The 63,134-nt window shown below is 45.1% G+C and overlaps 4 protein-coding genes across 4 annotated transcripts in view; 2 read left to right on the forward strand and 2 right to left on the reverse strand.

Annotated features, from left to right (window-relative positions):
- LOC139060773 (uncharacterized) overlaps positions 1-4,201 on the forward strand; it is a 467,390-nt gene extending 463,189 nt beyond the window's left edge. Inside the window, exon 6 of the mRNA XM_070539885.1 lies at positions 4,119-4,201. Coding sequence (XP_070395986.1) covers positions 4,119-4,169 — 51 coding nt within the window. The 3' untranslated portion in view covers positions 4,170-4,201. The remainder of the gene's footprint in view (positions 1-4,118) is intronic.
- LOC139060771 (uncharacterized) overlaps positions 1-4,740 on the reverse strand; it is a 63,706-nt gene extending 58,966 nt beyond the window's left edge. The window contains exon 1 of the mRNA XM_070539884.1: positions 4,592-4,740. Coding sequence (XP_070395985.1) covers positions 4,592-4,631 — 40 coding nt within the window. The 5' untranslated portion in view covers positions 4,632-4,740. The remainder of the gene's footprint in view (positions 1-4,591) is intronic.
- Positions 4,741-9,514: 4,774 nt separating this feature from the next.
- Positions 9,515-40,560, forward strand: RtcB (RtcB RNA ligase). The gene is made up of 11 exons (XM_070539886.1): positions 9,515-9,706; positions 9,831-9,935; positions 10,291-10,437; positions 13,759-13,858; positions 16,651-16,807; positions 20,355-20,404; positions 27,856-27,962; positions 32,375-32,534; positions 33,001-33,176; positions 37,950-38,138; positions 38,716-40,560. Exons 2-11 carry the CDS (start codon positions 9,840-9,842, stop codon positions 39,052-39,054), a joined length of 1,521 nt encoding a protein of 506 aa, XP_070395987.1. The 5' UTR covers positions 9,515-9,706; positions 9,831-9,839; the 3' UTR covers positions 39,055-40,560.
- A 5,004-nt stretch (positions 40,561-45,564) lies between these two features.
- On the reverse strand, positions 45,565-54,492 carry LOC139060776 (mitochondrial ribonuclease P protein 1 homolog). The gene is made up of 5 exons (XM_070539887.1): positions 53,570-54,492; positions 51,183-51,522; positions 48,877-48,976; positions 47,397-47,579; positions 45,565-46,028 (listed from the first exon to the last, which is right to left on the reverse strand). The coding sequence occupies exons 1-5, from the start codon at positions 54,194-54,196 to the stop codon at positions 45,992-45,994; spliced, it is 1,287 nt and encodes a 428-aa protein (XP_070395988.1). The 5' UTR covers positions 54,197-54,492; the 3' UTR covers positions 45,565-45,991.
- Between the last annotated feature and the right edge of the window lie 8,642 nt (positions 54,493-63,134).

Consider the following 63,134-nt stretch of genomic DNA (forward strand, 5'->3'; position numbering starts at 1 on the left):
TGCACAAACTCGTTCTGTAGCATTTCGAGTATATGTCCGTGTACTTATAAAGAGTGTTGCACTGCACAGTGAAAGCTGTTCTTCCAAGGCCATTAACTGGCCGTGCTCCAAGCACATCGTCCCAAGTGACAATGGATGATTGCCCAGAGCCCTTAGTTTGAAGCGTAACCTTTGCTGGCCGTACATATTGGACAGTCCAGCAACACGTGGGCTATGCCTTCGTCCGCCACATCACGCACGCAGGACCCGGAGCTTGCACTGTTAATTTTAAAGAGAAACGCCCTCGTGTAGGCCACACCGAGGCGTAAGCGGTGGAACAAGATTTAAGACAAACGAAGAATGTCGGTCCAGTGTCTAAGGTACCCTAAATGGACCTTTTGACCATTTCACATAACTATGCGGCAGATAACCTCAATGAAAGTTTTCGTAGTACGTTTCTATAACCTCGTGGCTGAACATCAGAAAGGTGCATTCTCCTCCATGTTCGTGATTTCGACGAAAAGCACGCCTGCTCGGTCTTTTCTTGGTCTCATTGACTATTTCCCAGTGTTTAGAATACGCCAACGCATTGTCAACGTCATGTCTACAGCATATGCATCTGCAGTGCACCGGTGCTTAAACGAACGCCAGTAAATGCATTCGAAGGTGTCACTTGTTAGTCAGCAAAATGTAGTATAGATAAAGTATATTGTAACAGCACAAACGGACGACACACGAAGGCTAAGAATTAAGGCCGGTACAAGCGCTGACTCGCAACTACATTTTATTCGTGCAAAACAGGGTGTATACAAACACATAAAGTCAAATTAAGGGCCCTAAACGAAATCACTGGCAGTGCCCGTGCATGCTTTTGTTCATGCATCTTGATTTGATTTTGTGTGTGCGTCTGTGTATTACCCTGTTTCGTATAAATAAAACTTAGTTGCGTGTCAGCACTTGTCCGGTGTCCTTCTTCGCCTTCGATTGTCGTCCGTTTGCGCCATTACAATATGCAATTTCACCAACTCTGCGAGCTTTCTATTTTATGGCAGATATAAAGAAAAATGGCAAAGTAATATACAGTTCCCGTTATAGCGAGGAAATACATGGTGTAAGTATTGAAATGTAAACATTGAAAAATATGATTATACTGTGAATATAATTATCTGTTTATTTATACCTGTTTAAAGTTTTGTCGAAAGAGCTGATCAAAACAGTATTTCTAGAAATAAAGATCAAAAGATGAGTTTAGAGGCAACTGTTACGGAACGCTCAACTTTGATTTGAAAGCGACCAGAACAAGTACTTACGGCAAATGACATCCTTATTGCATGGAATGCTACACAGAATACGTTGGTGAGAGGCACACCGAATCATTTCATTCCTAAACGAAAGGATCGCATGCAATCTAGTAGCACACCACTTTAAATTTAAAGCAGTTCAGTAGAACATGTCTGCACCGCGCAAAAGACGAGGACAGTAGGAAGGACACAGCACAGGCACAACGCAACACAAAGGACACAACACAGGAAGCGCCTGTGCTGTGTCCTTTCTTCTGTCCACGTTTTTTGCGCTGTGCAGACGTGTCGATATTGAATAACGAACTCTCCCAAGCTTCCACTTTATCAAGTTCAGTACAATTACTTCAAGCCGACGACATTTTACACACCTTCGCGGGTGTCAACGTTGAAGAAATAGTGTCGATGTCACGCGGTCTGATATTTGAATACATCTGAAGCACATCAAACGGGCCCGGAATATTTTTTTTTCTTGAGATGTTCTCGTAAGATATCCTACTAAGCTGTTCTCCCCAAAGTATACAAGAAGCAGCACGCGGCAACGCACATTTCTGCCGTCAAAGTCGACACCCGATTCGTGCTCGGAGATTCCGCAGCGCACACATGCCGCGACCTCTCGACACTTGAAGGCCGTTGTCCATATAAGCCAATAGGCTAATGCGACGACCCACTCCGCGTTTTTTTCGTGAGGTTGTTGTCTGTTTAGTTTGCAGCCGTGCCCGTAAGGTCGCAAGTCATATGTGCGGAGAAGGTTTGACGTCTGCATGCGAGCCACCGCGTACACGTCTGCCCTGACGGGCAGCGCCGGCTGCAATCCCGCGCAACGAGAAAGTGCGTGAATGACGTGCAGCGCTCGGCTGCAGACGGCGCGAATAAAAGGCACTCAAGCGGGATGCCAACCGAATCCTCCGCTCTGCGCGACCGTTCTTTTGAGTCGGTGACGCGTGGGGCTTTATGAAACGGAAACGGCTGCGACGAGAGTAAACACGAGCGCGCGAGGTCGTGTTTCGTCTGCTTTCTCCGTCAAGATTTCTGGATGATACGTTCTGTCAGCGACGCTGATTCTATGGTGTATTGACGCCTATATTACCTGATGTATGTATTACTCGCATGGATTTGTTAATTTCCCGTCTAATTAAATATATTTAGCTTTGTGATCTCCCACTATTCATTTGTCTACAAACTGAGAGTTTGGGGCTTACTTTGCATTTGCATGAAAGATCAACAGCATAAAAGAAATAATGATATGTTTGAATTTCCATTCCGCCCTAAAGAAGTATAATGTTGGCGCCATAGTTAATTTATAAAGCTTATTCGGTGAATTAATAAGCAAACTAGAGAAATTACGACAATTTGCAGTATTGAAAGCAAGCATCTGAAATTAAAAGTAATGTGGTTCGTAAAGTATACCCTTCTGATAGCCTATCATTCTTCTGATACTATAACTATAGTTAAGTCGATCGAATCTACCGGCAACATCTCCTTGCGAATGTATTAAGCTAAATACGTTTTCTACAAGGATGCGGCATTCAGAAAATCAGAGTACACAATATAGGGCAAACGCGCCTGCGTCATCCGAATTAATTATCGCTGTTGCCTTGTCACCTGGGTTCTTTTTATTTCATTTATTTTTTTATAACGTACACAAACCATCGCCCTGTTGGAGCTAGAAGCCTTAACTTGACGAAACTAAGCCACATGGACTCGATGCGTTCTTGCCATCGCGCAGTGACGCTACCAAGAGTCAGACAACAGATTACAAATAGTACGGCGGACAAAAAAAAGAAAAAAGTTATGGGGTTTTACGTGCCAAAACCACTTTCTGATTATGAGGCACGCCGTAGTGGGGGACTCCGCAAATTTGGACCACCTGGGGTTCTTTAACGTGCACCTAAACCTAAGTGCACGGGTGTTTTCGCATTTCGCCCCCATCGAAATGTGGCCGCCATGACAAAAAAAGAAGAAGAAGAAGAGAATTGTAGATCTCAGCTGGGCGACGCCATAATAGCACAAGCCGCACTGAAACCTCGATTCAGCTTCATTTATACAGTATGCAAGCAAACAGTTTTTTTTTCTTCTTCTTCGCTTAGCCGAAGTTTAAACGAAACGCGGAGTGTCGTGTAGATATATGCTATGACTTGTGAGGACGCAAAGGACACAGACCTTAAAAAAGTGACAGGAACGTGCAAGCGCGTTACGATGCGTTATGAAATCTGTACTGCCTGTTTCGCTGGAAAACTTTTTCTTTTGATTATTACTCACTGGTGGTGAATACAATAAAGCTGCGTTGAATGCTCAAAATTGTTTACAGCAAGGCAGATGCGCGTTAATTGTCATTAACAATTATGAGGACTGCACTGCTGAAATAACTAAAGTGTATAAACAAACACATGCGCATGTTTTCGATTTCCTCTGTGCAAATGGATGCTCGTGCACCGAAATTTCTTTATAGAATAATTTACCGTATGTCACCGCCGATCGGTTATTTTCATGATGCCCCTGATGTGTTTCTTGTTTCCTAACAGACTGGTATAATCCACTAGAACTACAGCGCTTCTTTCATGTGATTGTTCCAAAACTATTGCGCCATTTGGAACTATACTATTCGGAGCACATTAGTGACAGTTGAAGAAGCTTCTGCAGTATAGCTTCATTCAATGTTATTGTAACTTCTGAATAAAACTGCTTAGATTGCGCTAGAGATGTGATTGTCGGTAGAATAAGAAACCGACCAACTTGGAAGGCACGATTCGGATTATCCGAAAGTTTCGTTTATCCGGAGCCCACCGCGTGCAATAAATTATCGCACATTGGCTTCATTTGTTTCCAATTTCACCGCAGATGCACTTCAACACTCGATCAGCCTCCTTGATGGCAGGCTCACATCGATGACAAGCGCTAGCAGCTGTACAACATACCTAAAGGAATGTAATCAAAACTTTCATGACAACGCTTTTGGCCTGGAAGATAAATTCTTCAGTGAGTATAACAGTAACCGAAAGTAGCCCATTTTGGGCGTCTTCTTATTCCTCATTAACAAAATTCTTCAGCACAAAAGCCGACGCAATGTCAATTCAATGCATCATTTTGGTCGGTGATATATCGTTAGCAATTGTTGCAACATGGCTGTGTTCTTGCCTACTTAAACCATACCGTAATGTAGTAATGACTCCCTCTCCGTAGGACTTAGGCATGAAGCCACAAAGAACCGTTTAAAGCACGTTGCTTGGCTACTTCATAGGCAGCGTTTACATAGCTTTTTCTTTACGTTTGCCACAAGGAATTCTTAACATGACGAAAAAAAAGCCGCTCGCCTGTGAAGCAAAGTATCCAAAGTCGCATGTGAAGTTGCATCCTGGCACAACACCGTTGCGGTCAGCGAGAAAGCTAAAGCTGGCCACACCAAGCCACACGGCACACCAAGTGAGCTACGAGCAACAGCAGGCGACTTCTCTTTCCGCGGCGTCTGCTATACAGCGCAACGAAAAACCGCGCGCTGTGCAAGGGACGCTTTTTAAGCTTGTGGCGCCCTCTCCATGAAGGTACAATAAGCTGTGTAGTCACTTCAAGGCCGGACAGAAACACACGCGCGCTAGAGCGCGCTCGTGCACTCCATGATGATCAAAAACTTTATTTATCCCTCTTTAAAGGTAACGGGGCAATGGAATAGAGGGTGGGGGGAGGAACTACTTGAAGTAGGCCTCCTTTATCCTCTCAGCCCACTCCAGGATGGCCTCCTGAAGATCGGGCCTGGAGGTGCGCAAGGCAGCCTCCCACTGCTCCTCACTAGATATTAATTGCTTGAGGAAAGGGGATGCTTAGGGCACCCCCACATGATGTGGTTTAAGTCTGCTTTGGGAGAGACACAGAATTTACAAGAATTTACAGAATTTACAATTTACTGAGTGCTCAAGGGAAGACTACATATGAAGCTGTGTGACACAATTAAGTTTTGAAGTGAAGGAAGCTCAGAGTGAAAGCGATAATGAAGAACGACTGAGTAATATGGAAGAAAGTAAATGGGTTGGGACAGTATTCTGATATTTGTACACGAAAAATATCGATTCACAGTGGAGGAAAAGAACTAGGAAGATTACCAGCAAGTATGCGACCGGTACGGTGAGCAACATGACAACAAAGAACGTCAAGCGGAACGTCGGAAAGGCTGCGATAATCTCATAAGTGGCAGCAGTGGAAAAGAAACCTGCTATGAGTAACTACTTAGGAGAAAAAAAACAACGAAATCAGGAAAGAAACAATTTATGATAACTCAAAAGGAAGCTCATTACCTTTCGAAGCGAGATCCCCTTAGAACACGCACTTATAAAGCGAGATACAACAATGAAGAAGAAGCATGTGATTGCTGCGGTAAAGCCAAGGAAACGATGGAGCGTGTTTTATTAGAATGTGAATATATCTGCCCAGCGGTCGATTTAGGCACATCTGGCCTCTTTAAAACCCTTGAGATCAGCGAGAGCAGGGGGAAAGTAAACATGTCCGCAATATAGATTAATAAGGTGCGATCGGAAGATTGGCGGAAGAAAAGTAGGCAAACGACGAACAACAGAGGCCTATAAAAACAAAGTTACCCATAGGGGTTCAGGAAGTTTGGCGATTGAAATTCTTCGGGTGTTTTTTCCCCTTTTATTTTCTTTTTTTTAACATGGGTAGGACATTACGCAATATAATGACAGGAGCTTGGTGGCGCAACCCACCGCCCGTTGCAAAGGGGACGCTCATAGCACCCATCCATTCATCCGGCAAGAGTGGTCATAGAGTTTTTCACTATAACACGTAATATAGTGAGAAACTCTATGAGAGTGGTCACTTCACACCATAGAGTCTCCTACAATATTTGATTCCGCCCCCACTTAGCTCCTGCTGGGCCGCCTCCTCCGGCCGAACCCACTAGGCCCTTCTGACCGGTCCGCTCTGTCGCTGCCATGGCGTCACCTTCCCTTCCTACCTCCTATCTCCTTTACTCCCCTCTCCCCCACCCTGCTGGCACTGAGCCGTGCTCCCGCAAGTTGCAGAAGATAGTGCCAGCCTTTCCTCCTTCCTTCAAGAACCACTTCTCTCTATACAATATTTGGCAAGGTTCTGACTGGTGTTGTAAAAGTAGCGGGGCGCTTTTTTTCGTTGCGACGCTCGTGGTGAGTCAGTCATGTCGGATTATACCTTTCTCGTGCCTTGTCTACCCTACCTTCAATATAACATCACTGATTTCCCCGGGGGAGCAGTAGAGGCCGTAGTAGAGACCGGGCCTACCCTTCTGGAGAGGTATCTTCGCTCGTGCAAGGCTTTTCGTGTGCTGCTCTCTGTAACCTTTCGAAAACATTTTAAGAGGAAGCTTTAGCTCGGGCCCAACTCCGACGCGGCCTATTCAAATACATGTAAAAACGCAAAAACGTTTTTCTGAGATAACCCCTGGACCGATTTTGATGAAATTTGTTGCATTTGAGAGAGTAAGATAAATTCTAGTGACTGTTGGAAGCAGAATTTTGATTTAGGGCATGAATTTTGTTAGAAAGATTTTCAAAAATTCAGAAGTTTGAAAAAAATAGAAGCATGAAGTTTACAAACTAATAGCTCTGCATCAAGAACAGATATCGCGGTTCTGTAAACGGCATCCATCGGCATTAGATCATTCAAAGCGGACAAATATTATATGTCATTTTACATCTTACGTGGATTTGTTACATTGTTTACAAGGGTTCTGCAAAAGTTGTAATTACATATTAATAAATTTTTTGAGGTTCATCTGTAACATATCAATTTTGTCCGCTTTAGATGTGCTATCAGATACAATTCGCAGAATTGCGATATCATTTTTTCTTGTTGAGTTACAGAGCTGTAAACTTGATAGTTTCGTTTTCTGAAAATTTACATTTTTTGTAAATTTTTTATAAAAAATTGACGACCTAATTCAAAAATTCGAAACCAACAGTCACTAGATTTTACGTTTTTATTTGAAATGCAGCAAACCCAGTCAAATTTGGTGCAGTGGTTGCCGAGAGAAACGAATTCTCCTTTTACATGTATTTAGATAGGAGCACCCCAGCTAAAGCTTCCTCTTAATCATCCGCTTTTCATGAGTTAAATAAACGTCCTTCTACAAAAACTTGTTCAAAAATCGGTAGGCGTGAGCCGCGGAGTTGGCGAAACGGAAGCAAAGCAGGTACATGCGACGTATAACCTTTATATAAAGCGTTATTATAATCTGTGGTGTTTTTATGAGGCCTCCGTTTGCCAGTTACATGTATCCTCCTGGAGCAGTACTGGCAAAATGTTAAATATAACGTCGGGACGAGAAAAGCACCCAACCTCCTTGAAAGCACCCAGCAACGAAAAAAGCGCCCCGCGACTTCTACAACACCAGTCAGATACTTGCCCAACATTTATTATTGTATGAAACTCTACGCTTCACACATCACTTCACGGCTGTGCACTTTGCGACTGCGCGATGCTCTAATTATGCGCGACGTGCGTGGCAGATGCATGTCCAACAAGTAGTGCCGTTCTTGACGTCTCTTACCTCTGGTTGCCCCTGCTAACATAGTTTCCAACAATATGTCTGCCAACTTTGAGCTGCGTTCTGTGCACCGTGATTGGTCTCCGTCAGCGTTTGTTAGCAAATCTCGGAGGTCGTGCTGGAATTCAATGCTGGCCGTGGAGTGGCAAGTACAAAAATATGCAATGCTGGCCTCGCATATTAAGAGACACATGCAAGAAGCTTCACAGTGAAAAGTAACCTAATCAGTGAAGCTGTTAAAAACAAAGACTGTTTGAACTCTCGGACTACAGCTCACCGTACCAGCCACGACCTACTGGAACAACAGACCTGCACAGATATGCAGGTTTTAAAGGAGCCACTTGCGCCCACTCCCATTCAACTGTTTGGCCATTGGTGTCGCTGTTATAGCCTGTTCGTCTGCTACTCTACGGTTGACTGGTGCGGCGTTGTATTTAGTACGGCGGCTGTTGTGTTGTGACGAACTGCTTGCCTAGTTGATTATTTTTGCGAACACAGGGACAGTGATGTCACAAGGCTTTGATCGGTCACTCAGCTTCAAAAGTTGGCTGCCCGAACCTGAAAAATGTCGGTGCGTGTAGTCCGCTGCTCTCTAAAATAGCGTTAAAATATGCCGCTCCTAATGCCTTTTTCAGGCAATAGCAAACCGTACAAATCTTGCAGATTATTATAAGTCACATTGTTTGTAGAGTTCGTCAAGAAAACAACAGTTTCATTGTATACGTTGTGAAGTTCGCTTCCGCGCTCTTTGGAAACTGGAAACTACCGTTACGTTCGACGACAGAAAGATTACCACTCATTTTAAATCTTAAAAGTTGTCCGTGAATGCGTCGTGAGTTCAAAAAGAGAATTACGCGTACAGCTTTACTGCACACGTATCTTTCGCACCGCAGTTATGCTGCTGCCGTACCACGCAGAAAAGCTAGCTGTGCAGTTTGAAAAGAGTTCTGTGACACAAGGCATGTACTGCAGCACGTTTTATAGCACTGGGATCGATTTTGCAAACTTTCTACTGAGCGAGACATCCAACAACATTAAAAACCAAGTTATTCTCACGTTTTCTTGAAACAGACTCGATCAACCTATCGCACATATCGGCCACACGACTTGTGAATACTTTTACCAGATCATCTGCTTTTCACTACGGCACACATAAGTAAATCCTAATGTCATCCATGACATTAGGATGCCTGTTATCAACTCAAAAAAGCTAGATTATCCTATGAACCTTTTAAAACAAATTTTCCAGTCTCTTACGATGGCTAGGAAACGGAAATTTATGCCGTCTGCCATTACAGTATGCTCGTTGTTTATCTTCCTTGCACAGCTCCTCCTCCTATAGTTTCCCTATTCAAACGCAAAGCACTCGCAATTTTTTGTTTTCTTTCTATATTTGTGAATTTATTCATTTACCACCAATACAAGCGCATTGTGCCTGCCGAAATGGCAACACGAGCGTTGAACAGATCCATTGAGTTTCTGAAACTCCATGAACAGATCGCAGGAGCAGACGACAGTAAACAGGTTATAACTAGCGCCCTTTGCTCGTACGATTTGTCCCTAGCGGCAAAAGGGGCGAACTAAACCAGGTGTGCGCGAGCAGGGAGATCCGGGAAAGTCTAGAGGTCTGGAGTAGGTCGTGAGCACAAACATCACCATCATCAACGCTGTCCACTGGCCCGCGTTGGCTTGTTCGTGCTCTTGGCTTGGTCACGGCATGGTCACGGCCACAGTCAGGGCGGACGCTTGGCCAATCGCTTGGATTACGTTTCAGCGCCTGCTGTGCGTGCTCGTACCTTTTCCGCATTTGTAGCGATGGGTCTCCTGTGCAAAATTTGCTGAGAAATTGGTGCTCTGGTTACCATCTGCTTTGCGTGGCGCCCTGGGCGTTCACTAGGTGAGTACCTTGAAGTTTGAATAGCAGCTACGAGCACTGGGCGAAGTGCAAAGTGCCGGTTTAGCCGCCACGTGTGTGACCACACCATTGTTACAGTCTACTATTTTTCTTTTTCTTTTGCTAGGCTGCCAAGATGGGTGTCCGCAGCTACAATGAGGAGCTCGGCTACCTCGAAAAAATGACATCAGTCTCATGGCGTATCAAGAAAGGGTTTGTGCCAAATATGAAGGTAAGCACGGTTGCAATGCCGGCTTTTCACTGTAGCCAACTTCAGCGTTTACGTGGCATTGTGCGGCTGTTTGCCTGCATGCAGTCATCTCAGAATGGTGATATTGTGCTGTTCTGCAAGATCTGCATATTATAAAAATGGCGTGGCACTAAGCTCTTCCCTGTGGCTTTTGCACGTACCTCAACCATTTTTGTCGGCGCGATATTGCTTGCCCTAAGCGGTTTGATACCTCACATTTGCTAAGTCAACGAGACAATTGTTTTTACGGAGTTACACCCTGCTGTAAATCTCCTGGACGCCGCTGAATCGTGTGTGCCATGTCCCTGTGCCTCTTTTTCCGTAACAACACTTTCAGGTTGAGGGAATTTTCTACGTGAATAACCTCTTGGAGAAGCTTATGTTCGAAGAGCTGCGGAATTCGTGCCGCCCAGGAAACGTTGGTGGCTTCCTGCCAGGTGTTAAACAAATTGGAAATGTGGCCGCCTTGCCTGGAATTGTTGGAGTGAGTATAGTTGGCACTAAATTATTTTTACTTTTTTTTTTCCCCTATCCAGCAAACCTGCTTTTTCCTACCAGTCTGGGATAAGGATTAGGGGATCTCGGGCTATAAAAAGCATTTTAATCTCACACCCCTCATAACATGCACAGTGAGAAAATAAATCGAACCAGCAAGTCAGTGGTATCAGTAAATTGTACTTTTGTCTCACACATGCATGCATTCAAAAAACATTTGAAACAAATGCAAAACGTGCAAGTCCAATTGACTCCAGTCTGCGAGCTTGCACACAGGAACAAATAAGCTTCGTGAAATTCAATGGTGTTTTAGTTAAATTGTAACGGGAGTATTACTACAGGTGTCATCTAGGGTTCAAGCAAGGTCCGTGTTGTACAGTCAGAATCTGATTCCTAAAGGCCAACTGCAACTAAATTTCACTTGGGCTAGATTTACCATAAGTGCCTAGTGTATACTCTAAAAGTAACCTTTACAAAGCTGCAGGGTTGGTAATTGGCTAATTTTGCTATTAGCAGCTATTTATCTAATAGTGCCGAGGCAGATGACACGTGCACCTGGTGGCAGATCAGTAGTGATGTGGAAATGGCGAATATTGAAAAATTGTGTGCAACTGTTGATCTCTAAATTGTGCCTAGGCAGCCAGGAGCATTGCTTGCTCACCATTTGAGTGGATGGTCATCCCTCTCGGCACGTGTTCTCCCTGTTGCGCTCGTGATTTGAGCGGTTGCAAGAATGTCAATGCATTGTGTGGCTGTCGTATGCATGAGAACGTACTCGGAACATGACCGATGGCTGGGCAGCATGCAACGCTGAGTAGAGAAAGGATGTTTTAGTGTGCAAGCTTGCACCACGGAGCAGCAGTCAAGCGCGGCGCGGTCCATTCAATACGTACAAAGTACGTAAACTGCAGTCGGCAAAGCTGCACAAGCTACAAATGACAGCACAGTCACTTACCCATCAAGACCTGCTTGGCAAACACTTTCTCGCGGTGGCTATAAGTTATAAGTATGAGCTGCTATGGCGCACGAAAACCAAAGGTAAGTTGTATTCAGAGGCAGCAGGGGCACTATTCTCGAACTATCATTCCTGGTAGTGTACCATATTCAAGGCAATTGGCACGTCTCTACATTGGATGCATTGAAGTAGACAAACGAAAGCCTTTCTGGCATAGCGCCAGAAACGAGCAGGAACCGCGTGCCGCATTTGTCACAAAAGAGAATGCAATGTGGTGGCCATGGTGTTGATGCAGCAGCTAGCCGTGCACCCGCCGCGGTTGCTCAGTGGCTATGGTGTTAGGCTGCTGAGCACGAGGTCGCGGGGTCAAATCCCGGCCACGGCGGCCGCATTTCGATGGGGGCGAAATGCGAAAACACCCGTGTACTTAGATTTAGGTGCACGTTAAAGAACCCCAGGTGGTCGAAATTCCCGGAGTCCTCCACTACGGCGTGCCTCATAATCAGAAAGTGGTTTTGGCACGTAAAATCCCATAATCTAATCTAATCTAGCTAGCCGTGCAGGAATGTAATGCCGCCAGAGCGAAATGGCAAAGCTTTATCGCAGCTGTACTCCGGACTGTATGGCCGTGTGTTTACGTGCACTCAGCACCGAGCCCCTCTAGCCCAGCCGTGCCGAGCCCGAGCTACTTATCATTGTTTACTACAGATGGCGGTAAACGTCTCATTGGTCGACAAGTCCAGCGTTTTCAGCCTGCGAGGCAGCGGCTGGTGAAGTCGGATACGTCATGCAGGGGACGCTAAGATCGCCACAATTTTACAATGTGCTTTAAACGTGACCTTCAGCAGCATGGCGACCAGTTGTTGCCACAGCGCAAGCTCACAATGTGCGGCGAGCGAGTACTTCTTTGTTTGTCGAAGGCTCAAATGTAACACACTCTCATCAGTGAAACCTAACTGTATATAGGCCAGCATGCTGCTGGTCAGCCAAGCTAGTGCACGGTGCACCCTGTTCCGGCTGCTCCAGTGTGCAGTAGGACATGTTCTATTCCTGTGCCAGCCACACTACACTGTATAGCGTCCAGTTTTCTCCGATGCAGCCTAACTGTGCCATGCGGGGATCATGTCCACGTTAAGCCGGACTATAACTGCGCCTTAGCTTGGCCACCCTGATGCTCTCTTTTTTGAGCGGAGGAAGAATGCATCGAGGTTCTGCTTCTGATCATAGACAACCAGATAGAGAAAAGTGACTGGACTCTGAGAATATTTCGCATTAAAAGAACATTGCGGGTGCACAACGACATTGGCATAGCACCCGGAGCAGCTAGCAAAGTATACTAACCTAGTGGCTAGTGGACATGCAGGACCTGTTCGCTGATACACAGAAACAGTATACAAAGGGGCTTTAATACAAGCAAGGGAAGCAAACGACCCGGGTGCTGATTCTCTACAGTCTGCATAGTATGTCACTTGCGACGAATGGTAATGGCGGGGTTTTTTCTTTTGAGTTTCCATATGAAAACATCTTATTTTGCGAGCGTTTTGTGGAATGCCCACTCTCATTCCAAGCCCAAAATTTTCCACAAGGGCTACTGTATGTCCAAATTATCTGAAATGTTGCTTTTTACTGGGTCCACAATTTCATTGCAGTTAGCCTTTAGTGTAGTTGCCAGCCATATTTAACTATTTACACTCTAGCAAGGTTAAAATAGGCACTTTAGTGCCTCGAATCTCACTTTGATTATTTCAATTATTCCTTTAATTTAGAGTTCTTATAAGTACTCCTGAAAAAATGTTGCTCTTCTGAAGAACTTCTAAAGCTGGTGTTCTTGTGCTGGAATGGCCACAGTGGGGCATTGCAATTACACTTACTTTCATTATTTGAGATATATCATGTCCTGGCACCAGTATGCATTGCATTCCCTGGTGCATAGTAATTCTGACTTTGCCGAGTGGACTGGTCCTCAAGTTAATATGCAGAAAGTCGTTGGCACACAGTTAATCCTTCTGTGATTGAGCCATACCATTTTGCTTTAGATAGAATTAAGGAGGAACCATTGCAGAAAAGTTACACTGGAATTCTAACTTGGCATTGGATGTCTTGACACAGTCCAGAGTAAACTCCAGTTTTGCTTTTTAGATGTCTATTTTATTTTGATATTGTAATCCAATGCTGTGTTTGCGGCAGGCTGCTGAATGATTAGAAAAATTTTTTGGCAAGGACGTAATGCAGAGCTAGTCTGTGCTGACAGACCAGTTTTATGACCAGCAGCCGTGTCAGAGTTATTCCATGGATCCAGTGATCAGGGCATATATGACTTAATGCGTGTGCATTACCTGCACTCTCATCGTCTAGCATTCAATAGGGCTTCCCGACATCCATTCTGGCTATGGCTTTGCGATCGGCAACATGGCAGCATTTGACATGGATGATCCCAAGGCAATTGTGTCACCTGGTAAGGAAACCTTATTTGTTATGAATTAGACATTGCGTACTTGCTATTTCACTGCGTGTGAGTTGATGTCTGGATATCACAGACACATTAATCACGGATTGGTCGCTATTTGCAAACTACAGGTGCAAAATCTTTCTCAGTTAGAAAGACATATCTGGTCTCACAGACTCATACAGTAGAACCTCATCAAAAGTTCTCATTGCGTACTTTTCCTGGCACCAAAGTTCACAATTTACAACGCAAGAATGACCCAATAAAGTTACGTTTATTTTTTACCAGTTGATACATTCCCAGAAAACATGATTTTTTGGTGCCAACGTTCAGTACGTCAGCAAACTGCTATCGTATATGTTATCTGGCCGCTAGATCTTATGTAAATAAAGAAATTCGCAAGGCGCACACGATCGAGAACAGTATGTAGCTGCCCGCCATGGCAGCTTCACTGCAATACTCACCTGCACATCTTGCGCAGAAACACCGGCGCGCACTCGGTTTTTCATTTTGGTACCATCAAATCTTCCCCGGGGTTGCCACATGCGTCATTCACAGCTATCACCGCCAATCTTATTGTGATAAACTTCTTCGCCTATCTGTTCACAGTGCGTGGTGCCATCAGAAGCATAGCGCACGCTTTTACCAGGCGATGACCGAAATGCTCCACATTCCCTGCTGCAGACTGTGATCATATACGTTTTCCGGCAGCTAGATCCCATGTGAGAAAGAAAAACCGCGAAGCTTGCACGATCAGGAGTGGTATATAGCCGCACGTCCCACATGAAAAGGACGGCACGCAGTTTCTTCTTCCGGTACCAGCAAATCTCTTCCCAGGTCACCGCACGCTGCATTCAAAGCTATTACCACCAAACCTACTGCGACAAACATCTTCACCTATCCGTTTTACAGCGCATGGTGTGTAGTGCCACTGGTAGCGTACTGCGTGCTTTTAGTAGGCAATAATCTGAACGTGCCACCGTTCCTTGCTGCAGGCAGTGTGATGTGGGCATCACGTTTCACTTCGGCAGCATCCAGCGTTGCCCATCAGCTCGATTTCGTTTAGGTTTACTGTCGCCTTCTTAAAACACCACACAATAGGAAAACAATGAAACGCGTCTCGGACTGCACGATGCTTCACATTATGTAGATGTCAACGATAATTGAGCCTGTTCAATTTTTTTAGGTACCTCGGATCGTATTTTTTCCCGGTTAGTACATTTTTTTCGTGTTTTTTTTTTTCTCAGAACTTATGATTGAGGTTCTACTGTAGTCCATTTCATTCTTACAAGCAATACTGCAGAAGCTCTGCAAGCAGTGCAGTCTTGGAAGTAATAAAAATTTTGCATAATTCATCTTAGATAACTGATTAAGCAGAATATAAAAGATACCTTAAGGAGCACCATATGACAACAAATCGTATGCGGTTGGTTTCATTCAGCTGTGGCTAACAGAGCAAGCGGGGGAGGTGGCCATCGCCCACCGCGACTGCCACGCAGTGCTGTGCGACTCAAGGCAGGCAGTGAGAAATGCGCTAAGGGCTGGTTAGCGAAGGAAGTGGTGCGCATACCGCAGGCATCAAAGAACGATGACGGCAGCAAATGACAAGTGAGAATCAAGTGGTTCCCGGCATATGCGGGCGAGTCGTCGGACCGCAATGCCAACCGCAACGAGGTGACACACACCGAGGCATGCGCGCTAACTGGCCACGCCTCGGTTGACTGGCCGCTGTGGTTCAGCACCAAGGACCGAATGACCGAATACAAGATGACCAAGGCTTTCCATCTGGCTCGCAGAACCCTCCTGCCCCCTTGCTTGGGGCTGAGTCGAGAGCAAGCCCCTTTTATTCAGACAGCTACAGAGGGGCTCGCTCCCCAGCCCATCGCTGATGCACAGGATGTATCCCGAGACGCGCCTGACAGACAAGTGCAGAGTCTGCCGAAGGGAGACGGTCGGCTTTGTACACATGCTGTGGAATTGCACCAAGTACCAGGAAGAAGCCAAGTCTTGGAAGATCCTGCTGCAACTCGAAGTAGCCACAGGCAGAGACAGTCAAAAAGAACAACTCTAGGCTGTCCAGCAGGTCCTCAAGGCGCTGGCCCGGCAGGGACCCAGCGAGCCTGCAACGGCGAGAGGGGACCCAGGCCGCGCGGCCAGCGCCCAGAGGACGACGTAGGCCCTGTCCGGAGCGCATACACAAGCGCACATTTTACTGCAGGCTCAAATGAACATTTTACCAATCCAATTAAATCCTTTGCACAAGTTACGTGAAACACCCGGTATAGTCAATGATTGAGTAAATATACATTGCAACATACACGTTCATGTCCAGTACTAAATCGTTAGTAAAGTATAAATGTACATATATTACAACATATATTCAAGTGCAATTTTAATTATAGCAAGCTGTTTTGCTGACACAATAGAGGTTGGCAAAGGGTTCCAATCTGAACTTGTCTGAGGAACAAACCAGTAAAAAAACTGATTTGTCTTACAAAAGGGAATGCCAGCTTTGTCGTGATGATCTGTGCATGAAGTGTAAATGGCAAATATAAGAAGTATGAATGGCTTTCTTTAGAGCCATCCATTTTTGGTAACAGTCATCTGGCTTTCAATATTTAGTTATGGAGTGTACTTTTCTTTTGATGGGGCTGCTGAATGATTAACACTTTTTGGCAAGGACGTAATGCAGAGCCAACATCTGCTGACATCATATTTTATGACTGCAGCCTGTCTGAAATTTTTGGAGGTTCATTTGTTCACGGACTGTTAGCTTGACCAGTGATTCCTCCTGGAAACAGGTGGTGTGGGCTTCGACATCAACTGTGGTGTCCGTCTGTTGCGAACCAACTTGATGGAGAAAGATGTTCTGCCCATCAAGGAGCAACTGGCACAGAGTATGTTCGACCACATCCCTGTTGGCGTGGGCTCTAAAGGAATCATTCCCATGAATGCCAGGTGTGTTGCTGCTTCTTGTAAGAAGCTTCTGTTATTTACTCAATTCCCACATGTACAGGCAAATTTAATTTTAATGAAACCCGATTTTATAAAATTTTTGTCCTAATAAAGTCCTTGCGCTTCCCTGACAGATGTTCATAGAGCCTAATGTGTTGAAAACCTTGAAGCAACAAAGTAAGCTTTGTCTCCCTCATTTAGATGAATTTTTTTAAAGTATGAATAAAATATGGTTATGCCAAGTTTACATTCGGATTATGGGCTGCCATTGACCTGTCAAGATTTGCCAAAGCTTCCATGAAGGAACACAAAACGCAATCCACAGGTTCGCTGTCTATGATAGCTGCATAGGGAGGCAAGCATTACACCTCTCTAGCTCTTTAATGACCATATTGTTCACTTGAATGTGATGTTTTCAATTTAATGAAGTTCTCAATTTACTGAAATAATAATTTGCACACATAGACTTCTTAAATCAATGTTAAACTGTTGTAAAAAGACAGTTAAATGTGACTTCTCTGATTTAAGTGCATGCCATTTGACATGATTGCTAAAATTCATTTGTTGTGTTTGTGTGGATCTTGCATGAGGAAGGCAAGTTTTTTTGCCTGCAAAATGTATGTCACTGTGTTATAGAGCTATGCTTTTCATGCAGGCTCGCGCATATCCGCTTCAGCAATACCACCTAATAGAGCAACAGAATATTTTAGAAAGGAAGGAATTAAAAAATGCACACCAGCATGTGCATAAAAACTTGCCTGTCAGTCAGCTTCTAAGCTACCCGTAGGTCATATAAAAATCCACTAATTCAATGTGCATCCGCCATTGCTGGAATGCACCTAGGTAGTTCATGAGCTGTGTAATAAATTACAACTTCTAACTACTACTTGAATAGTACTTAGTAGGGGCATTTGTATGAAAAATAACTATTAATACAGTCAACTTACGTGAATTCAATTCCAGCGGGACCGACGAAACTGGTCGAATTATCTGGCGGATCAAGTTACTGTATATACTCGTGTAATGGCTGCACCCATGTAAAAGCCACACCCAAAGCTTTGTAAAAAAAACTTCCAAAAAGCATATTTAAAGTTTACTTGTGTGCAGGCCGCACCCTTGATTTTTGAGAAGGTTGGCAGTGTCATCTTGTGTGGTGCAACAAGTGTTCCAAAGCTTTTTTTTTTTTGGATTGGTGGTGAAAACAGGCAGCCATGCCGAGTTTTCAGCGCCCCCAGGAAGCAAAAGCACAGCTTTCGAGATTTAGCGACTGCCTCCGCTACGCTGGCGTGGCTGGTCTATGGAGTGTCACCATTTATTCCAGCCAGCAGGTGATGCGCTATGGGGATAGCCAAAAATAGCCACAGCGAATAGAAGTATATACTGGCGAGTACTACAAAAAAAAAAAAAGTACTTCCCTCCGTGTATTGACCGCAACTCCAATTTTCACCCCAAATTTCAGAGAAAACCTGCGGCCATTATACGAGTACAGTCGCCGACCGTTTATTCGGACCTCACGGGGACTGCGGAAATTTATGAGTAAACAGGTGTCCGAAAAAGCAGATTAAGAAAAAAAAAGAAAAACTTTATTTCCACGCACTTATTGGGGCTCGGCAGTACGCTTGAAGAAATCGGAAATGCGCCATTGCACGCTGTTCTGTTTATGCGCAATCAGATAAGCCTGAATCTCGGAGAGAGTTGTACGGTCACTATAGGCGGCTGAAAGCACAGTCACTGCTTGTACACACTCCGCATGCTATGGCAGCGTAGCACATGGTGCGTCATCTTCCAACTCAGAGTCATCGTCCGGCAGTGCAGCAGAAACCTGACGAATGATCTCGCTATCGTCGAGTTCTGCGCATGTCATACAGCAGTGTCAGCATCTGTGAAACTGCAAATGAGACGGTGTCTGGAATCGCAATGCAACCACTGCGCAGGTCTCGGCAGAACATTTTCCGCGTTAGTAGGGAGCACATCGGAAGGTGGCAAATCCTAGGCTTTCCGGCACCCGCTTGCTGGCATTCCTCAGTGCAGTCTGCACGGGCACAGTCGGCGCCATTAGGCACTTCACGCGATGTTTCCGTATGCCGCATTGGATCACTGGAACCTCGACACGGCACACAAAGCAAACATCGCCATGCTGACACCACTCGCACAAACGAAAAACATGGCGTACTCGCAGCGTCGTGTGCAAAGAAACAAATCAGCTGCTGGATTGTCTTGACATGGCTTTCTAAGCTGAAACCGGAACTGCTGTAGAACCACTCAATCGAACCAGGCAGAAATGATGATGATGAGCGGGGATTTGCAGTAGCGCCACTTTGTGGGGCTGCAAGGAAGCTCTGTTCAAAACAAAAATGGCATTCAGCAAGCCTAACCATGCACCGGTCAGAGTCGGTGCATGGTGCTCTTGATCGAGTTGGCTCAAGGAGTGCCCGAAAAATCGGACGAGAGGTTGCAAGGTGTCCGAACATTCGGCAGTTGTTATACATTATGGTCTATGGGGAGAATGGTGGTGCCGCGAAGCAGACCGAATAATCGAGCATGTCCGAATTTTTGGAGTCCAGAAAATCAGTCGATGACTGTATATACGGTAAACAAATGCCAGAAAGAAACACCGAAACGCACCGTTCACGTGGCAGTATTTACCTTTCGAGTTAGCTTCGCAGCGATACAGCTCTGTTATGCAGCGAAGTATACAAAGCAGGGAACAGTGCCACGGTAATGTGACATAGCATGTGTTCCTTAATTTGTATGTGCACCGTCTGGTCATGGTATGAGCGCTGAGAAGGCAAATGAGTTTACTGGCAGGCCTCCAGAGTTTTAGATATATCCCGCACTTTTGTTGGCTTTAAACAGCCTTCCTTTTCACTTGCTTTACCAAAACACAGATGGTATTTCTCCACTTCTTGGTGCACGGCGCATGCGTGCTCTTATAATTACGGGACGCTTACTAGGTCTGATTAATGGTATCATATATGAGATGCGCAAGATGGATGAAACAAAGGCTCAAACCACCACAGCGTCAGAAACAGTTCTGAATGGCTGCCATTGTGCGTACTAGGCGTCTGCACGCTCGTACTGTTATTGAAGACGGCATCTGCACACCTGTATAATTAAGAATTGTGTACAGTGGCCCCTTTCTATTCTTGGTACGCCCTGGTACGATAAACTGTGTATGATTCATCGTGTAACATGGCTATATTGCAGCAATGCTTACCAGCCCAGTTCAAGTTATTCGGCAAAGACTAATATCGAGATAGAAATACCTGAGGCTTAGGCCCATAGAAATGTGTATGTGCCGGCAGCGACCTTAGGTTGTAATCAAATTAACCGGAGTTGAATTAACGAAAGTCTGCTCTATCAATAAAATAAAGCATGCAATATTTGTAACGTTCATCTGGCTGCTGGATGATTTCAAAACTTAAGGCTTGGACGTAATACTGAATGTCCTGTGCTGACACATTGTCATATGACAGCAGTACCATTCCTGTTTGTGCTCGTGCTGCTATTTTGGCCATTGATTTCACAAGAATGCATAATTTGTTCCTAGAGACCTCGAAGAGGCCTTGGAGATGGGCATGGATTGGTCCTTGAGAGAAGGTCAGTGCACATTGCATCTCTTTGGGAATGTAGCCTTTGTTACTGTAGGCTCTGCTTTAGGGTTCTCTGTCCCCAAGTCTTTGTTTTAAAGTAGAATGTAGGGGATGTACAGTGGAACCTCGTTATGTGTGCCCTCTAAAGACATAGCTGCGACAGATCCTTTACCCAATATGCCTAGAGTCTAATGTATTCATTCACCACTTCACCTTTTGTAGGACGTCATATATTTCTGAAGACTTGAAATTTTTTGTGGGGTATGTGTAAATGAGGTGCTTAAAAATAGTTTACAACAAATTTCTCTTCTCTACACCAACATCTTTATTTTAAAGAAGTGAGACGTATTTGTACAACTGACACTAAATCATCTTCCAAAAAGTTGGCTGCAAATGTTCCGTCAACCCTCTAGAGTCTCCATGAAAAAGTGTCTACTTCCCTTGTGAACCAAGACTTCTAAAAAATTTTTTTGTGGTGTAATTACATGAGGTGCTCAGAAGTACAGTAAAGCTTCATAACTGGGAAGTTGTCAAAGCAGGAAAAAGGTCACGTATTCATATAGGCACCAGAGCCGCTAAATTTCTTGCAAAAGCTCAATATACCAGGAGTGGTATTTTTGGTAAATCGCTTTTGTGAGATATTGTGTGCCTCAGCACCCGACAAGTAGGGCACCTGCGGGGCGACAGCGATCCTTGAACATTCAAGCAAATGTTGTTGCACGTAGGCACCGACGTGCCCAAAGCCCAGGCACACGAAATATTACGAAAGTGCTTGTGCACCAAAAAGTAATTGGCCAGAAACACTGACTCAGGACCACAATCTTCTAGTGATTTTTGCTCAAATAAATGTCACCCTTTCATCCACCATACTTGGCTGGCTCATCCCATTGATAATGCGGGTGAAGCGTTGCTATGACCACTAGTGAATCATTATAAAACATGGCATTGAAAAAGGCATGGTTACAGAATCGTGGCTCTGAACTTGTACTTGAGAAAATGCCAAGAATGTACCAAACATTTGGTGCATCTGCCCCATGTATTTAGTCAACATGAGTTAAACTCCTTAACAGCGAAATTAATGGGGAAAGCGAAATTCGCTTTTGCGAGAATTTCTTTATTGCAAAATGAGACAGCGCAGGTATGGAATGTGTCGCAAAACAAACCTGTAACACCAAAGTTCTTCAGCCTGAGGCTATAGAGCCACATTGTCAACATAAAGTGAATTCCATGTGTCGGTCAGCAATGGCAGCACTGTCGTGGAGAGGTGTTCTTCATTGATCATCTTCAAAGATACGATCACTTTCGCAAGATTTTGAGCAAGTTGCCAGATGCTGAGCAACAGCGATCTTACAGTGTACAGGGTCCATTATGAAAGTAATGCGCATGATTTTATTATGGCACGACTATCCATGACAGCGCGGTAAAACCGGTCGGGAAATGTGACGAGGGTTCTGCTTTACACGTGTCCACATTTGCGGTACATAGGATAGTGACCAATAATCTGCAAATGCGCAAGGTCTGCATGAAGCTTGTGCCGAAAGTGTTGACAGAAGATCGAAAAGAACCTCGAGTTTTGCGCTGTCAAGAATTGTTAGATACGATTCAAAATGAGCCAGACTTTCTTAACTATCGTAACAGGAGACGAATCCTGGATGTTTGAGTACGATCCAGTATCGAAAAAGCACAGCAGCGAGTGGCACACAAAATCATCCTCCCGCCTCAAGAAGCGAGAATGAGCAAGCCTCGCATCAAAAAGATGTTCATTGTCTTCTTTGTCGCCTGAAGAATAGTCCATTTTGAGTTTGTACGACAGTGAGAAACTGTCGACTCAGCCTTTTACCTGGATGTGCTCAAGAGATTAAAATGTCGGGTCAGGCGCGTGAGGGCGGGCATCAAAGACACTGTCAAGCTCCACCATGACAATGCCCCCAGCCACACTTCGTTCATCGTTACCAACTTCCCGGCCCGGAGCAACACCTCGGTGGTCTCTTATTCCCCTTACAGTCCCGACTTGGCTACGTGCAGCTTTTTTATTTGTTGTTTCCCCGACTGAAGAGAGCGCTGGAAGGAAAGTATTGGTGAGACCATGGAAAATATCCAAAAGCATGTTACAGCATTCCTGAGAGACACTCCCGTCGAGGACTGTCAGGGTGCCTTCCAGACGTGACAGACAGGTCTCCACAAGTGTATTGCAGGGGGAGAGTATTTTGAAGAATATTGGCCATTTGTACAGGTCTGGTCAGTTAAATATTTTGCCCAGAAAATGTGCATTACTTTCATAATGGACCCCATACACTGTTACCTGTAGACACCGACACGTCCGAACTGCCATGGTAGCTACAGTGTTACGCTGCTAAGCACGACATCGCGTGATCAAATCCCGACTGCTGCAGCCGCATTTCGATGGGGGGGGAGGGGGTGAATACAAATGTCTGTGTCCCGTGCATTAGGCGCATGTAAAAGAACTCCAGGAGGTCAAAATAATCTGGAGTCCCATGCTACAGCATGCCTCATACCGTATTTACTCGAATCTAATGCGCACTTATTTCCCGATAAAACTGGTAAAAAAATTGCGTGCTCGTTAGAATCAAGTACAACCCTAAATTAGTGTTACATATCCCTATCGGCATATCAAAATGGCTGCCTTGTACGTGCTTCAAGCCTAGCTGCCTTAGCTTTCTCCATGTGCTGTAGTACTACGCTTAGGTTAAAAGTGTGGAATTTCGCTGGACGACGACGCGCTGTGGGACCGTAGCAGCGATGACGATGGCAGCATTAGTGAGGACAGTGACACAAGTGAAGACGAGTAGTCCAGGGACCGTGCCAGCTACTAATAAATTATCGTTATGGAATGCGCCCTCGGGTATGCTTGTTTATTTATTTATTTTTCCCTGTCGTGCAATATTGGGGGGTCGACTTACAATCGTGTAAATACGGTAGGCACACTGCACTGTGTTCTTATCGCTTAGTTCATGTTAAAGTGAGCGGCTGCACAAAGGTCAATTCGCTCGCTCCTGCTACCACACTTCCCCACTCCAGCGTTTTGATAGAGTTTTCAGTCATTGCGGGAGACGTGTTCATGCTTGCTTGGGCATGCGTGACACCATGCTTGTTAATTTTGTAGTCAGGAAGCGAATGTTTAAAAGTTAATGCGGCTGATAAAACTACTATCCTCCTTAGTTTTCATATCACTGCCTACTAATTTGCTGTCGCAATGGATGCTTCGCCTTTAGGGCCAAACTGTGACTTTTTATTAATTGCAACTTTAGGGCATTGGGAGTGAATCTTTGTTTTTCCAAATGAGAGAAAGCTGTATTTATACGTGAAATAATGAGCTGCGCGGTACTGTGAAGGACTCTTCTTTATTTTAGGCCAAGGCATACGTGTGTGCGTTACAATCGAGAGCTTCTCTCTCTTTTCTTTTTTGGTCATGGAAAATGGGTGGGCGACATAATCGAGGGCGTGTTAGAATTGAGTAAATACGATAATTAATTCGTGGTTTTGGCACGAAAAAACCCTAGAATTTTTTTATGCAAACACATCCGGTGTCGAACACGAAAGTGATCATATCTCTTATCCCTGAAAGCGATTGATCAAGAATATGGCTCTTTCGCACAAATCTTCTGGCGACACCGAATGAGCACGCAATGCCTGTTGGGTGGTACCAAAACCAGCATTTTGAAGCAGGAATCGCGTATTCTCGGACAATCGCTCAAACACGGCTAGATGCATGGCAGCACACACTGCAACTGCCATCTCAAGCACCATAAACAAGTCCACAACACTGGGACGTAAATTTCTTTGTTTTTACTATACTTTTGTCACCGAGCCGCAGATTATGCACTGCACTAGGTACGCTAAAACCGTTGTCACATGTTTGTGAGACATGCAGCTCGGCCATTTGAAACGAGAAAACAAGATGGCAGCCATGACCGGTCATGACGGGTTTCCACTGTACATGGTTGTTTCCGACGCTTGGTTGCTTTTTGTAAAGATCAATGGCGGCAGCCACGCTAGTAGTAATGTGGTGGTATTTTACGCAATTTAAGTATGAAGCAAGGGCATTTGAGCACTTGAGTTTGGTATCCTTGCGTAACTAAGTAGTAGGGGGGCAACTCGCCGTTAAACTTTGTTGATGTGGGAGTGCAGTTCAGTGATATTTCATTGTCGAGAGATATGAGATGCATTGAATCCTATGGGCATTCATGGGAGATACGAAAATATTTTGTCTCAGGATTTAATTATCGCGGGTTTCGAGTGTGGTTGATTTTCAAGCCATTTATTGTTGGCAGAAGAAACTTGTGATGGCTGCCTGCTTAGCAGTTTCGTCCTTTGCGATAAAAGCGTTCTCAAGCTGCTCGACACTTGTCATGTGATGTTCATCGCCGCCAGTGCATTCAGTTTTGTTTCCAAGCAGCCATAACAAGTGACCTGGCTCGGCTAAGGTAGTGTGCGGATCCACAAACTGACAAGCAAACTTACAATGCTCCATGCACATGAGCATGCATCCTGCAGAAGTCACATGTACCTCTTTGGGCTTATTGCACTTTGTGAGGTTTCAGAGCAATGCTCTGCCCACGTTATCAATGAGATTGCAGCTGGCTATGAACGGTGAATGAGAGTGGCATATAGAAAGGTATGGAAACCATTGTGTAGTGATTTTCCTTAATGTTTTCGTATTCGATGTCTTGAGATATCCTGAGCACGGTGCAAAAGCATTTCAAAATAAGAGGTGAAAAATACATTGAGTTGACACATAGCCAGCAAAAAATTTCAACTTGACTGATAATTCGAGATATCAGTTTAAATTAACGAGGGTTTACTGTATGTCCGATGTATACAGTTGACGGCCGATAATTCGGACTCCAGAGGGAAGTTAAATAAGCCCGAACTATCAAATGTACAAAAAAATGAATGTATCCAAAGAAGATAACTTTATTTACGTTTTAAGGCCTCTATGCACGGAACAAGTGGTCGGTGCGTTGCTACACGCACTTCCGCTTATGTGCTACCAAATCCACCTGTATTTCTGCCAGTTTTGAGTTTCGCTGTATGCCGATGCAAGGACTGCAAAGGCTTGAGCCAGATCCGCACGTGGAAGGCTCCGGAGCACACGGCACAACATCCGAGTCAGAGACGTTTGACGGTGGGAGAACTTGCTCAGTTATTTAGTCATCTTTCAGTTCGGCACACAGCGAAACCGCACTGTCGACATCTGCGAAGTCTTCAAATCTAACGGCGGCAGGAATCGGCACACCGCAGCCTAGCAGGTCATCAGTGATGTCTGCAATTGAGCTTGTTGTGGTAGGCAGTAGTTCAGCCTCTACAGTGCCCTCGCAGTCCATTGGGACTGCGAGGGCAACATTGATGCCATTTGACGCGGCCTATCTATAACTTCACGAGGAAGACTTCTTGGAGCCAGCAGAGCACTTTCTGGAATGCAAACTACAGTGAAATCTCGGTACAACGAACTTCAGGGGACCGCGGGAAAATGTTCGTTATTCTGAAAGGTCGTTATAGTGAAAGCCCAAAAATTAGCCATAACAATAGCATTTCAGTAACGCAAGCGTCCTACCTTTGAAACGGTACCTCCTTGAACTCGTTTCTCACACAATGCACACGTGATCGTCAGACAAGGCACATTTATTTGAAATAGTCCGTGATCGTCTTCTGACGGGTGCAGCACAGACTCTGCAGCACGAACGATTCCAGACCGTCCGCATTCTTATGCACACCTTCGGTTGCTGTGCCGCTTTTGGCTATAAATATGCGGAGTTTTCGCAAGCAGTCCAACGCATCTGTGACCGAAACGGACTCGTCGCGGTCTTCGGGTGCTGCCGTAACGTGCAGCAAGATTCTTGCTGGTGCTTAAAGATTTTATCCTTGTCTTTGAGAATCGTGGCGATCGTCGACCGCGCCACTCCACGTTCTTTAGCCACGACAGATTGTTTCTTCCCATCTTCTATCTCGCGAAGAATCTCTACTCTCTCGCTCAAAGAAAACTGCTTTCGCTTCTTCGCCGTGGTTAGAGTTGTTGAGCTCATGGCAACGCGAACGCCGGCACGCACTTCTAACACAATAATTTAACCAGGAGAAAAACAAGATGGACAGGCCTGATACGGGTGACAGCACGCGAACAACTGAGAAAACAAGCAAGAAAAATGTGATGCGTCGTCACCTCCGCAACAAGAAAAAAAAAAGGCCCACTTCAGCTTTAATTACTACTTTTTTTTTTCTTCTGCCACACCGTCTCAGGTTTTACGAGGCCATGCTCCCCGCCTCTCCACTCACAAAACCTGGTGCGTCGTTGCCTCCACTATAACGGAGAAGGAAAAAAAAAAGTCTCCGCCCGCATCTTTCTCCTTCCGCGCCATCTCAGGTTTTTGCGGGAAGCAAGTTGCAAGGCGGCCCGCTCTTCGCGCTGCGTCGTCTGCTAGCTTAGAGCTCCGACTGCCGTGACGGATGCACTGAAATCTAAGAATCCTCGCATTTCGGGATATGAGTTCGTAGTACTGAGGTGTTGTTAAGATGACACGGAAATTAAATAACGATCGTTATTCTGAAATGTTCGTTATTCTGAAGTTCGTAGTAGTGAAATATTTTTACATTGAAACTATAAGCAGTCGGCACGGGATTTCATAAAAGTTTGTTAATCTGAAATGTTCGTTAATGTGGTGTTCGTTGTAACGGGGTTTGACTGTAAACAAACAAGCACAGCATGGCTGAACGCCGTCCCCAAGGCAAAGCATAGAATAAATGGGCAAACTGAATGGCGATAACGGGCCATGCATGGAGGTGCCGAAAAAGGATGTGGTGATCGCAATCTTTATGCGACCTCACAATTGAGGCAAAGCCTCGAAGATTGGCAATTGCAGTTAAATCTCAGAGGTGTAGAGCGGCAACCACGTCGGGGCCTCAGAGATTAGTCTAACACATAATCTCTGAGGCCATACTTAATGTCTCGTCAAGGTTGCCTGATGAGATTATAGCGGCAGAGTTGGCATATGCTACAGCCCCGGCCGGAGCCAGGATAATCGAATGTAGAGCTGGCGGCTGTCCGAAATAACGGTCGTCTTTACAGATTAAGTCTATGGGGCCATTGGAGGTGCCGCAAAGCTGTCTGAATTACCGAGCATGTCTGGATTATCGGTGTTCAATTTATTGATCGGCGACTGTAGTTGGATTTGAGCAAGTTATTTTACAGGAGTACTATATAGGTCAGTAAGCGTTGCATACTTGATATATAGAGAATAATTTGCTTTGTTTGGTTTTGTTATATTCAAGTTTGTCTAATTCATCAAAGGATTTAATGCCAATGTTTTCTTTTGCATGCTTAAGTAATGTTGCAGGTATGCATTTATCTGGTAATGCACAGGCACCTAAGTTTATTTACGTAGGGCAATTATGGTCCATGGTAGGGAGTAATTAAAGTGACAAGTTTGGCTGGAATTCTTTTAGGCTATGCCTGGGCTGAAGATAAAGAACACTGCGAGGAGTACGGACGGATGCTGAATGCCGACCCTGCCAAGGTTTCAATGAAGGCAAAGAAACGAGGCCTGCCTCAGGTATGCTGTTCATGTGTGGTTTGTTGCAGCCTAGAAAACTGAATGTTGGGGAGTTCTTGACAATTTTGTCATTTTTTATTTTCTCCAACTTCAGAAATGTGTCAGTACACCTTCATTTCAAGTCAATGGGCTCTTACATGTCCAAATAACAGCCCACATGTTCTAACAACATTCTTCAAAATTGTCGAAGGATGTACTCATAATACATGTGCATTGACAGCTTTTCCAGCAATTTTATTGCTTTTAATAAAGCTAGTAACTTTCTGGAAGAATAGTTAAGAAAACCAATTGAATTCACTGTTTTCAATAAGATATGGACAAAAGTGTTGTGCAAGTGGACACTAGGACAAACTGGTTCATCTGCAGTGTTGTGTGTTCATCCAGTTACTCTTAGCTATCCAGCCAGTCAAGATTCTTGCTTTTACAGGTGTGCTAGATTTGTAAAAAGTATTGTTCATGGAAGTCAAGTCAGTGATGTACATATTTTTACTTTTCTCAAGGAAAATTGTCAATTGTTTCAGTGGCAAAGAGTGATTACTTGTTTCTCTCTCTTTATTATGAACATACCTTCATGATCATTCTCTTAAGTCCACATGCTGCTGGATGATTTGAAATGTTAGTAGGCTTGGACGTAATACAGACAAACCCTGCTGACTACACTTCATATGACAGCAGCATGTGTCATATTTGCTCAGTAGTATTTGGTGTAGTACTAGTAGTATTAATAATGCTGGTTTAAGTAGCAGTTGCTTGCACCTGCAAGATTCTATAGTCGGATACAACTTTAGAAAAAAGGGGAGGCCCCGCCCAGATGACCGAAGCGGCGAAGTCACCGGCCGTCCGGCGCATGACGTCGGTCCAGAATGCGTGCCCATTGGTGCACCCGCCTCGGAGGAGTAAACGCCCCCTTTTTTCTAAAGTTGTATCCGACTATAGAATGCAAATTCAGGATTTTTCAGTCAGCCTCTAAGAGTATGTTTATCTATGCCAATTAATTGCAAGAGACCCATATCATGAGAATGTGCAGAATAAAAATGGGAGTGCGTACACCACACACTACCAAGTCGTGACCTGCAGTTTAGTGCTATGCTTGAAACAAAAGGTCTGTACTTAAATTCATGCCCTGACCAGGAGTAGAACTGCCATGCCATTCTTGTATTTTTCTTGCTGTTGTCGTAAGCTCCTATTAAGTGTATACAGTCTACGCTCGTTACAACGGACCCATATACAACAAACTTCGCCGCAATACATAGGTATAATCCATAAATCATGAATGCAGCAAACACAGTTTTAGGTCCAATTTTCAATTAAAAAAAAAAAGACTTGTGTTAGGATCGGGTAAAGACCCGATACTGTTAGTGCTTGAAAATCTTCCGAGGGCTGGCTAAAAAGAGGCGCTTTCAATGGCCTCTGAGTTCCATTATTGACATCTCTGCTCCATCCCTGCCCATCTCTGCCAGATGATCTGTAACTTCTTGTTGCATACATGCTAGCTGGGCTAGACAACCGTGACTCGATATACAGTCGCCGACCGATTTTCCGGACTCCGAAAATTCAGACATGCCCGATTATTCGGTCAGCTTCGCGGCACCGCCATTCTCCCCATAGACCGTAATGTATAACAACTGCCGAAAGTTCGGACACCTTGCAACCTCCCGTTTGATTTTTCGGACACTCCTTGAGCCAACTTGATCGAGGGCATCATGCACCGACTCTGACCGGCGCATAGTTCGACTTGCTGAACGCCATTTTTGTTTTGAACGGAGCCTCCTTGCCGCCCCACGAAGTGGCGCTACTGGAAATCCCCGCTCATCATCATCGTTTCTGCCTGGTCAATGCCTCATTGGCCTGGTTCGATAGAGTGGCCGTACAGCAGTTCCGGTTTCAGCTTAGTAAGCCATGTCAAGACAATCCAGCAGCTGATTTGTTTGTTTCGCGCACGACGCTGCGAGCAGGCCAAGCAGGCCACGTTTTTCGTTTGTGCGACTGGTGTCGGCACGGTAGTGTTTGCTTTGTGTGCTGTGTTGAGGTTTCGGTGAACCAACGCGGCGTACGGAAACATCGCGTCAAGTGTCTAATGGCGCCGACAGTGCCCGCGCAGACTGCGCTGGGGAATGCCAGAAAGCGGGTGCCGGGAGGCCTAGGATTTGTCACCTTCCGATGAGCTCCCTACTGACGCAGAAAATGTTCTGCCGAGACCTGTGCAGTGGTTGCATTGCGACTCCGGACACCTTCTCATTTGACAGTTTCACAGGTGCTGACACTGCTGTACTGACATGCGCAGAACTCGACGACGGCGAGATCATTCGTCAGGTTTCTGCTGCACCGCCGGACGATGACTCCGAGTCGGAAGATGACGCACCATGTGCTACGCTGCCGTCGCATGCGGAGCGTGCACAAACAGTGACTGTGCTTTCAGACGCCTATAGTGACCGTACGACCCTCTCCGAGATTCAGGCTTATCTGATTGCGCGTAAACGGAACAGCGTGCAACGGCGCACTCACGATTTCTTCAAGCTTACTGCCGAGCCCGAATAAGTGCGTGGAAATAAAGGATTTCATTGTTGTTTTTTCTTAATCTGCTTTTTCGGACACCTGTTTATTCGGACATTTCCGCAGTCCCCGTGAGGTCCGAATAAACGGTCGGCGACTGTATTGACTGCTGCTTGCTGCCTTTATTTGGTTCTTTTTTTCCAAATAAGGACCAGTATTATAACGTAGCATAACTCTGAGTAACAGTGTTGTTTTTGTCAGCATCTACCACTAGTTCCATGTCAACTAAAAAAATTGTAAAAATGCAGCAACATGTTGAAACTTGTCACTGCTTCCTAGGCTGCCCTTGTTTGAGATTCCAGTGTCATTGGTGCTAGACCTCAAGGAAAGTAAGTTTTATCCTGTGGGTCAATGTGATTGACATGTATACAGTTGTGGGGTTCTGGGCAGAGACACATTGGAAAGTTGGTGTTGTTGAGTTCTTGAGCATTTGCTTCTGTCTGTGAGGGATTAGTCATGAAATATAACTCTACATTTGAAAGGATGCCCAAGACCTTCCTAGTGAACAGCTTGTTGCCAGCTTCGTACAAGTTCCCAGGTGAAGCCAAACATGTTTCAATTCATATTCATATGATGATGGAGCTGCCCATGTAGCCCTTGAAGGAAAACTTCTACAAACCTTGTCAAGCAGGGACTGGTGCCCTCAGTGTGAATAAATTCATACACAAAGTTGTGCGTGGAGCACCCATCCATGCAAAGATGTGGTTTTTATCGTCTTGAAATATTATATGCATACCGGTCTAAATTTTGGACCCTAGTAACTCTTGGACAGATCCACATGGCCTTGCTTTGCAAACGAAGTTAAATTGCTTTCACTGGGTTATTTGTTGCACTCTGCATATTTCGGCACATGCCCCTGCCCCTGTAATGGCTTAGGGTAGGAGTTCCCAAACTTTCTTGCCTTGTGGAAACCCGCCTGCCTCCCCAGAGTTACCCCGCGCCATAAGCAGAGTCCTGGCGCTAATTGTGAGACGCGCAAAAGCTTACTTGTTTATTTTGTTTTTGTGCAAGTTAGTTGCAGCTCAGTCTCTGACTGCAGGACTTCCTCCTGTATATTGCATTTTGTATTGTTGGTAGGCGAAGCGCTGTAGCTCTAGTTAGTGAGAACCTAACAAGACACAATACAAGCTCCACCCACAAATTTATATGTAGTAATGAAATTTGATTCTGTTCCTGATTTAGATGTTGCAAGTCATTTGTGCTATGGCGTGGAATGGTTATCGATGTAGTTACATACTGATCACAATGCGAATCCTAGAGGTTCGTGCCTCCCGGCCACATGGGACTGCAGTGCATTTTTTTTTTTTCTTCCTCGGGACATATCAGAAACTGGCACAGTGGGGAACCAGACCAGTCTGTTGAAATAGAAGTTGCTAGTGATGTTAGCATGCCTTCTCGGCAAATCACAAGTAAATGTGGGTTGCACGTTCCTACAATATGCCAGCAGCCAATCGTCATATGTTGATGAGTACACACGCCACTATATTCAAAAATGGCCTTTAGGTTGCAAGACAGGCAGGTCCATTCTCGTTCGGACCACCCCGCGAGCAGAAATGAAACACATCCACCTGCACATTTTTGCAAAACTTACTTGGTTTGCATTGTTTCTCATGCTCCAAGCTGTCGATTAATTTGGCCTTTGGAGCTAAGTTCTTATTAAGACTGTCCTGCTTTAGTGGGGGTCCTAAGTTCAACCTTCGAACCGCGGCAAATTTGCTTGAAGTTTGCTTTTTTGCAAGAGTTACAGAGTTACTTACATTTGTGCCATTTCACTATAGTTGTGCATACAAGTTCCTTTTGCAATTGAACTTTTCTCCATTTTCTACTTGATCCCTTTACCTCATCCGCTTGTGTCTTAGCTGGGAACCCTGGGTGCCGGCAATCACTATGCTGAGATCCAAGTAGTAGAGGAGATTTATGACAAGAACAATGCAGCCAAGATGGGAATTGAGCGTTGTGGTCAAGTATGTGTCATGATCCATAGTGGCAGCAGAGGGTTTGGACACCAAGTGGCTACCGGTGAGTCACGCCATTTGCATTATGTTGTGCCATGTAGGGATTAGGCATGCAAGATGAAGTGAGGTCCATTTGAGTTAACTGGTGTGGAGGTGGTGGCCAAGGCAGCGTCATGCAAGGTACACTACCGCAAGCTGTTGGGTTAAACCAGATTAGTGCTGATCTCCTAAAGTAACAAATAGCAAGCAAGGCATGCTAGGGATCAACCACAATATAGCTTCCATCTTTGAAATTTGCAACACAGGTGCAGGGCATATCAAGTTCTTGAAATAGCCTGTAGTTAGTGAGCGCAAAGGTTTTGCCTGCTGGATGATTTGAAAGACTGTTGGGCTTGGACGTAATACAGAAAAATCTGTGTTGAAATCCCATTGTATGACAGCAGCTGAACCTGTTCATTATTGCTGTTTGTTGTCAATCAAATGTGCACACATGCTGAGGCAATTTCTATATCTATCCGTTGTCTGGGCAGATGCATTGGTGGCAATGGAGAAAGCCATGAAGCGGGACAAGATCGAGGTCAATGACCGGCAGCTGGCCTGCGCTCTCATCCGCTCCGCTGAGGGACAGGACTACCTGAAGTCGATGGCAGCCGCAGCAAACTTTGCCTGGGTCAACCGCAGCAGCATGACTTTTCTGAGCCGTCAGGTGAGTTTATTTAGAGTGCAGCTTTTAGGCGCCCGTTCCTGTGGCAAGCGTTGGTGTCGCACGTCATAACCAAGCAAATGATGCAGCAAAGGATGAGATGAAAGACTGTGATAGCAAAGAGAGCGCGAGAAGGGTGCAGTGGAACCACGAGGAGGAAAGTGAAGGAGGGGGGTATAATGAAAGTGCGAGAAGAAAAGCGTAGTGCCATGCAAGGCGGGCTCTGTGGCGACAATGGCTACGGGGTGGCACCATAATAGCGCATGTCGTCGGTTCACCAAAGCTCTGCATGGGCAGAGGTCTGTCTGCAGTGGCTGCCGTGTGCCGCATGAGACAAATTGTCTGTACCAGCCAATATATTGCGAAATGAAAACACTAAGAGCTGCGCTCAGATTTTGCGTTGGGAAGTATTGTAATTACCATTGAATTTTTTTTTTCCCCTTAACTGTGTTGGGACAGGTAATTTGGAATTAGCCAGGATATTGATGTCACTGCAGGGCAGCAGCTAAGGTGCTCTTCCACGAAAAGCAGTGTTGCAAATTTGACTCTGAGCAACTGTGGACACGTTTTTTCAGTGATAGTTGTTAGGGCTCACTCCCATGGTTGTTTTGATGTTTGCCAGTGTCCACGAGCACCATTGCTGGAATCCCAAAGTCCTTTGCTAGAAAAGCACAAAAAAAAAGAAAAAAAATTATGTTGTGCCGCGAGGATTCTAACTTGTTACCAACAGATTGGCAGTTCAGGGTTCTACTTCTCAATCACTCTGCCAATGCTACAGCAGTGGAGAATACTGATATACTGATCCTTGAGTACGGGATTGCACCAGAAGAGCTAATGCCCGCTCAGCATCTGTGTACTGGATGAGCTGGCGTCCACACCTTCGTGTTCTAGCATGTCGTCAAGGTTTCGACGAAAATTCGTATGGTGAGGGATTGAAGTGAAAAAAGGTTTGCAGTCACTGACCAAGCCAAACAAAAAGAAAGACGTTTCGGAAAGCATGTCGCCTTCCCAGTTGCAGAGGCGGTTCTAAATTAAGTTTGTATCTCCTACGTGTAAAGACAATGGTTGAGTGCATTTTTGGTCTAGCACTTGGCTTCTTCTGATGTTTACAGGATGGAACTGATGTTGTCTTACTTTGTGCCATCGGTAACATTGAAAAAAGCTGAAAGAAGCTAAAGGGAGTTGTTTCAGTGGAGACTAGTTGCTAAGTCTGGATAGGTAAGAGGAGGAAAAGGAGCACCTTTACATCACTGCCAGGAGGCGCAACTTCCACAAGCAAATGCGACTCGCACTCCTTTTACTTCTCAAAAGGAGATTGCTCACTTGTACCTGACCATAAGGCTTACTGCGCCTTATTTTTCAACAGGACAAATGTTTGTCTTGTTTGTGTGTTTCTAACCCCATCTTCATGCTCGTTAATATTTTCCATGGTAGCTCAGTGGCTATGGTGTTCTGCTGTAGTGCACGAGGTTGTGGGTTCAATTCTTGGCTGCAGTGGCTGCATTCCCGGGAGAGGAGAATGCAAAATCACCCATGCATGTATTCAGACATATATGCACATTAGAAAAACCGAGGTGGTCACAATTAATATGGAGTCCTTAATTATGGAGTGTGTCATAGCCCCAGTGTTGCTCCAAGACATTAATTTTAATCAATAAACTCATCAGTCAACTTCTTGATTCCAGCTTGTGAGGTTCCCGCACTGTATGCGGTGACGCAGTCTTTTAATGACTGTATGAAATCTATGTATGCATTCGCATAGTTACCAGTGATTGTAGGGCTGCTGTACATTTTTCATAGACCCATGACAAGTGCACTTTTATCATTAATCAGTTAGTACTGTAAAAGCTTGTTAATTCACAATTCATTAATTTGAAATTTCAGATAATTCGAAGTAGCTGCTGTGATCCGTCCAACAGTGTATTGAAAGCAATACGTAACGCATCCCTCTAATTCACACTTAAATCCGCTCCGCCACTGATAATTCGAACGAATGGGGAGAGTGCTAGTGCGCGAGAGCACGTTGGGGACGCTGCCGTCGCCACGCGGGCTGCACATGGCGAAGGACCATGGAGGAAGGAAAAAAACTAGGAGGGAGCGTCACATGATTCCGCTAGCCTCTGCAGGCCAACCTCCTCTGAAGCTGCCCCTCCCACTCACCGGGCCCTTGTGCATGGTGTCTTTCGGGTAGGAATAGGCCCGCATTGTTGCCGGACTATTTGTGTTGTTCGGTGCGTGGTAACGACTAGTGGCTTAGTGGCACCTGCCATCAGAGGCACGGAGGCGCGTAGGAAGTACAGTGTGTGGGTTTCTGCTACCATGGGTGTCGCTCTTTGCTTCAAATGCATTGCCTTGAAACGTGGAGGAAGAGTGGGGAGCCAGACCCATGGCGACATAATTTTTAAATCACCACTTGTGCTTACCACTGCAATTAGTCGGCACTCTCACCTCGAAAACCATGCAGAGTACGCAGGTCTGAGTGTGGTCTATTATTTCCTCAAATCAGTTGTGTACTTGAAACTCCGGTGCGTATTTTCTTGCTAATTTTTCTTCCGCTGTCTAGCGCCTATATAGGATGAGACGAGATCTTTTGCAGGATAGTTTTTTGTCACGTGTTTGCTTAGTAAAAGGTTCTGCTGTGCATCTTTCGTTGTGAAAGAAATAAATAGCATTACCCTGCACTCTAAACGCCGAAGTTGACGCCTTTCCTTGAGATTTACTTGCACTATTTTGTAATATTGTGTGGTGCGATATTCTTACGCTGTCGAGATGTGCCTATTGAGTTCTCGCCGGTCTGTTAAGAGGTGGAAGGCATTGAGCAGGACGACAGCGTCGACTCGGACTGTCAACCATAACAGTGGGCCAGCACGGTCTCACATATGGTCGGGCTTGCCCGTCTGTCGTTGGGCACAAAATGGAACAAATTTTTTTCACACGGTAAAGCAGTCGCTACAGATCCTGGATGCTCGCTTGAGCACCTGCACATGTTTGCAGGGGCGAAAGGCATATTGTTTCCCAGGAGGTGCCCCCAAACGCGACTAATCACTATCAGAAGGGCAGCTCGGTTGCCTTCAGGTGTTTGCAGGGCGAAAGGTTTCCTGGTTTCCTTGAAACCACCCTGAAACGCGACTAGTCTTTAAGCAGGTCTTCACAGGTTGTTGGGCATAATGATGATGCCTTTGTTCGCTACTGCATTGGCGCCTGTCTGCTGCTTGCTAAAGCGGTGAGCCGCGTGGTGGTTCGGTGCTATACCCGACTGACATAACATAGACTCGACTGCTTCACACACTTGAATTTCTTCACTCAACCTCAGCATGCGTTTGCCATGCCGACTATGTACGCGTATTCCAAAACCCCCACATCAGACACAACCAAAGCAAGCTGACCAAAGCTACCGCTTTCCTATCACGTGAGGGCCTACTTCCCATCATCCGATTCCTCTAAATTTTTTATGACTAGGCTTCAAAATTGTCATGTGATGCTCCCTCCTAGTATTTTCCTTCCTTTATGCCAGAGTCTCTGTTGCAGGACAGTTCTCTCCCTCTCAAGACCTTCAAGATAAAAACTCGGACGAGGTGCTGCATATTTCTTTTTTTTTTCTTTCTTTCTTTACATCTTTCCGTTACATCTTGGAGGCTACGCTCTTTCTCTATGATGTGTACTGCCGAGGAGCAGCACCAGATTACGTCTGAAACATGGCGGCTGTGACGTTTATCGGCGCTTGTAGTACCAAAAAGCAAGGCCTTTGAGATTCAGAGACCAGTGTCGCAGCAGGTTGTGGTGCGTTTCACAGGTGCATTTTAGAGCGCAGCTCGTTTCTGCGGCGAGTGTTGGCGGCGCAATGGCGCTTTTATGGTATGACGTTTCCGGCCCCCATCGCTTGCGGCCAGTCACGCTACGCCACTTGCTTTGCGCCAGGCAAAATGCCGTCCCCTCTAGGCTTCGACACGCATGCCATCGGCTGTTCTCTTCGGAGCATGCGCAGTTTGATCCCCAACCCACGCGCCGCTTTGAACGGCTGTCTGCGACCGTCGGCGAAGCGGCCTGGGCACCTGTTCTTGTTTTTTTTCCATCGCGCAGTGTATTGTGGGTCAAGGCAATGCGTGGATCTAGCGATACAACATCGTGCACGTTGGACCGCGTTGTCTGCGTCTGGTTACGTCGGCTGTGCTGGTGCTTTCTAACTATCGACGTTTTTGTTCTCGCCAACGTGACCTAGCATATGTACACACGCTCGCGCTACGGCGATCTATATACACGCTTTAGCTGAGCGTTTTTTTTTTTTTTCTCACTTTCATTATTTTAAATTTTGTATAACTTGAATTTTTGTAGCATCCCCACGGAATTCGAATTGACGAGCTTTTACTGTACTGCTCTGGCGACTCCACAAGTAATCTGCGATGTCATACTATACATATATTGTAGTTCTTCATAAAGGATATCATCATTATTATGGACAATTTTTGTCTTTGTTTTATACGGGGTACGGGGGGCGGAGGTTACCAGGTGGCATACTTACTAATTTGGGGGGATGGGAGAGGAGGTAGGCATGTGCCTGCGTGAACCCCCCCCCCCCCATCTGGCTATGTCACTGGCTGTGTACCGCTCATACTTTGCCTGTAATGCATCACAGTCTTGTACCGGAGAAAAAGAAAAAAATAGAAGAATGCTTGTCTTAACTGGTCTCATAAACCACATTTCATGTCTTTCCTAAACTTTATGAGAACTGCCATTTGTGCCATTATATATTTCATCATATGCTTTCTATGCCTGCAGGCATTTGCCAAAGCATACAACACAACCCCAGATGACCTGGACATGCACGTGATCTATGACGTGTCACACAACATTGCCAAGGTGGAGCAGCATGTGGTGGATGGCAAGATGCGCACCTTGCTCGTGCACCGCAAGGGCTCAACACGAGCCTTTCCTCCTCACCACCCTCTCATTCCCGTAGACTACCAGGTGGGCAGGGCAGTTGAGCATTGCTTTGTAATATGTACCAATAGTATACGTTAAAAACTCAAAACTAGAATGTGATTTTGCATTCCCAGGTTCACCCACATTTATAACAGTGGGTATGCCCTTTGAATGGAAAGCTTCCAGAAATTGTGAACACTTTCTTCTAGTCAAAGAGAATTTCTGGAAGCTTCCCATATCCAAAATCTAGACCCTGACAGCTGTGTGACTGTGCCCTCATTGTTCCTGATTGCATAGAAGTGTTGACTATAACTGTGTTACACATGCGCTGTTTTTTTTGTTCTTGACATTTTACTGATGTCAGTTGTACAGTAAGTCATGTGTCCTATCTTCATCTTGGTCTTTGCCTTCCTCGCAGTTTACTGTCTTGCTTTCCTATTCTGTTTGCTGGCATCTCCCTGCTCAGAGCTGCCTTGGGCAGGCATCCATGCTTCTGTGTCCTGTATGCAAGTCCATGCAGCCGCTTCACTTTTTTTTCCTTTCTCAAATGTGTTATCAGACTCTGCGAATTACTTTCTCACTTCTGCTGTTTTTTGTTTTCCTTTTTTTGTCTCCAAAATAGCTGAGTGGCCAACCAGTGCTGATTGGTGGCACGATGGGGACCTGCAGCTACGTCCTGACAGGCACTGAGCAGGGCATGGGCGAGACATTCGGTACTACTTGTCATGGCGCCGGCCGTGCACTTTCTCGGGCCAAGTCACGGCGAAACCTTGACTACCAGGATGTGCTGGACAAGCTGAATGAGATGGGCATCTCGATTCGCGTGGCCTCACCGAAGCTGGTCATGGAGGAGGCTCCAGAGTCGTACAAGAATGTGACAGATGTCGTAAACACGTGCCATGAGGCTGGCATCAGCCGCAAGTGCATCAAGCTCAGGCCTATCGCCGTCATCAAGGGTTGATCAAGATTGTTTATCTTCGGTGATTGGAAGGTGTCAATGAGGCCACATTTCCAAACTTTGGTGTTCAGGACTGATGTGGGAGCATGGTTTCCACTAAGGGGTTTGTTGCAAGAACAAGTTCCTGTGTGTGTGTGTGTGTTTGTTTGCATCTTTGTTAACTGATTAGAGGCTGAATCTATGTGCCCTGGTGATGTCTGATTCAATGAATGCCCTTGGACTGCCCTAGCTGGTGGCACCGCAAGGATGAAACCTGGTGTTTTTCTTATCTTTCCGTCTTCTTTTTATTTTATTATGTGCCCTCCGTTCATATTCAAGCCACTATGGACAGCTATTTGATGACTGGTACCAAGCTTCATTTCAAATACAGCTCATATAATAAAAACTTCAAGCTGTCATCAGTTCTGGTTGAAGAAAAGAGGTATTCCCCCAAGCCTCAAAAGTTTTGGAGCACAGAGCGGGAACAAATTTAATTTGATGCAGTTTACTTCTCCAAACAGTTGTCACACTCCTCTTGGAAATTTTTGGGTTTGAGGTGAGGGAAAAACAAATTTTATCCCCCCCCCCCTTTTTTTGTAAGTTTTTATGCTCCAAAAATTGTTTTGGTCAGCTGTACAAGTGTAACATGACGGTGTTGGTAGCTGAAGTGCTGCAGCTGTAGTCGATGAGAACCTAATAATTGAGTACAAGCTCTACCCACAACAACACAGTGCACTTGCCCTTCGTCTCTGAAAGAGCCGGGCCAGCTGAAGTCTGCTCACAGCATAATGACTTGGTCTGATGATGCAATTGCTAGGTTAACTGGAAAGCAAAAGCTTGTTGTCTCAAGCCAAAAGTTTACCTTTGGCTGAGCACTAATATCGGGATCGCCCATGAAATTGCCAAGACATTCAGCTTCCATCTTAAAACCAAGTGACAACAAAGACAGATCTGTACAGAGAAAACCAGCTGTTTTAAACTCTAAAGAGCACTTGATGTTACGGACGTAAGCAAACCTAAGTGGCTGGCACATCTATGTAAATTGTGTTCTTGTTGGACAGCATACATATGACCTTTTATTCCTAGGTTGTCACTGACTATAGTAATGTTTTTTGTTTACCCTCAAATAACCTTTTGCTTTGCCCTTCATTACTCATGCTTATTTTCTTGATGGAATTTAAAAGTGTAATATAAAGCAATTGCCGTGTCCTACTCGTGGGATCTATATGTATAATTGCAACTGCATGATCTTGCACATAAATCAAAAGAGATTAACTTTGCAGAGATTTCTGATGGCAACAATGTCTCCATGCTTTTTTGGAAAACATTTCTATCAATTTGCATGTTGTCTACAGTGTGCGTGCTTGTCTTTCCTTCCTAGAGAAGTGAGTTGGTACGGCCCAATTCACTTTGACATGTATTTATTTGACATATTGCATACTTGTCACTGCGCAAGTGCATGACGATACAGCAGCTGGCTGCTGTTTGCTACTGCTATGAGCAAGTAAAGTGATTTTTGAGCATGACAAATCTTGTGTGCTTCGTTGTTCACCCCTTTTCATAAAGTAAGGACATGAAGACATGCAGAGTGAGGCTTTCTCTACATGTTTCTGACTGTCCAAACTAAGTCTTTACTGTTGTTTGCAAGCATTTAAAAAGTGCAGTCTTGCAAATAGTAATGTGTAAGAAAATGGGTGAGGGAGATTGCCAGTATGTAAGTGAGGGACATTTAATTGATATTTGAACAAGTCGCTGCAGAAACGCAGAGTTGGAACATCACTGCTGCTTGCTAGCTGGCTATCGTTTTAGTTGTCAGAGGTACTATTTCATTTCACTCAAAAATGTAACTTTCAGCACTTTCCTGTAGCGCCTGTTCCCATCAATAGGCTGCTGTTGATGGTTTCAAATTTGTATTTTGCTGCTTTCTGGGCACTCGCAGGTAGCTGGTGATGTCTGGTGAAGCTGGTGATGATACAGGTAGCTGGGTTGTTCGGGAACTATTTATTCAGTTTTGCTTTTCCGTTTCTGATGCATGGGGATTTTCAAAGCACCTCCAGAGAAGGGGCGTGGTTGGTGCGATGAGTGCTCATAGTTTCCAACATTGCACCAATATTGTGCACCACGGAAACATCGCATTTCTACGGATTCCGATACATCTGCGCACAAGTTCTGGGACGTTGGAAGCGGCACTGACACGTATGACAACTTTGGTTTGTCAGATTTCAGCAGGAGTTGCTTTCTTGAACCGTTTCAAAGCACTTGTGCACTGATAAGAAGATATCCTGCATATTCTAAAGGTTACAGTTCTTACCTGCAAGGTGTGAACATCCTTCGGTCGGGATCATTTGCCAATGGTTGCGCAGGGAGTAATGTTTTGTGCCAAAAGTGGCCAGCTAGTAACCTTGATATCGCACTAGGGTTAGTCGCTAGGTGTATATAGTACATATCAAAAAATTCTTTGCATAGAAAGGTGATATTTGCTGGAATATTGCAAGGTCCTTTGCTTGGAAAATGTATATGTAATATAAACTTTTGCCAAGTTTAATTTGTACAAAGCAACAATGACTTATTTATTACCATTTTGACAAAATTGTTTAGGTATCTTTTTCTTCACATTTATTTTTAGATAGCCACTGTTTGGGACAACTTCCTGCAATTTGATGCCATACAATTTAGCATCAAGCATGCTCTGTGGTAGGAAAAGACAAGTGCTTGCTGGAGGACTACCCAAAAACTGCTGCTTTTCCCACAGGCATAAAGATGTTAGGTCGTGGAAACTCTTGAAGCTCGCATATGGTGGGGAAAACTTCAGTTAAAGTGTCATAATAATTTTTACCAAATTGAGCAAATTTAGTCACCACACTAGCAGCCATTCCATTGCAAACATACCCCATCTATTTGTCTCAGTGAGCCTGCCGTGGTTGCTTAGTGGCTATAGTGTTGGGCTGCCAAGCACCAGGTTGTTAGATCATATCCCTGTTACAGCGGCCGCATTTCGATGGGAGCCAAATGCAAAAACACCTGTGTACTTAGATTTAGGTGCACGTTAAAGAACCTTGGGTGGTCCAAACTTTTGGAGCCCCCTACTACCGCATGCCTCACAATCAGATCACAGTTTTCGCATGCGAAGCCCCATAATTTACTTTTTGTCTTAGTGAATTGCTGATGTCTCAGTTCAGTGAGAATTTCGTGAAGATGTTACCCAGTTTTGCCCTTTTAAGATAGGGGCGAAAAAGGTTTTGCAGATATATATCAAAATCCGAGCAACTCGTACATTAAGGACATTGAAGCTGTATAAAGTTTTCACACCCTTTGAAAGTCCTTGGGCTCTCGTTAGCCACTGCCCACTGCTAAGAAGATTTTGGCAAGTGGTGAACATACATAATGTAATGCCTGCACTGTGCACTCCAAGTGCAGAATTACTTTGTAAAAAGTGAGGAATAAGGTAATATGACTTGCAGAAAGCATTTCCGTTCTCTAAAGTGATCTAGCAGGGCAAGTGTGCAGATCCTAAATTTTTCATTTGCTTCAGATTTGCTGCACAGTTGAATATGAGGACAGAAACTGCACATTGGTTTCATGATTAAAAGCCTACTGGCACGGCTTCAATTTGCAAGCCGTCCTGCTCCTGTCCTGGGTTATAGGACTATGTAGTGGAGCTGTGGTTGCAATACTTTGTTGCACAAGAAAGGCCACAACCTATTTAAAGTGCAAAGTATTTCTTTGCCTTGTTGGAGCCAAGGTTATAGCAAGGTCACACCAATTTTGTGTCCAAAAATGTAGGCTTATACTATAGATAGTGCAAACAAACACCGGAAATAGTACAAAATAAGGTAGCCCAATAGGGATTACAATAGGGGTAGCCCAAGCTCAAGTGTGGGTGCGCGACGACAGCGCCCACTGCTGCTCTAGCGAGCAAGCCGTGCAAAACTGCGGATAGATGGCGCCCGCGCAGCCAGGCGCAACCAGTTTGCAGGCGGCCACTGCACGTGCACACCCGCGCTATTCAGTCGAGCCAGGGCATTGGGGCGTCGTGTCGCCAGCTGGGAACATTGTCAAAAGGCTTCTTGCGCGAAGTTGAGTTTCCGCTATGGCAAAAGCGGCCCCGCCGAAGTGAAAAGCGCGGTCCGAAGTATTGCAGTGTCGTGGGCTGCTGTGTCGTAACGAGCCCCTAATTCTCGTACCTTCAGTACTGGTGCAGTTACTTCAGTGAAGCAGTGCATTCTACAGCATGAATGTTTTTCTAACTCATTTGGGAAGAGGTCCGAGACATCTTGTTCTAAGCGTCTCTTTGGCTTTCCACTTGGCTTGCCCCATTTATAGGGCTGGCTGGTGCATGAATTTACTTCTTTATTGTTGAGGTAAATGCACACCGCATCTGTGTGCTTGCACTGAGTTGTAATGCCAGCTTTGCAGGTGCATCTGCCTTCTCGAACGCAAGAATTCCGCTTTTCATGGCACGACCACTGCAGCTATGAAAGAAGAAAAAATAAGGGCGAGATAGTGAAGCCATTTGCCACTACTTATCAAATGCAGCTGCCTTCCAAACTTGCCTCTACAAATATTCAGCAACATGGCATGGTGCGCATTTCCAAAGCCAACTCCAAGTTTGCACCTCTGCCACAATACTCCAGGCTGCCCTATAAAGGGAAAATAAAGGCAACATTACGTTTACTAATATAAACACTAGCACACTGTTTCGAGTGTGTGTTCACTAGCCCGCTAATTACGCGAGCGCATCACGCGCACAGTACCTTATCACCCGCCGTGGTTGCTCAGTGGCTATGGTGTTGGGCTGCTGAGCACGAGGTCGCGGGATCGAATCCCGGCCACGGCGGCCGCATTTCGATGGGGGCGAAATGCGAAAACACCCGCGTGCTTAGATTTACGTGCACGTTAAAGAACCCCAGGTGGTCAAAATTTCCGGAGTCCTCCACTACGGCGTGCCTCATAATCAGATAGTGGTTTTGGCACGTAAAACCCCAAATATTATTATTAGTACCATATTGCGCCTTTAATTCTGCACCACTCACACTGAACCGCCTTCCCGCAGCAGGTTTTATAGGCCTGTAAAGCCGATACTTTCACAAAACTTGAGTGCAGGCATGACGCGACCGCCGAAATCAACGAGGTGATCAGTTCAACCGGCTTCCCAGTGCTTAAATTTCAGCTGCCTCGCCGCCAAGTCAGTGGGTGATGCTCCAACGGGCAAAGCAAAAGTGTATTTTCGCAGGCTTTTCAATGGGATGCCATGGCCGTACAATTATTTTTTTTCGCACGCCGCAAGCGTTCGTCCCCGACGGCAGACGACAACAACTGTAAGGCTGCCATATCAAAACAACTAAAACATATGCTTCATGTTCGACAAGGAAGAACGTCGAGAGTACGCGGCTTCATTTCGCAGTGTGTATAGACAATCAGTATTTTTAACATATATGACGGACTGACACTCATCTCGAGGTACACGTCGTACATGATGTTGTCGCTGACTTGTGAAATACATTTCCCATTGAGCTGTGCATCGTTGCTGTTGATTGCCTGCTCCACAGAGTATACGTGACTGACGAGCTTTTCTCGTTTTAACAAGTTGGCTTTCCTGAAATAGCTGTCCAGCTGGCCGATCTTTCTGAAGCCGCACTGAAGGCGATACATTGTGACGCGCCGCACGTGTAACGCGAGGAGAAGGCCCTGCACGTGCACAAAAAGCGAGCGGCTGCAGCGCGGCACAGCAGAAATGCGCAGTGGATATTCCCAGTTTCGATTTTTCTGCCACAGATGGCGCTACCTGTCAGGAGCAGTGGCGCCGCTCGCGGTGCTTGGGTAGCCTATTGGCCAATACCAGAAATAGTGCAAACAAACACTAGATACAGTAGTGCAAATTAAGGTGGCTTGCAGCAGCATGTGATGCATGTGAGCTCCACCAACATAACGTTGCCATGCTGTCATTTTGTTGTAATTTCATTGCCTTCATGGCATTGTGATCATTCTTTCGTTATCTTCCCCCCCCCGTTTTTCTCCGTTGTCACTGTGTTGTCATCCTCGTCATACCACTGTTATTCTCATCATCATCATGCCATTGTCATCACAATGAAGCCGTCATGGTCCTTCCATCGGCGTGATTTTATCGTAATGATTGCCCTGTTGTCTACCCATTGTCACGCCATCGTCGTTATTCCATCTTTGTCATCCTTTCGTTATCAGGCCATCGTCAGCACGTCGTTGTATCATTGCAATAACTTTAACAGTAATTTCTTCGGCATGCCATCGTTGTCACACCATTGCCATCATGCAATTGTTATACCATCGCCTCCGCTCTTTACACACATTTTCATCATCTCTACCTTTCATGAGTGCTTCACATGACATAGGTAATCATCAAGAATGGTATCTGCTTTAATTTCTTTATTTGTAAGAAACTATGGCAACGTGCAGTGCACTTATGGATCATTAAAGGAGTACTGACACACATTTTTAATGCTCTAGAAACTAGTATCACATGCATCGTGCATGAGAAAGAATCACGCTTAGCAGGTATGAACACCTACAGGCTTTATTAATTTGATGCTAAAAGTGTTTCAAAATGCCCAACTTAGCAGCATTGTGATGTCACGATATCAAGCAAAATTTGCTGACATCATGTAGCAATAAAGTCGGATATGACAATGATGCTCACACACACAAAAAAAATTTGCAGTTCAGTGCATGTGTTCTTGTTTGCTTGGCAAGTGTTCTGGCACCTGCCAGTACTTTTTCTGAAGTTTAGAGCGCTATTATTTTAACTGAACAAAAAGCATGAAAAGTCAAAAATGCTTGTTGGGACTCCTGTGGCATTGAAACCTCCACATCTAAGGGTTTTAGGATGTTTGCAGTTAGCATAGCAAGTCATTCAACTATAAGACTTACAGGAATGATACATGCATAAATTTTTGTGTTGTCTCTACAACCTTTTATTTAGGCTTGATTATTGTTTATTGTTCAAGTTGAACTTCTTCAGCACCCTGAAAAGAAAATGTCACAGGATTAGCAATAGTTTCAAGCATGGCAGTAGTACCAGGCGTTTTCGCACATTGAAATACACATAATTTTGGCAAGACCACAGCCTCAGTTCGAACAAAACGGAATTTCAAATTAAGGAGATCCCATTATGGTAGTTATTGAACTATACCAGAAATTTCTAAATTTTCTGCCGTATTTACAACATGACAGCAAGTTTGCTCTTGTAGCCACAAGTGGTTGCCATAGGTATAAATGTTTCCTACACATTTTTTGATGTTGACAAAGATGAAGATTGTGGATGAGTTTACAGGAGTTTCATAACTGCTGGGGACCGTACTCCGCATCATGCTCAGCATGTAGTACACAGCAGGAGCTACATGAGTAGTGCAGTCATAGAAGTCTTGCTCCGCAGATTTCGCGATGCTGTTGTCTTGAAATGTAACACACTTCACAACTTACCAAATTAAGGTTGCATCAAAACATGTATTATTAGTGCCCCTTCTTCCTAACGGTATTTAGCATGACATACTGTCTTTTAGTTGTGAGCACACTGGCCGCTGGTTGTAAAAACATCTCTATTCATTTGGTGTTAAATGTAGGTCCAGATTTGTAATGCCTTGGATGTAATAATTGCATATTTTCCTGCATAAATGTACGAGAGTTAATGTTACATGATTCATACCTGTCTTTTATATGTAATGTGCTATTTTTTGTCCATGAATGTGAGAAGTGATATAAGACGCTCCAGTTTTCCTGCGTTGCCTGCTGTGTATGAAATGAATTACAAGCTAGCCACAAAAAAGATTCTGTGACTTGTGCGTGAACTACAAATATGAATAATATCAACTGTGCACCGAAATGTAGCCACAGAGTGGTATGGGAAGCTGTGTCAGACTAGGTCGACAAGCCTTGTGACCTGACCAGGTTCAATTGCACAACTACAACTGTGTTGCCAAATTTATTAACAATTTAATTAGTGATCCCATAGAAACTATCGCAAAACTTTTGGTGTCTGCCACTGGGATGAATTTCAGTTTGACATTTACTCGACAAATATACTAAGCCAAAAACATGGCATTTACTGCTGCTGCTGAGGGTTGCAAATTGAATTACGTGTATTATATTTTGACTAACTACATAAGCCTAGCTTGGCTTGAAAGCCTTCAGCAGCTAGAAAATACCATCAGCTATGTTGTAGAGTCCTAAGTGAAGGCTGCTCCATGTGCCAACTTGCCCAATTTTGTATCCTCTTCAATGCATGCTTCATAGTTGATACAAAAGAAGGGCTCTGGTACTTGTCTTTGTACTATTAAGCAAAGTTAGCTGTGCACCACTGTGATCTAAGATAAAAGCCACCTTAATTAAGTCACCTCTCCTTCTTGTGTTCTTTGGTGACCCGGAACTGTTGTTCTGCTTTAAGCTGTTCAGCAGTCTTGAGCTTCCTTGAGGGAATTGCCTTGAATGCCTCATTCCAGTCCTTGGTGGCCTTCATGTCGAGAAGGATGCGGGTGATGTGGTTCAGAGCGAGCGTCTTGGAAGACGACTGGCCCCACCTGGGTGCAACATGTAGCTTGTGAACATTCACATTCTACCAGTAACAAGCTTGCAAAGTTTGGAAAATGCAGGCCAAATGCAGGTACAAATGGCTTCCACCACAAAGTCTCATTCACACTATCTTGAGAACCATAAGAGGAACATGAGTCACTTAAACAAGCTCTAGCAATTTTGGACAACAGTCTGTTCACATACTGCACACACTTGTATATCTTGCTTACATTCCTCCTTTCACGTCTACTATTTCAAATCTGCATATATCTAGTCTCATAAAACTATTGCTTGCAAATTTTGACCTTTATACACTTCAAATGTTTCATCTTTCAGGCTCTCTGAGGCGGGGCCTTAGCGAGCCTGAAGCAGCGTGGCTGAGCTCTCTTGAGCGGCTCACACAGTCAAAGGAACACAACTGCCTCCGACCACACCAATGAGAGTGACAACATGCGCAGGCTTGTTGGTCGTTCATGTTGAAACGAGCAAGTTGTAGCACGGACAAGGAACAAGAAGGCACAAAATAGTACACACGTTTTTAGAAAGATCCACAAATGCTCTTTTCAAGTTCAACTCACTGTTATTGAAATGTGGACTGAACATACTAAATGAATCTGTGCGTTAAACACCTCGACAAACCTTTCAGCGAGGTATTACAGCAAGGCAGCACAATGCAGTATTGGTAACTTTGTTTCCAGGTTGCAACCCAAATTGCTCCGTTTTTAGTTGCTACATGATGATGATGACTTGCTCGGAATTTTGTCTTTGTTTCAGTAGGTGGTGCCCCCGATCCAGTGCCCAGTGACTGCTTTCTTGGAGTAACAGACATAAATATCAAAGGCAATGCTCCTTGCAAATCAGATTTGCTGAAAGCAATTTCAGAGCTGGAAACACATAACCATGTTTTGGACACTACCTACTGTTTGTAGATGTCCCTTTTAATGTTTTCTAAAATATAGCTTTAAGTTACTTTTTGTGAGTGCATTGGTGTACCAACATGGCTCACTAATAAGCTTTTGGTAAGCCTTTAAAAGCAGCGATAAATGACAGTGCCTATCCCCTTGGAATAATGTGGATATGAGGCACCAAAATTAGCCAAAGCCTCAAAGAATTTTACCAAGGCAAATCACTAGCTATTTACTACACTAAAATGTCAGTAAGACTTCAGAAAGGTAATACTGTAGTTAAAGTGACTAAAGCTCACTAAATTTAGCAACTTTCTCATTAAATTACCAACACACCCCAGTGGAGATGGGCTGACATAAATTAGATGGCCGGGTCACAAGGCATAATATAAACACTCACTGCAGGTACTCGTCCAGAGGAAGCCTAGCAAAACTGATTCCCTGTCTCTTGGCTCGAGCCACGGAGTATGGCATCTGGGTGCCGAGGTCGACCATGGCACCTGCACAAACCAACCATTTAACGTGGTTGTATTTTATGTACATACAGCAGCACGAAATAGAACAAAAGACATCAGCTGGCTGAGGCCTGGCAGTGTGTTATGAGAAACATGAACGCTAACATAGAAGCGCATAACAGCCAGTCTCAAGTCTAACTAGGAGTAATATGTGACAGCTGCCGCTGAAAAGAAAGTGGAAAGGGTGATGTCGAGTTAACCAGTGTAGAGTCACTGTACAGGCTCCCTTTAGGGAGCCCTAATAGAGCCTATACGGCAACTCTAAACAAGTGGCTCTACCGTCACGCTTCGTTTCTACAATGCAGGCAACCTTTTTTAACCTACAGTGTATGACCATTGATGAATGCTGTATCGCAGTGGTTGTGTGCCTTGTTGGAACAAGGCTAACTGCACTCTCCTTTGTTCTCTAGAAGAAAATAATCTGGCTTCCCATCTGTAGCATACTTTCTTTGTTTTCCAGTGAAAAGACCTTCTTCGTTTGTGAGTAGTATTAGTTATTACCCTGTGGTGATTTTTTTCTGTTCTTACTGCCATATGCTATTCTTTGTTGATGATCTGCTTTAGTCTTTGTGACCTGTCATATCGTTTGCTCTTTTCTTTCTTTTTTCCTCTCTTCCATTCTGTTTCTATCTCCACCTTCTCGAAAAGTAGGCAGGCATTGTGGCCCTTTCGGTGGCCATTTACAGCCTGCTTCTTAGCTTCGTTCTCTATCTGTCCACTGTATGTACATTTTCAAACCAAGTAATAATAATAACAATAAAAATTATGCAAATCCAACACCCATCTTGGAATCTATGTGAAGCGGTTAATCAACTGCTGTAAATTTGCCCATTTGATTCCTGTATCTTCAGTGTAAAAGAAAATATGGCGCACCCATGTTATGCAACGTGACACACAGCAATAATCTCAGAACTAGATGGCGTTGATGCGACTGTGGCCTAATGTTTGAAGTGTCGGGCTGCTGTGCCAGGGGCGGATGTTCAATTCCACGATCAGGCACGTAATTAAAATTTTTTTAACAGCGGAGCTGTTCAATGTTGATCCTTCGCCTTCCCGTGTCACGCAGGGCCTGGTTCCGGAGCTCACTGCCAGAGGGCACACTGAGGGTAGGAGCGGGGCCCCGCTGGGATGGGAGCAGACCAATCAGAGCGGGTGCCGGGGGAGGGGGGAGAAGAAGGGTACGGGAGCAGGTGTTTCGCCAGTGCGTGCCCTTTCGCCACATGAATTCCGCTCAGCGTGAGCTTGCACGAAATGGGCAGCACCGACGTTGTGCAAATCCCAAGCTTCAAGAGCAAAACATGCAAGCAGCGCGCCAGCGGAGGGAAGCCACTATAGCTGAGAATTGAGAACAGGAAGCGTGAGCCAAGTGCAAGTGGAAGCAAGCCAATCCCACTTTCAAGAGAAGGCAACGCAAGCCAAGTGCCAGCATAGGCAAGCTAAACCTAATTTCGAGAGTAGAAGGCCAAGCAGAAACGTCGACACAGAGAAATTCCTCCCTTGGAGGCTGCTGATGGATGGTTCAAGAGAAAATTCCTCAACCGTGAGTGCGGCTACAGCTGCAAGGTGTGTGATAGACTGTGATTTGATCACAACCTCACGCAACAGTGGAGTGTGCGCAATTCAGAACCGAAGCTCAAATCTAGCAAAACAATGACGACAAAAGACTTTCATGAAAATTGCGCTAAACACAAGTTCAAACTTGAGAAAACGACCACCAGCTTCGCTGTTTTGACAGTTTTCACTGCGTGGAAGTGGCTTTACTTTTTTTCGGTGAGCTCTTTGGCAACGCAGCAGCAGCATCCAGCAGCCATGGTCAGGAAAGTGCAGGGGATTCGCAAAGAAAGCTTCGATTTAATAATAATCTTGTGGGCAGCTGATAAAGATAGGCTGTTTGCTAAAATCCCAATTCTCACCCTCACCCACCTCCACCTAGGCAGTGGTAATTGTCAAATCAGCAATATTGGTCACTATCATTATTGTTACACTTGGGCGTATTGCCAGTCACAGGATGACATTTGATATCTCCATTCAATGCTGCACCTGCATGCCAAAATTCATCAAGATATGCTGATAAATAAACAAAATCTTTAGGACCATCATCCCCCTTGATGTGCAAAAAGAGTGCAGTAGATTTTCTACTTCATAGAAAATATGTGTCGGCACTCCTTTAAAAACAATGGCATGACCATACCTACGATGTAGATAGCATCATCACTGTAGCGGAGCGGCTGCCTTGCATCAGGTGTCAGGTAGACCAACTTTTCCTTTGGATACAGGTCAAGGTAGCTGTTCTCAGTGACAGTTATGAGACAGCTTGGCTTGCCCAAGTGAGGTATGGCCTTGTATACGTGATGCTTGTACTGCTCGCCTTTCAGACCACAGAAGACCAGATTGAACGGATCTGTAGAGAGCCTGTTTGCGGCAAACACTTCTTGCAGCTGGTCAGCAGCATTGATCAACTCGCGATTTGTCATTTCCTGCTCGTAGTCCAGGTCAAACACCAATGTCTGCCCAAACATGGCAGCATAAGCCTGCAGAGTGAGACAAAGATTCAGAACCACACATAGAGAATGCAAGCACACTACAACTATGTACGAAAATCGGTAACATACTTTAGTTTACAATGTATATGGGCTGACCAGAGAACTAGGAAAACTGATGCCTCAGCCACTGTGGTTCTTGTCGGACATTTCTAGTGAAAAGCCAATAACTGCAATTCTTGTTAATTTATTTGTTTACATCAGGAAGATGCTGGATGGCCCAAGCAAAAAGTGAGAAATTCGCTTGAAAGAAACCTGAGCCCCCCTTGCACATGGTATACAGCAAAAGCAAACACTTAGATATGTCTATACGACAATAAGTGAGCACAGAACTAAGCATGCAAAAGAAGTTGTACAAAAAGAAAGGATAACCTGACCATATAAGCAAAAGATGCGCATTCCTGATAATTCATCATGGAAGCTTATCTGCACATGGATTGTGCGTAAATTGATGCTATGGATTTATTGCTTCCTTATAAGCTCATTGTAATCTGTCACCTATCGCATGTTAATTTTTTTCTTTGTGGTTCCTTTACTAAATTTGTTTGCTGGTTGTGTGTGAAAGAGCAGAAAACTGCTTCGAAGCTGTCAACACATACAGCTAAATACACTATAAGGTTGACCAACAATGGTCATATGTGCATGTATGAGCTACCTGGAAATCGATGCTTTTTTAACCAGAAATTGTGTTTGTACTTATTAATATGTTTTTTCTGATTTCATTAGTTATCTGTGAACAAACAACTGATGTCATGGGTTACTCTAGAGCCGGTCCGATTTTGTAGAGCCAGCTTTTTCTTTACCATGATGGTGACAGCGAAGCTTTGATGATGTGATAAGAGACTTTCTGCTCAAAGTGGCAAATAGTCTGTATCTCTTAACAAAGTGAATGTGTGGCTTTCTATAATGGAAATTGTGTGTTCAAGTATGTGTGGCACATTATATACAGCTGCACAATCTGATGATCACAAACTAGCCTAACACCTTAAAAGCACTTCCTGTTGGGCTAGTTGGTAGCTGTTCATTATAAAATATAAAGATGCCAAATAAGCGGACACACACAAGAGAATGGGACAGGGTACCACTTGCAACTGTGAGTGGTACCCTGTCCCGTTCTCTTCTCTTTTGTGTGTCCGTTTATCTAACCTAACACCATTTGTTGCCTGAGAGGAAAGCTTCTTTCTATCCTCTGAAAATTCCCTATGGTTTACCATACAACTCAACGTATGCACGCGAATGTGTTCTTTGGAATGCTGCACATGCGAAGAAGACTGACTCTGCCCCACTATAGTGCTTGCTCACAACTGCCCAGTGATCAACAATATGGTCGTGCACAGGAAACCTTCCTCAGTGCCTATTGCAAGTTTTCAACATCCACTTGACTCAGCCATACAGCAATGGGCTACTGTTGCATCTGTCTTGAAACAAAGAGCTCAAAGCACCCGAAGCCCCCAGTTTGAGAAACACAGCGACCTACAGCAGCAAGCTTGGTTGGTCAATCTTTAATGGTGTGGAACTCACTACAGGGGATAGGTCATAATTTAGGTTGTTAAAGGGAAAAAAAAGAATTGCAAAATCAGGACATCCGCCGGACGTCCAATTTTGAGTATCGTACCACAGACATTCCAAGAATATTGCACATGTGCCTTTATCAGCATGCACATTAAAGTGATATTAATAGTACTTTAATTAATAATCATAATGAAGAAGCTTAGTTCCGCAAACTCTGTTATGAATTTTCAGAAATATAAAACAAAGATACCATATTAGTGTGCTGAGAAAATAAATTTGCAAAATCGGGGTGATGGTCGCTCTGTATCACTTTTAAAATTAAATGGAGCATCACATGCGTTCCTCTAGGAGAAACCTAGTGTCGATACACTTCGTTTCTCCAACAGGAATGTATGTTGGTTGGCTGGTTGGTTTGCCTTTAAAAACGTGTGTGTAGCAAGAGCTATTTCTAGCACAACTGTTTCGTTATCGGCGCATCGCCGAGTAGGAATAAACCACAGCTCAGCAGAATGTCGCGCGCCCCTACCTGTCTGTAATTCTGAAACCTGTGAATCGATTGATCCCGGATGAAAAGAAAAATTGTGTTGTCGATGCCGTACTGGATGTGGTTAATCGAGCCGTCCTCAGCGGCCTTCTTCAACTTCTCTTCCTTGGCCGCGAGCCGCTCTAATCTGCGTTGTTCCTTGCGTCGCTTAAGAGCGCGCGTTGCCATCTCAGTCTTGAACAGGTAGTTGAAGTACTTCGCCCTTTGCAACGGAGAACGGATACCGAGCAGCTTCTCCATGTCCTCAACGCTCAACACAGAAGGTACGCGTCCCACAGTGTCACGACAGCTCACGTACTCGAGTAGGACAAGGTGAATCCGTCGTCTCGTCTCATCACTCGTTATGAGCTCCTTGAAATCGTCCACTGTCATTTCGGTGTTTTGAACAGAAGCAGCAGATTTGTCTGGTTCCTCATTTTGAGCATCCGTTGCTTTCGAAACGTCTGCTGCAGTTGAAAATGATCGAAGCGAGAACGGCGCTACACTGTTCACACTGAAGTGCCCTCGAGGGCTCGGTAAACACTGTCCGAAGCGCGCAATACCGACTCCCCGCGCGGGCGCGCAGCACCGGGTGAAAAGCACAGAAATCCTCGAAAGGAACTTAGCCATGATCCTTGAATGCTATATACCAGGATCTTCGCGTCCTTTTCCAAAGCAAATTCCGAGATATGCGATGGCGCTGCTCCGCACTTCACTTTACACAGATCACGCTGTTTTCAAAACGAGCGAAAAGTACACAAACATGATCCGTGAGTTCTGCTATGACGGACAGCTGTCATATTTCTGGCAGATAAATAGTAAAGTAGACCACATTTGAAAGTAACCCTCAAAAACTAAGCATACTCTGATGTGGTGCCGAGCAAGGCACTGCAAACGCACATGCTGACCATGTGATTTTGGATTTGGCTCCGGCTTGGGTTGGCGCATTCGCAATGGTTTCTTTTCATTTACGTTTGTTGCAAGCCGCACGTGCGCAAAACATCTGTGTAAATTAAATGAAAATTTATTTGTTTTACGAACGTTTTTAAACGCATTTTACTAAACTACACAACATTACACGATGCTCCCTTCGCCGTGAGATCAGCTCGAAAAATTCGCGCAAAAGTTCGTCTGCTAGCCCAGTTCTCGTGCGCAGCAATGCGATGGAGAAGGCGTCATGTCGTGTATTACAGTGCCAGAGCTGGTTTCTCGTCTAACGTCCATCGTTTTACAGCGAAGAGCGAAAACTAGAGGTGTGTATATGAATTCAGCGAAGCGTTCACACCTGAAACTCCACGGCTGGTGAGTAAACAAAACTGCAGCGCCGGATCGCTGTCGTCCATTCGTAAACAAGGAATGTCGCTGAAGCCAACGTTTCCTCAAGAGCACTTGTATTTGTATCCTCGTCGAAACGTTGGCTTCAGCGACACTTTTTGTTCTACCACCAGCTCAGGTCGGCTGTCAATAAAATTTATCTACCTCTCTCTTTGGTTTACCACTGTCATTCACTCAAAAAATTGAGTGATTGAAATCGTGCCGGAACCACGATTTCATAATGAGGCACACCGTATTGGGGGACTCTGCAATTATTTGGGGACTCCGGACTCGCGACCACGGCCACCGCATTTTGATGGGGGCGAAATGCGATAATACCCGTGTACTTATATTTTGGTGCACGTTAAAGGGACACTAAAGACAAAAATGATTTCATCTGCATCAGTAAATCACCTTTCTACAACACCAAAAACAACCCTCTTACAACGATAAGACGTTTGGCAAGCCAGAAAAAGCGCAAGAACGAAATACGGGTGGCGACGCCTACTCGCACCTGGTGGCACCTGGCGACGCCTTCCCGCACCTGGTGGCTGTGACATCTTGGAGTTTGATGTCATCGTTTAGGGCCTACTAATTACATATAGCGGTACAGATTGACTGCATTGTGTTCTAAACGAACCAAATATTAAACATGGCAAGTTTCGGGAACCTTTACTCAGCCAACACGGCCCAAATGCGAAAACATACTTTGGAATCCCTGTCGTCACGTTGACGTAGCGGCGCTGGGGTTTCGGCGCGAAATTCAAATACAGATCCTTGGACCTTCATTTTCTCATCTAATAATCAAACTATATTTTTGAAATGACTGCCTGCAGGGTTCTTGAACAATGCTCCATTGGTCTAAACTGATTTATTGTTTCGCTTAGTATCCCTTTAGAGAACCCCAGGTGGTCCAAATTATTCCGGAGTCGCCCACTACGGCGTGCCTCATAATGTCATGGTGGTCTTGTCACGTAAAACCCCATAACTTTTTTTTTTAGTTGGCTTTCTTTTTGCGGGGGGAGGCGTGCCAGGTGGGCACCGTGACGTGCCCGAAGCGACGTGACGCAAGCGAAAGATAGTCGTAAGGTTTCCTCTTATTCGCGCGGTTTTAGTCCTATCCTGCATCTCTGGCTTAACGAGAACTCGCGCTCACGCACGTACTATATGCGACTGCCGCCAGCGCCGATCGTCTCAAGGAGCTATATCTGCCGTACAGAAGTATGAGTGCTGGTTAGGCCGCCGCGCTGTTGTCTTGAGATCGTGGTTCGGTGCCACCATTGGCTACGCATTTTCTTTGTAAAAGAAGAACACTAAAGAGAAACACTGAATTAGTTTAGATTGATCAAGTAGCCTTAAAGAACACTTCGGTCATTGATTTCGCGGTAATAAATTGGTTAGAAGTTAAATGACGGTCAAAGTAGTATTCAATTTTTTAATTTCGCGCCAGAATCGCAGGGCTGGTAAGCTTATGTGACATCGTGGATGACAATGCATTTTATTGCGATAGAAATTATATGTACACTCCAGGCGCATTAACTGCCGTCGCCGTTGCCGTCGCCGTGATGTTCCGTATGAGTGAAAGCGTGTGAGGCTGAGCCGGCGAACGCAGTTCAATCGGGCGTGCGGGAGCGAGGAACGCGGCCCGAATATGGCGTGCCCTGTCCTGTCGCGCGTGGGGCAGGGGGGTCAGGCGGGGGAGGAGGGGCGTTGTTTGCCGGCCTCGATGTCCTCCTCGTCCGCCACTCCGTATAGAGTGGAGACAACCGCGGCGTCTCCTACGGCGTTAGCCACGCGAATCGCGGACGCCGTAGTAGACGCCTTTAGCGGACACCGTAGCTACGCGTTGCCGGCGCTCGTGTGTCTTGAAAGTGTCCTGCGACGTGGCCTAAGTGCGCGCCCCCGCGGGCCTCATCTTCAAAGCGATCTGCGATGTTTGCAGAGTGCGCGTAGTGCCGTTAACTTTGAATGCGCTGTGCTTTCGACGTTTCGTTCGCGTTGAAGCGAGAGATGCATGAAAGCCAATTCGCTTGCTTCACTTGCAATTCGCTGCATTCCTCACTCCAGAATTTTGACAGCGAGTTGCGCGCTCATCGAGCGAGACGTGTTCATGTTTACCTGTGCGCGCGTGATACCGTGCTTGTTAATTAAGTCAAAACGCGTTGGTGGGCTAGTTGGTTTGAATCCATGATAGAATGTGTAAGCGCGACTCAACGAGGACGTAGAAAGATGCAGAACCACAAAGACAGCGCTGTTTCTGTGTGTCTGTTTCTTTCTACGTCCTCGTTGAGTCGCGCTTACACATGCTATCATTGTTAATTTAGTTAGTAAGCGAATGTTTACAAATTTATACGGCCGATAAAACTACTATCTTTAATTCGTACAGCTATCTAATAATTTGCTATCGCAATCAGTGCTTTGCCTTTCGGGTGGAACTGCGCATTCTTTTTTTTTGGCATTTCGGCCATTGGGGTTCAGTAAAAGGTCTTCAAACTTCCTAAGTTCAGTCTTTGATTCTTTTAGACTACAATGCAGTCTACTTTTTACCAATACAATGTTAACTAGGCCTTAGCAGGATGCGTCAAAATCCATGACGTCACGCCGAAGTTGGTGCGCAAATTTCAAGGTGGCGTCGCCACTCATGTTTTGTTCTTACGCTTTTCTGGCTTAGTACCAAGCGTCTTCTCACGGTGAGATTGGCTTTCTTCTTCTTCCTTTTTTATGTATTGTGGAAGAGTAACTTACCAACATAGCTAAAATCATATTCCTCTTAAAGTTGTGTTGCTTTAGAGTAAGCAAAGCTTTCTTTCAAACCCTCCCGGACTTTAGCAAACTTGCTGCTGAGTGTTGCTGCTATATCTGCGTTACCGAGTAGCTAGCTCACACATGCTCCTGTACAGCAATGGCTAGACGCGTAGTGGAGTTGCTGCGCGCCTTGCCTGGCCGCACGCATCTGCTATGCTGCAAGCGCCGGTGCAGAACCCCGACATGCAGTTACTTGCATATACCTCGTACACGAGCGTTAGCGCTAAGCCAAGCGACGCGGAACATTCTGCGATATGTGAGGCACGTGAACAGTTCCTTGCGCCTGTACTTAAATTTAAAATAAAATCGCATCACGCAAAGTGGGCATGGTGGTGTGGCAGCCATGCAATCGCTCAAAAACCCGATCTTGCTTTTTGTGCAGTTTATCGCTCGGTCTGGCACGTGCCTACAACCTACGGATCCAGCGATTACCGGCTGTCCATCACCAGCGTTGCCGACGGCCCCGATCTTCAATAATGCGTCCTTATGTCGTCAGTCCTGCTTTAAAGGGGACATCCCTTCTATGGTCAGCAGGTCGACAGCACTGCTGGCGACTGGAGCGACGCAGGAGGATGTAAGAGCCCTGGAAATCCTACGCCCCTTCCGGGGGCACGGCTTGAGCGGCAGCCATGCAGTCGCTCAAAAACGCGATCTTGCTGTTTGTGCAGGTTAGTAAACCCCCCTCTCTCTATGGTAAGCGGACTAGCAACGTCTTCCTGCTGCTCCTACCGTGCCCAAGTGTGCTCCTCCAGTGCTTGTGCGAATGTGTATTTGTTACAAAGCTCTTAATGTGTTGCGGTGACGTTGAACTAAACCCTGGTCCTACTAACAAAGAAATACTTCATGCTATCACTAAACTTTCTGAAAACGTTGAGCGGCTGTCACGTTGAACTAATAGAAGCTCTCGACGACCTAAAGACAAAGCAGAATGCTTTAGTACAGACCATCGCGAACCTAACAGTAAGATTATCCGCGGTTGAATCCTTCGTCAAATCAGACGGTTCTGCAGCTCTTAATGATGCGCCACGTCTAATCGCCGAAGCTGTCAGAATGGAAGGCCAGCCACTCAATTCTCGACTGGACGATCTTGAAGACAGGTCGAGACGAGATGACTTACTGTTCTTTGGAATACCGGACTGCCTGACTGAGGCATGGGCTCAGTCAGAAGGCCTTTGTTGAAGGTTTTGTCTCGTCACCTTAAAATACAAATTTCCTACTCGGAAGTTTCTTGAGCGCACAGGTTAGGATCCTACACCGATAAAAAGACTCGACCAACTATCATCAAGTTTTCGTCGTCTGAAGTCAGGGATGCAGTCTGGGCGCAGAAATATAAGCTCAAGGGGACTGGTGTGTCAGCTAGCGAAGATTATTGCAGAGCTACGCGAAACTCAAGGAGGAAACTAACACAATTTGCATAGGTAGCCGGGAAGCCGTACTCTCTTCGCACGAATAAACTTATCATGGATAAAGAAGCGTACGTTTACTGCTGAATAAGTGACAGCATACGCGAAATTGCTTCAGCATAACCAGTAGATGCGCATGATTGCGTTGGCACTGTAACTGCACGTGCTGGCACTTCCAGTGCATCGTAGCTATGCCCGCCCAGATTCTGCACAAAAGACGCCTCTATTTTTCTGTCCAATATACGGAGTATTCTGAATATACGCGTGGAATTGTCTTCCGTTATTGATTCCTGCTCTGCTGAGATTGTTGGTCTGACGGAGGCATGGCTATCTGCAAAAGTTAAAAATGAAGAAATTTCGGACTGTGAAAAGTGCTACAAATTTTACCAATGTGATCGTGATTACCGGTCTGATGGTGGTGTTCTGCTGGCGGTTGCCGATAGTCTTGCTTCCCATGTAATTGGAATTGTATCATCGCTTGAGCTTGTGTGTGCGCGCGTGCTCATTGATTCTCGCTAAATAATTTTTTGTGTCTGTTATCGGCCACCAACTGCATCGTTGTCCTTCTGTAATGAACTGCACGATGCTGTCAATCAGCTGTTCGTTAGATACCTAAAATCGCGCCTCTTCTTACTTGGCGACAGTTTTACTGACATCGGGTGGGAACGAGACTCGGTTTCCTTAAAACACAATCAGCTGAAAGCAAAGAATTTTAAACTTTTTGACAGGACTTGAACTTAACTCAGCTCGTTCACCTTCCCACTCGCATAACTCCCTCTTCCGCTAATATTCCAGACTTAATACTTACCACTACACCAGACCTAGTTTCCGGCTTAAGTCACTCACCGGGAATCAGCGATCACTCTATAATTCACTCTATGGGCAAAGGTTTCCAACAAGACAGAAACAAGGGTCATCCAAGACTACGGTAAAGAAGACGTAACTGGAATGAAGAGGGAATTTCAGGTCTTTGCTGATCGGTTTTTCGCCAGTTTTGAGCAGCGATCGGTTGAGGACAACTGGTTGTTTTACAAAAACAAACTCTTCTCTCTTATTGATTGTTTTGTGCCCAAAAGGAAAGTTTCATCAAGTACCCGCTCTCCATGGTTTAATATAACATGTTAAAGCGCATGCGCAACAAAGAGAAGCGGATATTTCGACGCGTAAAATTCACAGCCACAATAGACCACTGGTCTTGCTATAAAAAATTTAAGAGAATTCTGTACTGCGCTTTCAAAAGCCAAGAAGGAATTCTTTAATAAAACTCTTCTTTTGCTACTTTGTTCTAATCCCCGTAAATTTTGGAGCATTATTAACGGTACTAAAATGAAACACATCCAGTTAATCCAATCTAGTGTTCCAGTAGTTCAAAGCGAATGCTGCAATGTTCTGAACAATGTGTTTGTTACTCATTTTCATAAGAGCACCCCCACAGTATTTTCGCATATACCAAAAACCAACTTCTTACCAATGGAATCTATCGCTATTAATGCGGTTGGTGTCGAAAGGCTGGTTGTCAACTTAAAAGTGTCTTCGTCGGCCGATCCAGATTGTATCTCATAAAAAATGCTGAAGTGTACACAAGTTTATTTTTCACTGATATTGTCAAAGCTTTTTCAACAGTCCATACAGATGTCTACACTGCCCTCTGACTGGAAGAATAAGAATGTGGTCCCTGTGCATAAATCTGGTGATGTACATTCCCCCAATAATTACCGCCTCGTGTCATTAACATCCATTTCAGTAAAAATCCTAGAGCATTTAATATACTCGCACCTCATTGAATTCCTTCAGTCCAATTCCTTCCTCAGCATTTATCAGCACGAATTCCGTAAAGCAGTTTCGTGCGAAACGCAATTGCTATTTTTTACTAACGACTTGTTTATTAAAGCGGATCATTACTTTGATACTGATTGCATATATTTATATTTTGCTAAAGTATTTGACTCCGTCTCATACTGTCTACTTATCTTCAAGCTTAATTTAACATAGACCCTAATGTGCTTGCATGGATTAAGGAGTTTCTCTCTGACCAATATGTGACGACTAACGACTTCTCTTCAGCTAATTCTGCCGTAACATCTGGTGTCCCGCAAAGGTTCGTTTTGGGCCCTCGGCTCTTGATTTATATTAATGATATTCCTACTTGCATTTGTTCCTCAATTGTCCGACTGTTTGCAGATGACTGCGTGGTCTATAAGAAAATTACTAACCATGCCGATTTATCTCAACCTGTGACTTGATCTAGGTAGGGTATTTGAATGGTGCAGTCAATGACTCATGACGCTTAATACAACTAAATGTAAAAGTATGCAAGTATTTCTCCCCAAGCTCTTCATATCCTCTGCCAGGCACCACAGTCTAAAGAAAGCAAGATCTCCCTGACATGGATCCCGGCCCATGCGGGCCCTGTCCACCCACACTTCCCAATACCAACGAGGTCACCCACTCCATCGCACGAGACCTAGTCAACCGCGCCGGAGTCACTGTAGACGAGTTGGACACCAGGGACAATCTGACCACTTATTAGAGTAGTTTGCTGGGCCAGTGGGTGCATGGTGAACATATAACGGTTTCCAGCAAGTACGGACGCGAGCACAAGTAAGTAGAAATAGAAATAACAAATCTCCCAGAGATTCTTACAAGGAAACTTAGGCCGTTACACGAAATAGTCGCCCAGACGTTTACTGGCATGCGTCCGCTTGCGGCCACCTCCTTGATGTATTGTGGACAGAAGCATTTGTTCTCCGTGCGCCACACTCTTTTGTGCTGGTCACAGCGGCTCGAGAAAGTAGATTCGTCAGAGAAGGTGACATATTTCTAATCCGCCACCCTCCAGCTGTGGTGATCGACATCGAACTTCAATGGGCAGTTTTGTTGGCAGCTGTGAGAAGGGGCTTCTGAGCGGCGATACGAGTTCGGAGTGCGACTTCCCTTAACCTTCGCCGTATCTTTCTGTCACATTTGCCAGGTCGAGAGTTCTGCGCATGCCCTTCGCACTTTGAAGTGGCTTCTCAGTGACTGCAGCAACAATTTGTAGGTCTTGGTCCATCGACGTGTCGCGGGATCGCATCTTGTGCGGCGCATCCTTAATGCGTCCTTCATCTCGGTATGCTTGGACTATCCTGTTGATGGTCTTCAACTGGCAGCGTGTCAAGGCAACAATATTGCGCTACATGTAACTTTGACAATTCGACGACTTCTTTCCGCTTATGCAAAGGCACTCGCGACATCGTTATAGGCGCTGGAACACATATGACTGCTAGGCACGAACAGCCGTGGTCTGCTTTATAAACATATTCCACGAGAAAAAAAAGAGAAAAAGCACTCTGTGAAGAAGGACGCCCAGCGAAGCTGTCTATGTGGGCCCCTTAATGATGAACTGCACCTCTGCCGTGGGTCGGCCAGGAATTGCACTATCTTCGGGATCGGCCTATACGTAGGGAGAGTGCTTAACGCCTGCTTCACCTCCGCCGGAGTTCGGGCTGGTATTGCACTATCTCTGGGATCGGTCCAGGTATGGGGAGTTTTTTGCTTACGACACGAAAATTTCCCTGGAGGGTAGAGGTATACAGCTTCGCTGTAAAACAGGCGTATCAATACTCTTGAAGGGGCTGCATGATGGGTCATTGGATGCCATGGCTGCGCGTGCCGACACGAACTCATGTCATCGCTAGCGGGCGGTGACACGTAATCACTGCCGTTTGGTAGCACCGCTAACGAGGTGGAACCGCGACGTCCTTTCAACTTTTTTTCCGACAGCGGCCGCTGTGAATCGCCCCACGTTGGGTTCGAGGCTATTTGCCACGCGCCCGCGTGTCCGCTCATATTGCTCACGCTAGTACTCTACAGTGACCGTTTGAACTTGGCCGCGGCGGCCGCATTTCGATGGGGGTGAAATGCAAGAACGCCCGTCTATCGTGCATTGGGTGGCCGTTAAAGAACATCAGGTGATCGAAATTAACGCGGGGTTTCCCAGTACGGCGTGCCTCACAATCAGATTGTGGTTTTGGCATGTAAATTGGCAGAATTTAATTTTAACAACC

This window comes from Dermacentor albipictus, chromosome 6 (assembly GCF_038994185.2).
Source record: "Dermacentor albipictus isolate Rhodes 1998 colony chromosome 6, USDA_Dalb.pri_finalv2, whole genome shotgun sequence".
NCBI classification, from domain to species: Eukaryota; Metazoa; Arthropoda; class Arachnida; order Ixodida; family Ixodidae; genus Dermacentor; species Dermacentor albipictus.

What these genes read in the sequence shown, in the direction of transcription:
- RtcB (XM_070539886.1), top strand. Translation starts at nt 9,840, where the DNA reads ATGGGTGTCCGCAGCTACAATGAGGAGCTCGGCTACCTCGAAAAAATG. An exon ending in ATCATTCCCATGAATGCCAG is followed by an intron (nt 16,808 to 20,354) that starts GTGTGTTGCTGC and finishes ATTTGTTCCTAG; the next exon opens with AGACCTCGAAGAGGCCTTGG. An exon ending in TGACTTTTCTGAGCCGTCAG is followed by an intron (nt 33,177 to 37,949) that starts GTGAGTTTATTT and finishes CTATGCCTGCAG; the next exon opens with GCATTTGCCAAAGCATACAA.
- LOC139060776 (XM_070539887.1), bottom strand. Translation starts at nt 54,196, where the DNA reads ATGGCTAAGTTCCTTTCGAGGATTTCTGTGCTTTTCACCCGGTGCTGC. An exon ending in TGATGCTATCTACATCGTAG is followed by an intron (nt 48,977 to 51,182) that starts GTATGGTCATGC and finishes TGGTTTGTGCAG; the next exon opens with GTGCCATGGTCGACCTCGGC. An exon ending in AAAGAACACAAGAAGGAGAG is followed by an intron (nt 46,029 to 47,396) that starts GTGACTTAATTA and finishes TTTTCTTTTCAG; the next exon opens with GGTGCTGAAGAAGTTCAACT.